Below are 72,089 nucleotides of genomic sequence, written 5' to 3'. Positions count from 1 at the left end.
TATAAATTCTCAGAAAGGTCAGAAGAACCCATAAATTTCAAAGTACAAATTTCAATACATTCAAGCTCATGATTATAACTTTCCCCAATAATATTCGCAACATCAATGGATTCTACATAATTGCTCAAACTGTCACAGAAAGAGTCATAGATAGGTTCATGAAAGAGTATTTGATCACTAACGTCACAATAATCATGCATATCCTCTTTAATAGTAGCAAACACTTTTACAGGCTCACAATCAACATGCCTAGAGGAATGACTTCCCATCAAACAACAAAACTCACATTCTAGCAATTTATCATATGAAAACTCATTAGACACTTGAATAAGAGAAGAAAGAACATTTAACTCATTAGCAAGCCTCTTCTCATAAATTTCATGCCTCTTTCCACCAAGTTGGAATGCATAATCATCTATGTCATACTCAATTTCAAAAGAAAGCAAATTACTCTTGTACTTTAACTTAGATATTATAATTAATGACTTGATATGCATCAAAATATCATCATCCACAAAAATTATAAAGTCACCAACATAAGAAATAAGAGTATAGTTTATTACTTCCAAAAATACCTTAGGTGTTCTAGGAAGGCCAAGAATGTGAATGAACCAATTATACATATCATACTTGGACTTATTTACTAATGGAACAACATCACCTTGTATTCTTTTATGCAATGATTCCAGCTTAGCAATGGCTTTAGGAAACTTCATGTCATAAACCTGTAAATAAGAATTAAAATAGTCAAAAGGTTCAATAACAAAGAATTTAACCAAGCTTTTATCATCCACCATCCAACAAGAATTAATTTCGCATAATTCATGTTGGAATCCAATTGGATCCTTTGCCATCATTTCTCGCGCCTCGCCTCTCCTTTCAAAAGATCTTTCAACACGTGGCTGCATAAAATCACAAGAACTAAAACAAGAATGAGTTAATGGGTTAGGAAGTAAAGAAATTTTATTCTTGCTTACACTCTCTTTAGCTTTTATCACAAAACTAACTTTTCCCTCACCCTTAGCCTCTTTTCTCTCACTAAAGTTTTTTTTCTTCTTCTTTACTCAAACCCTCTTGTTTTCTCTCTCTACCTCAAAGATTTTTCTTATCTCATTGCCTTCTCTCTTTTCTTTTCCCTCAAGCTCACTCTTTTTCTCAATTGACATCTCATTCCCTTCACTCAATACAACCTCTCATTTTTTCTCTGTTGGGATATCAACCTGCACTCCCTTACTCCTCTCATTCTTTTCTCTCTCATATTTTTTCATATTCTCTTTAACAGTCTTTTCATCTTCATAAATTTGTGTGGGAGTCAAAGGTCCAAGAATAAGTTTCTTCTCGTTAACCTCAAAAGAGTATCTATTTTTTTTTCCATGTTATATGAATCTCTTCTATAGGCATACCATGGCTTTCCCAATAAGATATGATAATTATTCATGGGAATCACATCACACCAAATCGTATCCTCATACCTTCCAATAGAGAATAGTAATAACACTCTTTTATCTACCTTTACTCCTCTCAACATGTAGGGTTCAATATGTTCAACACAAGGCATGTTCAATTTTTCAACCATATAAGAGCTAATTGAGTTATAGCCAAACTCTTTGTCAATTCTAAGGGCACAAATCGCAGACATCACTTTAGCTCTTGTTTGAAATATAATTTTACCATTGACTTCCTTCCATTCGGTATACTATAAATTCGACTTTTCAAGTTGTTGAGTCATAGCTCACCTCCTTTCACTATAACTACCTGTTTGAAACCTCTTGAACAAAGATTAGAAGAATTATGTATCTCTCAAATTTTGGCTTTTTCCTCTAATGTTCTCGCCTCTCTTGCCTTTTTCCACTCAAAGCAACTCTTGGTCGTTAAACTTTAGATTTATTAATAAACCTTACTAGTCACAACCCTTAGTGATAAGAATGTGGAGTTAGAAAAAGAAAAGGAAAGTGAATGACCAAACCTTGGAAGAATAGGAATTGGTTATGTAGAAAAAATAAGGAAAGAATTTAGGAAACCCAAAACCCACAAGAATAAGGAAAGAAGTTACCTTAATCTTCAAGAACTAGGATCGCCTCTTCTTATTTTCTTTCTTGATTTGGAAACCAAATAACACTTGAATTCTACAAATAATAATGAGCCATAATGCTTTTTTTTGGGCTAATTTTCGTTTTTTTTTTGGATTTATTTTGGTTTTATTTTGCTCAAGAACCTCCCAATATTATCAAGATTTAAATCTTGATTAGTCTATGCTCTGATACCACTTGATAACAATACGATAGGGTCTAAGAATTACTAAAGAAAAAATCAAGAAACGTGCGGAAGCTAAAAGAAAATAAAGAAACAAAAAAGACGGAAAATTAAAGATAGATTGAATTCAAGAAAGAGTTTCTTGAATTCAAGATGTCTATTCTTGAAGTTGAATCCTAACAATAATAATTAGCTAACAAAGAACTAATCGCCTTTGATAGAGAATTAAAAACAAGAGATAGATTGTGAAACCCGACCCTTGAGAATAACAAGAACAATAATAAGCCTAAACTTATCACCTTTCTTGAATACCTAGAAGTGATCTAAGATTTCGAAAGAGTTTAATCTTACCACCTTAAGTTGAGTCTTGAAGGTTGAAGAATAAATCCAAGAGTAGCCACACACAAGAGTGCAAGAAAAATCTCACAATTTTTATTGATAATAGTCTATCATAATCTAAAATCTAATAACAAAGAAGACACCCCTTTATATAGAGAGGGGGTCACAAAATTCCTACCTAAAAATAAGTAAATAAAGTCCTAAACTACTTTGGACAACAAGTCCAAATACCTTAGGAAAAGAAAAAACACTAGGAAACAAAAACCAAGTCAATATTGAAAAGTAACTCCAACAATCTTAGGAAAAGGAAAACATAACCTTAATTACCTAGGAAAGCAACAAATCTAGTACCAAAATATATGAAAATAAGTTAAAACCAATCTTGGATATCTTGAAAGTCCCAAACCAATTATGGATAAGATCTTGGAAATCTTGAAGGCAACTTGCAAGCAACTTGGCACCAACTTGTACCCAACTTCTATCACGCCTATTGAACCTTTCTTGGGCAGCAAATAAGTCCTTTTTATGTTATAAAAACGTGGCTTCATGTAGGACTTATTGGGCTGCAAGTTTGGACACATTTTTATGTGCCAAATAGGTCTAATAGTGGCCTGATTTGGACCTTCTTTAGAGGATGTCTCTTGGAATCTAATCCACCTTTTCTTGGATATGAATTTGGACCATAAAATAATTATAATACCTAGACAACTCATATCCTTTATCCTTCAGCTCTCCATCCCAATTAACAACTTCTTTATTTGTACTTGAAGTCTAATGACCTTGTTTTATAACTCTTTAGCTTAACATCTCTTTAAAGACCCCTTTTGATATTCCAAAGCTTCATTCTTATCCTTGAATAGATTTGAGTTTCCTAGGATGCTATCATTCCCCTCTTCTTGAAAAAAATCCGTCCTCGAATTTCGACCTTGTAAGAAAAAGAAGTCACGCACTAGTAAATGGCATCCACTAATGTGAAAAAATGGTAAGAATAAAACAAGATAGTGACCATGTGTCCACTTAACCAAATTAAGCCTAATAGGTGTAAATACTCCTTTATAAAGTATATGGACATCATCATCCCAATAAAATTTATGCCTACTTAGAGTTGTCCAATAAAAACCTCTCTTAGATGCACTATGTAATGAAATTTGCAATGCGATCTTGTCAATAAGGTAGTCCAAACATGTGTATGCCAAAGAAATTATAAAATATTGGTCATGCATCCATTTAACACAAGTATCTCTGCCACATGTATCAAATAAGACACTCTTATGATATAGCCATGTATCAATTATAAATCCCATGGATTCTTCTACATGTAAGTTATTCAAAGATGCACATAAATTCTCAGTAAGGTCAGAAGAACCCATAAATTCCAAAGTACAAATTTCAATACATTCAAGCTCATGATTATAACTTTCCCCAATAATATTCGCAACATCAATGGATTCTACATAATTGCTCAAACTATCACAGAGAGAGTCATAGATAGGTTCATGAAAGAGTATTTGAGCACTAACGTCACAATAATTATGCATATCCTCTTTAATAGTAGCAAACACTTTTACAGGCTCACAATCAACATGCCTAGAGGAATGACTTCCCATCAAACAACAAAACTCACATTCTAGTAATTTATTACATGAAAACTCATTAGACACTTGAATAAGAGAAGAAAGAACATGTAACTCATTAGCAAGCCTCTTCTCATAAATTTCATGCCTCTTTCCACCAAGTTGGAATGCATAATCATCTATGTCATACTCAATTTCAAAAGAAAGCAAATTACTCTTGCACTTTAACTTAGATATTACAGTTAATGACTTGATATGCATCAAAATATCATCATCCACAAAAATTATAAAGTCACCAACATAAGAAATAAGAGTATAGTTCATTACCTCCAAAAATACCTTAGGTGTTCTAGGAAGGCCAAGAATGTGAATGAACCAATTATACATATCATACTTGGACTTATTTACTAATGGAATAACATCACCTTGTATTCTTTTATGCAATGATTCCAGCTTAGCAATGGCTTTAGGAAACTCCATATCATAAACATATAAATAAGAATTAAAATAGTCAAAAGGTTCAATAACAAAGAATTTAACCAAGCTTTTATCTTCCACCATCCAACAAGAATTAATTTCGCCTAATTCATGTTGGAATTCAATTGGATCCTTTGCCACCATTTCTCGCGCCTCACCTCTCCTTTCAAAAGGTCTTTCAACACATGGCTGCATAAAATCACAAGAATTAAAACAAGAATGAGTTAATGGGTTAGGAAGTAAAGAAATTTTATTCTTGCTTACACTCTCTTTGGCTTTTATCACAAAACTAACTTTTCCCTCACCCTTAGCCTTTTTTCTCTCACTAAAGTTTTTTTCTTCTTCTTTACTCAAACTCTCTTGTTTTTCTCTCTCTACCTCAAAGATTTTTCTTATCTCATTGCCTTCTCTCTTTCTTTTTTCCTCAAGCTCACTCTTTTTCTCAATTGACATCCCATTCTCTTCACTCAATACAACCTCTCCTTTTTCATCTGTTGGGATGTCAACCTGCACTCCCTTACTCCTCTCATTCTTTTCTCTCTCATATTTTTTCATATTCTCTTTAACAGTCTTTTCATCTTCATAAATTTGTGTGGGAGTCAAAGGTCCAAGAATAAGTTTCTTCCCGTTAACCTCAAAAGAGTATCTATTTTTTTCCATGTTATATGAAGCTCTTCTATAGGCATACCATGGCTTTCCCAATAAGATATGATAATTATTCATGGGAATCACATCACACCAAATCGCATCCCCATACCTTCCAATAGAGAATAATAATAACACTTTTTTATCTACCTTTACTCCTCTCAACATGTAGGGTTCAATATGCTCAACACAGAGCTAATTGAGTTATAGCCAAATTCTTTGTCAATTCTAAGGGCACAAATCGCAGACATCACTTTAGCTCTTGTTTGTAAAATAATTTTACCAGTGTCTTCCTTCCATTCGGTATACTTCAAATTCAACTTTTCAAGTTATTGAGTCATAGCTCACCTCCTTTCACTATGACTACCTCTTTGAAACATCTTGAACAAAGATTAGAAGAATTATGTATCTCTCAAATTTTGGTTTTTTCCTCTAATGTTCTCGCCTCTCTTGCCTTTTTCCACTCAAAGCAACTCTTGGTCGTTAAACTTTAGATTTATTAATAAACCTTACTAGTCACAACCCTTAGTGATAAGAATGTGGAGTTAGAAAAAGAAAAGGAAAGTGAAGGACCAAACCTTGGAAGAATAGGAATTGGTTATGTAGAAAAAATAAGGAAAGAATTTAGGAAACCCAAAACCCACAAGAATAAGGAAAGAAGTTACCTTAATCTTCAAGAACTAGGATCGCCTCTTCTTATTTTCTTTCTTGACTTGGAAACCAAATAACACTTGAATTCTACAAATAATAATGAGCCATAATGCTTTTCTTTTGGCTAATTTTCGTTTTTGTTTTTTAATTTTTTTTGGTTTTGTTTTGCTCAAGAACCTCCCAAGATTATCAAGATTTAAATCTTGATGAGCCTATGCTCTGATACCACTTGATAACAATACGATAGGGTCCACGAATTACTAAAAAAAAAAATCAAGAAACGTGCGGAAGTTAAAAAAAAAATAAAGAAACAAAAAAAGACGAAAAATTAAAGATAGATTGAATTCAAGAAAGAGTTTCTTGAATTCAAGAAGTCTATTCTTGAAGTTGAATCCTAACAACAATAATTAGCTAATAAAGAACTAATTGCCTTTGATAGAGAATTAAAAATAAGAGATTGATTGTGAAACCCGACCCTTGAGAATAACAAGAACAACAATAAGCCTAAACTTATCACCTTTCTTGAATACCTAGAAGTGATCTAAGATTTCAAAAGAGTTTAATCTTACCACCTTAAGTTGAGTCTTGAAGGTTGAAGAATAAATCCAAGAGTAGCCACACACAAGATTACAAGAAAAATCTCACAATTTTTATTGATAATAGTCTATCATAATCTAAAATCTAAAAAGAAAGAAGACACCCCTTTATATAGAGAGGGGGTCACGGAATTCCTACCTAAAAACAAAGAAATAAAGTCCTAAACTACTTTGGACAACAAGTCCAAATACCTTAGGAAAAGAAAAAACACTAGGAAACATTTGATATTCTTTTATCATTGTTATTATTAATTGTTTAATTAACTTGATAAGGTCCTTGATTAAATTTTGAGACTTGAGATTGTGATGGAGATCAGGATAATGAGAGTGAAGTTTTTTATAATTTAATCTAATTTTATTCTTGATCATAGGATTATTAATTTGGACATTAGTAATCCGATTAGATCAATATTTATGTGATCGTCTTTATGGGATAAAGATTAGTTGATCTCATTAACTAAATCACATAAATAGATGATGCATATAGAGATATGATCATTGAACCGACTCATTGGATAATTCTTAATGGTTAGAATTACCATAAACTGTCAATATAGGATAACTTCTTGAAGAATGTTATGTAAGAGTTTCCTTTGACCTGAGATTGTCATAGTAATTAACAAGTTATTTATTGTACTTTGATACTAGACACTTATGATCCTAAGGCGATAGTCGAAACGATATTGGGTATGACTAAATACTTGTAGAATTAGTGATTGATCAAGATGGAATATGTCGAATCTTGGTAATGAGTTTAAGCTCCATGTTGTCATGAAGTATAAACGACTAAATTAAGACCTTAGCCATGACAATTGAATGAAAGAAGAAAAAAGTTTCTTAGGTTATTCAATGGTCGATTATATTTGACATGAACACATAGTTGGTCGCCTATTAGGATTTGACAGTTGAACCATATCCTAGGGTGACCCAAAGCTATTAGCACAGAAGGAAATACTACATTATTTTTCTACCGGTTCTTGAGAGTAAATTATATACTTCATGATATCCGATCGTTTAAGGAGTGTTGCTAGATGTCACCCTTGATTAATATATTATAAGTCAATATTGAAAAGTAACTCCAACAATCTTAGGAAAATGAAAACATAACCTTAATTACCTAGGAAAGCAATAAATCTAGTACCAAAATATATGGAAATAAGTTAAAACTAATCTTGGATATCTTGAAAGTCCCAAACCAATCATGGATAAGATCTTGAAAATCTTGAAGGCAACTTGGCACCAACTTGTACACAACTTCTATCACGCCTATTGATCCTTTCTTGGGCAGTAAATAAGTCCTTTTTATGTTATAAAAACGTGACTTCATATAGGACTTATTGGGCTGCAAGTTTGGACACATTTTTAGGTGCCAAATAGGTCCAATAGTGGCCTGATTTGGACCTTCTTCAGAGGATGTATCTTGGGATCTAATCCACCTTTTCTTGGACATGAATTTGGACAATAAAATAATTATAATACCTAGACAACTCATATCCTTTATCCTTCAGCTCTCCATCCCAATTAACAACTTCTTTATTTGCACTTGAAGTATAATGACCTTGTTTTACAACTCTTTAGTTTGACATCGTGTTAAAGACCCTTTTTGAAATTCCAAAGCTTCATTCTTATCCTTGAATAGATTTTAACTTTCCAGGATGCTATCACATACTGTAATTGGCTCGAAAATAAAATGAATATATACGTGCATGTGATTCTCTTAATTTTCTGCTACGTACAACTTCAGGAAGAATATAAAAATTATCTGCGGCTTTGGTAGTCGCGCTTTGAAGTATCGTTATATTGACGTATAGTCCGAGGGCAGCAGTTGTACACAATACTGCTAGACATGCTAGCAAAGCCAACGGAAAGGTTAATGCCATCATGCAAATTCAAAGGGCTTAAAGAACCTTGTTCTTCTTAAAATGGCCGAGATAAGTAAAGAGAGAGAAAGGAGATTGTAGAGGGAGAAAGTGAACAATGCTTATGAGTAGACTGTAGAAGCAAGGTGAATGAGCTGGTAGGAGTTCAGCCTGCTCTATTTATAAGCAAAATTCTTTCAGTAAACTTCTCGGTTTTTCGAATGAGCCACATATCTTTTTGGTTTCTTCCATTAACGTTTCTGATACATGTCGTCCCATCAAGATGTCATAAAAGGGGTTACCCTATGCAATGCTACTATGTTAGATATTCATGTTTAACGGGAAAACTTTATTTTCAAGAAGGACCACTCTATCATCTGTAATGCTATAACAATCACTTAGAATTTTATAAATATATCTTTGTTTCCATCAAAAAATTCTTTAAATGGAACTCGTATAGTATGGCATGATCAACCCTCTTCATATCGCAAAGAATATTTCACTTACTGAGATCGATAAACTTACCTTTAAAAGATCATTAGAAGTGTTAAATTGGCCTACATGACATGTGATATATGTTTTTAGGCGTTCATTTGTTGTGAACTGAAGAATTACCTCTACATTACATGTGATTAGCTTTATATAAAGATTTCAAATCACTATGGTGATTTATTGGGATAGAAAAAGTTAAGAATAAATTATAATAAGGCTAACTTCTTTGTAAGCTGATTTTTCCTTTTCTAATAAGAACTGTTTATGTAGTGTAGAAAACACACCAGATTTTTTGACTGAAATGCAGGGTAAGAATGCGTACGATAGATCCTTGTGGTCTGACCTTTCCTCGGACTCTGCGCATAGCGGGAGCTTAGTGCACCGGACTGCCCTTTTCTCTAGAGGTTAGGTCAAATTTCCTCTCTTTTGCTAATCTTTATAATTCACCCAAATTGATGTTGGGTTTTGTTAGTAAGCTGTGAATAGAAAATGAAGGGAAATGAAATATTTGAAATGATTCTTTTTTACTAAGGAATTTTGTCCCTCGGTGAAAAGAAAGAGGAAGATTATTGTGCGTATATATATATATATATATATATATATATATATATATATATATATATATATATGCACTTCTAGATTTTAAAGAGGTGAGAACAAAGCAAACCTCGCGTCGGGTTTGGATTTGAATTTGTTATTTAATTTCCTATTTTCGTTTCGTTTTTGCGATTTTTTAATTTTGCGGATATAACGGCCATTTTTTTCCACGTAATGGTAGATAAGTATGAATGTTCACGTTGGTTTCTGAATAAGTACCAACACACCTTTTTGTTCCCTAACTTTTGGCTATAAATACATAAGCTTGGCCTCATTTTGAACACACTGAAACACCAAAAATCTGAATCTCTCATCTCTATTTTGTATTTCTACATCATTTTTAAAAGTAAAACGTAAGTGTCCAATTTGCTCCGCCGTTTAAGTTCGTCGAAGTTCTATAATTTAAATTTTTGCTATTACAAAATATTTTTTTGTTTTATCGTGGAAGAATTAATCCATATACCTTGACAATAACGAGTGAATTAAATTTCCGAAGACACATAAAACATTGTGAGCTCGGAATATTTTTGCATTTTCTATTCTACGTTCTGCATTTTTGATTTTTTTTTTTTTTGGTTTCGAACACTATTCTTCTAACAGTTGAATCGGTGCAGTTACGGAAAAAAACTACAATAACTAATGAAAAAGAGTATTATCGAATCCTACACGAAATATATAGTAATAATACTTACACTATCGATTAATCCTTAAGAAACAATATAGTTTAAGCATAAAAAAAATAAAGATAGCAACGAAACATTAAAATATACTAGCTTTTTTTTAATAATATACATGGGTGTGTGCTCTTAAGTAATTTACTTAGTGTGGAATTCAAAAATAAATATCATAGTAAAAATTACATTGAATTACAAAGCTCTCTCTCGTTTTGGGGGGTGCGGGTGTGCGTTGGAATCTATCACCCAGTCTAGCACTTTCCCAAAGAGCATTGATGAAAATAGCTAGTGCTCAGCCACAACTTAACCAAAATTTTATCAGCCTTTCTCTTCGTAATAGGCATTCCAAAATTTTCTGGTCTCTTGATCTAATACAGTAGGTGATTTTCTTTCACTGTTGCATAATAAATGACTGCCATGACATGTGAACTATTCTTTAAAATATAAATTTCAAACTTTATCTGTTCAATCATTAATTATGAATTAAAAAATTACCGCTACATGACATGTGCTATACTTTAAATTAAAATTTCAAAGAATTTTGTATGCAATTACAATAATTTATCATGAATTACTGTTCCAAAAAATGATAAAGTCAAACTCTCTCTCTCTCTACGTTTTACACTCTCGCAGCGCGATAGGGTTTTGCTAACGTGCACCTCTGGCCAGCATGGCAAGGGGATGGTAAAGGGGAAACTACACTATATGCCCACAAAAAGACATACTATTATTTACCCGCTTTTACCCATCTTTAAAGTTTAACTATTTATAATCTTTACCTATGGCCTAAATTTATTACACGCCTGCCCATCTCCCTTTTTCCTGTTTTCACCTTGATTCAATAGTAAAGGGTCCGATATAAATGCAAAACTCTTCGTATCATCAAATTCTACTCTTTCATTATGCAAGCGTTTACTTGCAAAAAAGAAAGTAAAGTGTATGCACCTATTTTATTTTAGATTTATTTTTTTTAAATTAGAAGGAGTTTATTTCTATAATATGCACAATCACGAAACTTATAAATTAACTATGCAAATAAATTTTTATGATAAATATCAATAGTAACCTAATAAAATTACAATAAACATTAGTTATATAACAAACTAGTATTATAGTACTACTATAATATTTTTTTAATATTATTATAATGTATATAACTTCAATCAAAAAATAAAAAATCTCTTAAACTTCAATAATGAATCAACTATGATTCCAGTATTACTAATACATGAATGGGTGATGCATTGCTAGCTGTATCTTTTGTTAACTCTTTAAAAAAAGAAAATTAATAATTTATTTTTACATTTCAAAATTCACTTGTGACGACCCGATGGGTCGTTTTGTCTACTAATCTTAATTTTCATATTCTGAGACATCTCATAGCTTCATTTGATATTTATTGGTTTGCGTGCGTGATTCGTATCACTTTTTAGAAAGCTTTTATGTGAAATTTAAAAGAAAATGAGATTTTTGACTTAAAATGAGGCTAGAGTTGACCAGTCAATATCTTTGGTGAACGACCTCAGACCGGTGTTTTGATGATTCCCGTAGGTTCATATGATATTTTTAGACTTATACGCACATTTGGTTGGGGTTTCGGGTGACCCGTGCGCGTTTCGGCGCATTGTATGAAAGATTATAAAAATTATATTTTAAGTTGAAATCCTTGAGTTTTAATGATCGATTCTTGTTATTTGATGTTATTTTGATGATTTTAGCGACCGAGTTTATATTATGTTATTACACTTGTGTGCATGTTCGGATTGGAACCGGGGGGCTCTGTGAGTTTCAGATTAATTTCGGACCATATTTAGACTTGTTGAGTTGCTGATTTTTCTGCTGGTGTATCAGTGCTTCGCGATCGCGAAGCCACTATCGTGATCGCGAAGGGGAAATATGCGGCTGGGGCCGGTTGTTATACGCGAATGCGAAGGCTTAGTGGGACTGACCTTTGCGAACGCGGCAGACCCTACGCGAACACGTAGGTTTGGGATGGCTGGGAAAGGCCGGAGGGGTTCTTCATAGCGAACGCGACCTACAGGTCGCGAATGTTGTAGCTTGGCTGGGGAATGCCTTCGCGAACGCGATGAGGACCTCGCGAACGTGAAGGCCAACCGGCCGTGTGCTTCACGAATGCAACAGGTGCTCCGCGAACGCGAAGAGCACCTTACCCCTAGTTAAATAAAAGATGAAAATAGGATTTTATTATCTTTCATCATTTTTAAAACTAGAGCTCAGACTAGTGAGATGTTTGAAGAGATTTTCATCTCAACTTCATTGGTTAGTGCTTTTCAACTAGTTTTGATGTATTTCCATAATCACCCATTAATTTTTATCATCTAATTTATTAATTTAAAGGTAGAAATTAGGGTTTTAGGTAGAATTTAAGAAATTGGGAAAATTGAGATTTAGACATTGAATTGAGGTCAGATTTGAAAACAGATCACATAACCGGACTCGGGGTTAAATGGGTATCAAAAATTGGTCTGCATCTCAAATTTTGACCAAGCGAGCTTGGGGTTGACTTTTTCAATTTAGTTAAAGGTTGAATCTTTTCACTTATGGGTAGTTTCTAAAGCTTGTTTTGAGTTATTTGAACTATATTTGACTATCCGATTATTGTAGAGGCTTATTTAAAGGAAAGGTTGTGGTTGGTTATTGATTTGATTGCGGAAAGTGGTAAGTGCCGTGTTTAATTTTGACTTGAGGGAATTAAGATTTGTTGATCTATTTGCTATGTAAATTATGTGTGTGGACGACGTATATGTGAGGTGACAAGTGTATTTACGATGTCATGGGTTAAAGCATGCGGGTTGGGCTATTTGCCTTTATGTCATCATTTTTTCCATGTTATATCTCATTACATATTTTGATTGTTATATGTCCTTTCTTGCTATTCATGCCTTATTTGTTAGCTGTCATTTATTTGTTACCTATTTTGATTTATTCATTTCTCGATCAATATCTGCTTACCTACTACATATTCCTACCTTTTATAATCTCATATTTTCATTGTTTCATGTCTTTACTTGCCATTATCGTCTTTACCTTACTTGTTAAGCTTTATTATGTTATATCCAATTGTGTGAGCCCTTTAGCTACTATTGAGTTAATGATTTATCAAGTTTTTTGAATATGAGATGTTGGTTGTTCACCGTTCGTACTAGCAATTCCTTAGTGTTTATTATGCAACGATATTATCATGACCCCAATCTCCCACCGTAGGATGTTGTGATAGCAGCTAATCTCTAAAACTAGGTAATTCTAACATACATTAAGAAATAACATAAATAATAATATAACTTCAAATTTAAACCAACCAGCTATCATAAAAGAACTCTACAATCCCCCTAACAATAACTCCCAAAATCTGGTGAGACTGAGTCATAAACTCTACACGAGTATACTGAAACATCCCTAACACATCAATGTCTACATAAGGAGTATGCGATAGAAAAACAAGGACATAGTGTGACTCTGAGGCTTGCGAACGCCGGCAGGTATACCTTGAAATCTCCGATCTGTAAGCTCTAGTCACTGGTGCCTAGCTTGGTATGAGGTATAGGGATCTACACAAAAAGATATGCAAAAGCGTATTATGAGTACACAACAACGGTACCCAGTAAGTATCCCGCCTAACCTCGGTAGAGTAGTGACGAGATCAGGTCAAGACACCTACTAGGATAAGAAACAAAAATTTAACAAGTATAATACAACCTAAGAATGAACACGAGAAAACAGAGGTAAAAAAGAAATACAACAAGATAGACTACAACTGAATTTAAAACAATAAATGCAACAAGGAAGGAACACATAATAAGAGTATCAAGGAAACAATGCGGACAAATATAAGTGAAGTAAACTAGAGATAACAAATAGAATCCCAACCGAGGTACCGCCTTGTAAATCTCATTTCACAATCACATTCACAATCATTCCTTATATCACTACGGGAGCCTTACAATTAGTTTTGAAAATTATTTTTTTCAAAATAGCTACTCGCATTTTAGTCCACCTTATCACACCGCGTGGCTTCAAGTAGTTTCCCTACTAGCAACACGCGTATCAGGTACACCTTATCTCACTACATGCGTATCAACCCCTAGCCTAATACTAACGTATGCGTATCAATATTACAACATATCACAACTTGTATCTCAAGTGCCCAAATGGCACAACTTGCCAAGAGAATCAACAATATCAATATTTCCACAATAAACAACCCATGGCTCAACCACAATGCGTACAAGAGTCTCAATGTTAGAAACTAAAATTGAATAGCTCAACAATTAACAACTTTGCCTCAATGTGATAACGGCTTTTAGAACTTCCACATCAAAACTCAACAAGAAGATATTTCAAGAAATAACAACTTTGAGTCAGGTAACTCAACAATTAAATAATTAACAAGGCAATAAGAAAATAATAACTTCAACTAAGCATGTAAGGGAAAATTACAAGTATGAGATGGGACAAGTATTAACAATGTCAAATAAAGCATATAAGGATAGACTAATGATGAAAGATACAACATATTGTGACAATTTGATTAAAGGCATGAAAATAATCCAAATAGCCTAAACCGGTCAATTACTACATGTAGCCCATGTACCAACTCGTAACCTTGCGTACACGGCTTTCACATATCACACATAGCACAATCAACCCAAATCCTATGGGGTAATTTCCCCACATAAAGTTAGGCAAGATACTTACCTCAAACAAGCTAACACAATCCACTAGTAAGCCTTTTTGGTGAATATCCAACTCCGAACGGCTCAAATCTAGCCAAGATAACTTTATACCATAAATACAAACCATAGAAAACTATTCCGCATAATAAAGTTACAATCTTTAAAGAAAATAAAAAAGTCAATTCAAAAAGTCAACCCCGGGCTCGCATCTTGAAACCCGACCAAACATACAAAATTCGAATATCCATTCAATAAGGAGTTCAACCATAAAAAAATTATTTAATTTCGACATCAAATCGACCTTCAAATCCTCAAAATATAGCTTAGGAAGTTTTCATATTTTCCCAAATTTTTTCCAACTCAAAACACTAATTAAATGATAAAAATAAAGATGGATTCATGTATAATAGCCTAATATGAGTTAAAATTACTTGCCCCAATCAACTCCTTGAAAATCTCTTCCAAAATCGCCCAAAACCGAGGTCTCTAACTCAAAAAATGAAAAATGGGAACAAACCCTCGATCTGCCCCTTTTCTGCCAAGTGGTTCCGCTTATGCGGACCAATAGCTGCATCTGCGGCTCCGCACCTATAGAAATTCCATCACAGGTGCACCTTTCACTTAATCCAGGGCCAAGCGCTTCTGCAGACCATGGAGCGCTTCTGTGGAAAAGGGCGCATCCGTTTCTGAAGAGGAAGGACCGCACCTGCGGTCATAGCCCACCTGGCCCAAAATCACTTCTGCGGCTCACATGCCGCATCTGCGTTGCCGCACATGCAGCCTAAAACGCGCAGGTGTGATTGAACCAGATTCTCAGCTGGGAAGAATTCCTTCCAAGTCTCAAATAGTTCCAGATTCAATTCGATTCACATCCGAGACCCCCGAGACCCCGTCCAAACATACCATAAAGTTCCAAAACACATAAGGAACCTACTCAAGGCTTGAAATCACATCAAACAACATCGAGTCAACGAATCGCAACCCAATTCAAACCAATTGAGTCCATGAACATTCAACTTTCGAAACTAACGTCGATTCATACCAAACCAACTCCGATTGACCTCAAATTTTGCACACAAGTCATAAATGACACCACGTACCTATTCCAACCTTCGGAATTGCAATACAACCTTGATATCAGTAAATCCAACTCTCGATCAAACTTCTCAACCTTCCAAACCTTCAACTTTCTAACTTTCACCAATTCAAGACAAAACGACCTACGGACCTCTAAATCGATATCCGGACATACGCCTAAGTCTAAAAATCACCATATGAAGCTATCGGAACCATCAAAACTCCATTCCGGAGTCACGTACACAAAAGTCAAACTTCGGTCAACTTTTTTAACTTAAGCTTCCAACTTTGGGACTAACGTCCCAATTCAATCTGAAACTCATCCGAAACCCACACCACTATCCCGAAAAGTCATATAACCATAATATAACATAGAGGAGGCAATAAATAGGGGAACGAGGCTAAAATACTCAAAATGACCGGTCGGCCATTACAAGTACCTGTTGTGTTTAAATATGGAATTGGTTGTGTTGATTTGTTTATAATGGTGACTTGATATTAGGAATGTATTATTCACCACAACAATATGGAAATATATTGATAAGGGGAATGGTTTACGTATCGCAACAGATACTGATATGATATTGGGGTCGAGTTGCACACTGCAACAGATATTCAATTGATATTGGGATCGGGTTGCGTGACACAATAGAGTATGATCTGTTATAGCTATTTGTAGCTCTAGTACTTTATTTCTATACTGTGATATGAGGTTATGAGATGATGCTCTTCTGGGGCCCTTATTTAGTTTACCTTCGGGTTCCATTCTTGTGAGTTTACTTCTTTCTCTATATTTTTGTTGTCTTTTATCATTATTCGTACATGTTTATAGTGAGTGTCTTTTCATAGCCTCGCCACTACTTGATCGAGGTTAGGCTCGACACTTATAGAGTACATGGGGTCGGTTGTACTCATACTATACTTTTGCACTTCTTATGCAGATCCTGGTGTTGGTCCTGGCGGCATATAAAGGAGATTTCTCAGATTCGACTTTTTTAGGAGACTTGAGTAAGAGCTGCACAGCGTTCTCATTCCCTTGAGTCCCCTTCTATCTTGTTTTAATGTTTATCTAGTTTCAAACAATTGCATTTTATTTCAGACCATGTTTATAGTATTCTAGCTGCTCATGTACTTGTAACTCCAAATTCTTGGGATTAGTATAGACTCTATTACTTATGTATTTATTTCATGTATTTCAGAGTTTATCAGTCGCTAATTATTACTTTTATATTCTTAAATTTTTAAAATTTGGTTAATTCTTTAGCTAGCATTGGCTTGCCTAGTAAGTAGATGTTAGGCGCCATCACGGTCCCGTAATTGGGATTTCTGGTCGTGACATGTTAGTAGAGTCTGGAAGATCGGTACGGAGATGTGTGTACTTATCTTCTAGAGGTTATAGGGCTTTAGAAAATTTCACTTCTTTCTTTCTCTATCATGCGATTTTATTCTATCATTGAGTTTGAATCATTCTATTCTTGCTCTCTCACAGATGTTGAGGACACGTACAACATCCACCATTGATTAGGAGCCAAAGACCCATGTTGCAGATGGCAAGAGAGATCGAAGATAATATTTATTTTACTCGGGTTGTGGAGATAGCTAGGTGGATCGAGAGGATTCATGGTCAGGGCAAAGAGACAGCATTTGAGAAGAGGCCTTATCATTTTGGTGGTTTTTATGGTGCCTCATCTGGAAGTAGGGTTTCATTCGGTAGAGGCCATCCTATTAGGCTCATTTAGTTAGCACTTCAGGTGTCTTATGGTTCTTGAGATGGTCACAACACATATGGGTAACGTTTCGAGCAGCCAGTGTACAGTACACCTTCAGCTCCTATTAGTGTACCACCGCTATAGAGTTACACGGTGGTTATTCGGGTCATTATAGTTCATCTCAAACTCAAAAGTTATGCCAGATGTGGGGTTGCTTTGAGTGCGGCAACGTAGGTCATATCAAGAGGTATTGTCCTAGATTGAGGAGCAATGGACCATAATAGGGTACTCATGCTATAATTCCAGCACCAGTTGATCCACTGCATGCTCAGAGAGCTAGAGGCGAGGGTCAGGCAGCCCGAGTGGTGGTTAGGACATTAGAGATTGAGGCCAGCAAGGGAGAGGCCGCCCAAGAGGTTGAGGTCAGATTGGCGGGGCTCAGCCCCTTTTATATACATTCCAGTTAGACATGAGGCAGAGTCATGTGATGCGATCATCATATATTTTGTTCGGGTTTTCCATTGAGATGCCTCAGCTTTATTTGATCTGGGTTCCACTTATTCGTATGTTTCATCCTATTTTGCTTCATATCCGGATATGTGTCGTGATTCTTTGAGTGCCCTTGTTTATGTATCTACGCTTGTTGGGGATTATATTATGGTAGATCGTGTCTATCGCTAGTATGTGGTCTCTATTGGGGGTTATGAGACTAGGGTAGACCTTCTGTTACTCAGTATGTAGACTTTGACGTGATCTTGGGCATGGATTGATTGTCACCATATCATGCTATTCTGGATTGTCACGCTAAGAATGTGACGTTGGCGATGCCAAGATTGCCAAGGTTGGAGTGGAGAGGTTCATTGAGTCATGTTCCTAGTTGGGGGGGAGGGGCTTTCTGAAGGCACAACAGATGGTAGAGAAGGGGTGCTTGGCATACTTAGCCTTTCTGAGGGATGTTAGTGCTGATACTTCAAGCGTTGAGTCAGTTTCGATAGTGAGAGACTTTCCATATGTGTTTCCAGCAGACCTACTGGGCATGTTGCCTGATAGGGATATTGATTTTAGTATTGACTTGCTGCTGGGAACTCAACCCATATCTATTCCACCATATTTCATGACACTAGTACTGTTGAAGGAATTAAAGGAACAACTTTAGGAGTTGATAAAGGTTTCATCATACCAAGTGTTTCACCTTGGGGTGCTCCAGTTATATTTTCAAAGAAGAAAGACGGCTCTATGAGGATGTGTATTGACTACAGGCAGCTGAACAAGGTCACTATCAAGAACAAGCATCCACTATCGTGTATTGATGATTTGTTTGATCATCTTCAGGGTGCTAAGGCATTCTCGGAGATTGACTTGAGATCGGGGTACTATCAGTGAAAGATTCGGGCTTTAGATATTCCAAAGATAGTTTTCAGGACCCGTTATAGTCACTATGAGTTTCTAGTGATGTTTTTTGGGATGACCAATGCCCCAACAACCTTTATGCACTTGATGAATAATGTGTTCCAGCTGTATCTTGATTCATCCGCCATCGTGTTCATTGATGATATATTGGTGTATTCTCGCAGTCGGGAGGATCATGAGCAACACTTGAGGATCGTGCTCCAGACTTTGAGTAAAAAGAAGCTATATGCTAAATTCTCCAAGTGCGCGTTTTGTCTTGATTTGGTGGTATTCTTGAGCCATGTGGTGTCCATTGAGGGGATTAAGTTTGATCCGAAAATGATTAAGGCAGTTCAGAGTTGGCCCAAGCCTTCTACTGCTATTGCAATCTAGAGTTTCCTTGTATTGGCTAGGTATTATCGTCGTTCTGTGGAGGGATTTTCATTCATCGCAGCTCGTTTGACTAGATTGACCCAGAAGGGTGCTCCTTTCATATGGTTCGATGAGTGTGAGGTGGGCTTTCGGAAGATAAAGACTGCATTGACTACAACCCTAGTGTTGATTTTGCCTATAGGTTTGGTATCTACAATCGTGTATTGTGACACATCACATATTGGTTGGCGCGGTGTTGATGCAGGACGGTGGGGTAATTTCCTACACGTCTTATCGGTTGAAGGTTCATGAGAATAATTACCCTGTGCATGACTTAGAGTTAGCATCCATATTTCATGCACTGATGATTTGGAGACACTATATATATAGTGTTCCATGTGAGGTCTATACCGACCATGGGAGTCTCTAGCACCTGTTCAAGCCGGAGGACCTTAATTTGTAGCAGCAGAGATAGTTAAACTAGCTGAAAGACTATGATATCACCATATTATATCATCCGGGAAAAGCTAATGTAGTGGCGGATGCATTGAGTAGGAAGACTGAGAACATGGTCAGTTTGGCATATTTATTGGCAGTGGAGAGGCCACTAGCCATGGATGTTCAGGCTTTGACCAATCAATTTGTGAGGCTGGATGACTCAGAGCCTAGCTGAGTTCTTTGTGTTGTGGCACAATCATCATTATTGGAGCGTATCAAGGCTCGTCAGTTTGATGATCCTCACTGGTTGGTGTAGAGGGACACAATGCAGTTGGGTGGTGCTAAGGAGGTTGTGATTGGAGATGATAGGGTTATGCTACTTCAAGGCCGGATTTGTGTTTCAGATGTTGATAGGTTGAGAGAGTTGATCCTTGAGGAGGCTCACAGTTTGCGCTATTCCACTCACCCAGGTGTTATGAAGATGTACCATGACTTGAAACAACACTATTGGTGGCGGATAATTAAGAAAGATATTGTCAATCATGTGTCTCGCTGTTTGAACTGTCAATAGGTGATGTACGAGCATTAGAAACCGGGTGGGTTGACTCAGAGATTGGAGATACCAGAGTGGCAATGTGAGTGAATTACTATGGATTTTTTGGTAGGCTTACTACGAACCTTGAGGAAATATGATGTAGTCTGGGTTATTGTGGACGAATTGACTAAGTCCGGATAGATAATTCTGTTGATGGCTTCCTATTCTTCAGAACGGTTGGCTCAGATTTACATTAGGGAGATTATCTGCCTGCACGACGTACCCATTTCCATCAGTTTTGACCGAGGCATGCATTTCACATCGCAGTTTTGGTGAGATACGCAGCATGATTTGGGCACTCAAATTGAGCTGAGTACTGCATTTCATCCTCAGACGAACGAGTAGTCCGAGTGCACTATTCAAATATTGGAGGACATGTTTCGGTCATGCTCCATGTATTTAGGGTGTCAGTGGGACCGATTCTTACCGATTGCGGAGTTTGCCTGCAACAACAATTATCAATCGAGTATTCAGATGGCTCCATACGAGGCCTTGTATGTGAGGCGATGTTGTTGGCTGATTTATTGGTTTGAGCCCGATGAGGCTAGATTGTTGGGCACTGATTGAGTCCGCGATGCTTTGGAAAAGGTTAAGGTTATTCAGGAGCGACTTCGTACAGCTCAGTCCAGGCAAAAGAGTTATGCGGACCGGAAGGTTCAAAATATGGCTCATATGGTGGATGAGAATTTTATTATACGAGTATTGCCTATAAAGGGCTTGATGCGGTTTGAGAAGAAAGGAAAGTTGAGCCCGAGGTTTATTGGCCCGTTCGAGATCTTGGAGAGAGTTGGGGAGGCTGCTTATAGGCTTGCATTTCCTCCTAGCCTAGTATGGGTATATCCGGTACTTCACGTTTCCATGCTTCAAAAGTATCATGAGGATAGATCACACGTTTTGTACTTCACCACGGTGCAACTTGATGAGAACGTGACATATGATAAATAGCCAGTGTCTATTCTAGACCGGCTTGTTCGTAAGTTGAGATCCAAGAGTTTTCCTTTTGTGAAAGTGCAATGGAGAGGTCGCCGATCGAGGAGCCTACGTAGGAGTCCGAGTCCAATAGGCAGAGTATATACCCGCACATTTTTAGCAGTCCAGGTAATTTTCTCTGTCATTCGAGGATGAACATTTCTTTTAGAGGTAGAGAATGTGACAACCCGATAGGTCGTTTTGAGTACTAGCCTTAATTTCCATATTTCAAGACCTCTCATAGATTCATTTGATGTTTATTGATTTGCAGGTGTGGTCTGTGCCACTTTTTCAGAAAGCTTATATATGAAATTTAAAAGACAATGGGATTTTTTACTTAAAATGAGGTTAGAGTTGACCACGATCAATATTTTTGGTAAACAACCATGGATGTTTTGGCGCATTATGTGAAAGATTGTGAAAATTGAGTATTAAGTTGAAATCCTTCAGTTTTGATGATCGATTCTTCTTATTTGATGTTATTTAAATAATTTAAGGTAGCAAGCGAGTTTATATGTTGTTATTACACGTGTGTTCATATTTGGATTGGAGCCTGTGGGGCACAGGCGAGTTTCGTATCAATTTCGGACCATATTCGTACTTCTTGAGTTGCTAGTGTTTTTGCTAGTGTATCAGTTCTATGCGGTCGCGAAGCCACTATCCCGATCATGAAGAGGAAATATGGAGCTGAGATGGTTGTTCTACACGAACGTGAGGGTAGGCTCGCGAACGTGAAGGCTTGGGGGGGGGACCTTTGCGAGTGAGGCAGATCCTATGCGAACACGTAGGTTTGGGATGGCTGGGAAAGGTAGAAGGGGTTCATCATCGCGAACGCGACCTGCTAGCCGTGAACGCAGAGGCTTGGCTGGGAAATGCCTTTTTGTAATGACCCGACTAGTCATTTTGTGTAATTGCGCCCCCCTTTCTCCTTTTGATGCTTCGCACATGCGTGTTTATGGTTTTATGACTTATAGGGTTGATTGCTTTCGTTCCGGGAAGATTTTGGATTAAATTGGACCATTTGGTTCTTGGCTTAGAAGCCTAAGTTGTTTATGTTGACCAATGGTTGACTTTTGTGAAAACGACCTCAGAATAGTATTTTGATGGCTCCGATAGCTTCGTATCATGATTTTGGACTTGGGAGTATGCTCGGAATCGAATTCGGAAGTCCATAGGTTATTTGTGTTGTTTTGCCGAAAATTTGGCAATTTGAAGTTTAGAAGTTAAACATAGGTTAAATTTTAACTATCGAGTTCAGAATTTGATTTTGGGACTTGGAATAGGTCTGTTATGCTATTTAGAACTTGTCTACAAAATTTGGTATCGTTCAGAGTTGATTTGATGGGATTCGAATACTTAGTTGCAATTCTAGAAGTTCTTGAAATTTACTTTGAAATTCATGCGTTTTGGTGTCCGATTCGTAGTTTCAGATGTTATTTTTGTGTTTTGATCGCGCGAGTGAGTTTGTATGATGTATTTTGACTTGTGTGGATATTTGGTTTGGAGCCCCGGCGGCTCGGGTGAGTTTCATACACGTTCAGAATATTTTGGACTGAAAATAGGAATCTGATATGCTGATGCCTCTGGTGTCGCATTTGCGAACACCAGGTTCACAATTGCGACCTTAGCAGGGGATATCAGGTGTCGCAATTGTGATACCTGGGTCCAATTGCAATGTAGTTAAGGAAATTGGGTAGTTCGCATTTACGACAAAAGTGTTGCATTTGCGATGAGGACAGGCTTCGCAAATCCGAATCCAATGTCGCATTTGCGACTTCCTAAGAGGCTGTCAGTGGACGCTTTTGTGAGGATTCCATCGCAATTGCTAGGGTTCAGAATGTGAACCCATGTCGCAATTGCAACAACTGCAACTGATTAAAAGGGCTGGGAGTCGGGATTTTTCAATATGTTCTCTCATTTTAGAACCATAGACTCGGTTGGATGCGATTTGGAGAGAGGGAATTTTCATCTACAAACTTTGGGTAAATGATTATAATCAATTTCTAGCTATACTTTATGATTATATTTTGGATTTAATATCAAATTTTTGTGAATCAAAGAGGAAAAAATGGGAATTTTATCAAGTTTTTAAGAAATGAGAAATTGAGTATTGACAGTCGATTTGGACTCGGATTGTAAAACTAATCATATATATGGACTCGTGGGGTTATGGGTAGTCGAAATCTATCCTTGGACCCAGGTTTTGACAAGCCTCGGGTTGATTTTTGTTGAATATTTGGAAAAAGTGTAAAGAACATAGCTTTATCTATTGTAATTATTTTCTCTCGCATTGTTTGATGATATTAAGTCAATCTTGGTTAGATTTTAGCCATATGGAGGCGAATTTTAGGGGAAAAGCTATTTCTGAGGGTTGAATTGGCCTAGTTGAGGTAAGTGTCTTGCCTAACTTTGTGTGGGAGAACTACCCCTTAGGAATTGGGATTGATTGTGCTATTTGTGTTATGTGAAATCCATGTATGCAAGGTGACGAGTGGGTACACGGGTTATATATAGTATTTAACCTGTTTACGTTATTTAGACTCTTTCCATGCCTTTAATTGAATTGTCATATAATGTTTTAATTCTCATTGTTAATCTATTCTTACATGTGTTAGTCTATCCTTACATGCCTTATTTGACTTTGTTAACATTTGTTCTAGCTCTTACTTGTTGTTTTGCTCTTATATGTCTAGTTGAAGTTATTGCCTTCCATATTCCCTTATTACAACTTTAATTATTGAATTTCTTGAAATTGAATTTGTTATTTCGTGAAATATCTTCTTGTTGTGTTGTTGGTGTTGAGATTGTGAAAAGTCGTTATCACATTGAGGCGAAGTTGTTAATTATTGAGATATTTTCCTTATTGAGCAATTCACATTCATTGTTACTATTGATATTCTTGTACACATTGTGGTTGAACCATGGGCTATTGTTGTGGAAATATTGATATTGTTGAGTTTTGGCAAGTTGTGGCATATGGGGACTTGTGGTGCGAGTTGTTATTGTGTTGTGATATTGATGTGCATGCGCCGGTATAATCATAGGGGTTAATGTGCATGCGGCATAAGGTGGGATTTATGTACATATTGCTTGTAACAGAATTAATAGAAGCCATGAGACTTCATAAGGTGGGCTAAAGTATGTATAGCTATTTCGGGAAAAATATTTTCAAAACTATCTAAATGTAAGGCTCACGCGGCGGTATAAGGAAAGATTGTGATTGAAATTGAGAAATGTGAATACGAGGCGGTACCTAAGTTGTGATTCTTGTTGTGCATCTCATGTTGGAAAGAGCTATTGGTTAAACTGTTCTTGTTGCTTTTATTATTCCCTCTTTTATCAGTTTATTCTGTATTTAAGTAACTGTGGTTCTCATTCATTGCTTCCTTATCGTTGTCTTTATGCTTACAATTCTGTCATTACTTTAAATTATTAGATTGCTTCGTTATTATTAATCTCTCCGTTTTCCATAACATCTAGTTATTATATTTTTATTCTGTTTATCTTGTCCTAAAAGGTGTCTTGACCTGGCCTCGTCACTACTCTACCGAGGTTAGGCTTGATACTTACTGGGTACCGTTATGGTATACTCATGCTACGCTTCTACACATCTTTTTATACAGATCCAAGTATGTTTGCTCGTGCTGGACGTTAGTGATTGATTGTTAGCTGCCTTCCGGAGACTTCAAGGTATACCTACTCGGCGAATGTAGGCCTCAGAGTCACCTTCCATATCATTTCATTTGTTGTTTTCTTATTCAGACAGTGTTGTGGTAAACATTCTAGATTTTTCTGTAGAGCTTATGACTCAGTTCCACCGGTTTTGGGAAGGATGTTGTTGAGATCCTATTTTAGAAGTTTATATGAGTTTAGTAGTCTTGCTTTAATATTTATGTTGATTATTTCTATTAATTTATTATTAAATATTATGCTTCCCTAGTCATAGAGACTATGTGCCATCACGACATCCTAAGGTGGGAGATTGGGGTCGTGACACTTTGCGAATGCGATGAGGACCTTGATAACGCGAAGGACAACTAGCCGTGTGCTTCGCGAATGCGATAGGTGCTCCGTGAAAGTGAAGAGCACCTGATGCCCAGTTAAATAAAAATAAAAAATGGGATTTCATTATCTTTCACCATTTTTGAAACCTAGAGCTCAGATAGAGAGATATTTGAAGAGATTTTCATCCCAAATTCATTGGTTAGTGCTTTTTAACTAGTTTTGATGTATTTCCATAATCACCCATTGATTTTATCTTTAAATTTAGTAGTTTAAAGGTAGAAATTAGGGGGTTTGGATAGAATTTAGGAAAATGGTAAAATTGAAACTTAGACATCGAATTAAGGTCGAATTTCGAAACAAATCACATAATCGGGCTCGGGGGTGAATGAGTAGTCGGAATTTGGTCTGAATCTCAAATTTTTACCAAGCGGGCCCGGGGTTTAGGTAGTTTCTAAAGCTTATGTTGAATTATTCGAACTATATTTGGCTAGATTCGATTGCTTTGGGGGGCTTATTTTAAAGGAAAAGTTATGGTAGGTTATTGATTTGATTGCATAAAGAGGTAAGTGTTGTCTTTAATTTTGACTTGAGAGAATTGGGACTTGTTTATCTTTTTGCTACATGAGTTATGTGTGGGAACGACGTATATGCGTGGTGACGAATGTATATGCGATGTCATGGGTTAAAGCATGCGAGTTTGGCTATCTGCCTTTATGTCATCATATACTCCATGTTATATCTCGTTACATATTTTGATTTCTACATGTCTTTGCTTGCTATTCATGCCTTATTTGTTAACTGTCATTTAGTTGTTACCTGTTTCGGTTTATTCATTTCTAGATCAATATTTGCTTATCTGCTACATGTTACCTATAATAATTGTATATTTTCATTATTTCTTGCCTTTACTTGCCTTTATCAGCTTTACCTTATTTGTTACACTTTATTATGTTATATCTTATTGTGTGAGTCCTTTAGCTACTTTTGTGTTAATGATTTGTCGAGATTTTTGAATATGAGATGTTGGTTTTTCATTGTTCCTACTATCAGTTCCTTGGTGTTTATTACAGAATGGTGCCTTTTGTGTTGGACTTACAGAATTAGTTGTATTGAGTTGTTTATAATGATGAATTGATATTGGGAACGGTTTGCACGTCGCAACAGTATAAAAATGAATTGATAATGGGAAAGGGTTGCGTGCCGCAGTAAATATTGATACGAAATTGGTGTCGGGTTTCACACTGCAACAAATATTGATATTGGGATCGGATTATGCGTGTCACGACCCAACTCTCACTAGAGTCGCGACTCCACCTAACACTACTTGCTAGGCAAGCCTATAGTCAAATAATAACTATGAATTTGAATAAACATGGTTTAATAAACTCAACAACGCAATTATCATAAATATCCAATGAAAATAATAACAATACTGCTTCAACCATCTTAATGATCTGGTGTCAACGAGTATACGAGCACTACTCAATATCAAATATAAAGCCAAATCCTTAATACAACTGTCTGGACAATAGAACAGTAACAAAGGAAATAAATGAAAGTGAACTTAAAGGTCTACATACGACATAGTAGCTACCTCGTAGTATCCCAAGTACTGGTGCCGACACAGCTCTAGCAACCATCACGACTAGAAGTACTTGGATCTGCACACGAAGTGCAGAATATAGTACGAGTACAATCGACCCCGTGCACTCAATAAGTAACAAACCTAAACTTAGGCTGAAAGTAGTGACGAGCTCAGAAGAAACAGTCAGAGACCAATATCAACAATAATACAGGATATAATGATGACAATGTCAATAAGTAACTCAAAGGAATTGTCATAATCAGCTCGTTCACATTACAGGAATTTAGACATGCTTCTAAGTATAACGATTAAAGCCCAACAAGAATAAGAACATTTTATTTACCAGCTAGTAGGATGAATAATACATCTCTATGCCTACATATCAAATATGCATGTCAAGTTAATGATTTCATAGTGATATCCTCAAATACCCTCACTCTTCACACACTCAAGGTGCCTGCCTCAAATGCCCACTTCATCACATACACAATCACTCAGCATTGTACGGGTGCCTGCTATCAATGCCCCTCACCGAAGCACTTGTATATATCATTGTGCACGCGCTCACTGCTGGCATGTCAGACGCCGGAGGGGAGGATCCTGTCCAAGCGCCTATTAGAAGCCAATATGGCCAGCTGTGACATGCAGTCGAATCCAAATAACAATAAAGCCAATATGGCCTTCCACGACGTACATCCCGATCCAAATAACACTCTCAACACGGCTCAAAGGCCCACCTTAGTCATCAACCTCTCAAGTCTCAAGGGCTCACAATATCATATCACTCAGCCCAAATAGTACCACATATGGAAAACAACAACAACAACGTGTGATGTAAAAATGAATGATGAACAGAGACTCAAATATGATATGAAACTGAAGAATCATGACTGAGTGTATAATTACAGCGAAGTCAGATAGCCCAAAACAACAAACATAGTCTCATTTGGTCTCAACCAAATAATGACATAGCCTAAAATAATTTCTAACATGAATCACAGCTAAGTTAATCAGACAAGTAGATAAAACATGGATATAACAAGGTATAATAGCAAAACAACTCCGGTAATAGTCTAAAAGTCAACTCGGATCATGACTACTCTGGTGCATGCCCCATCACCTAGCATGTGAGTCACCCCAATACATCTCATATAGCATGGTTCACATGGATAATTACCCTCAAATCCAAGTTTAGATATGTTACTTACCTCGAACGCGCAATTCAATACTCCAAAAAGGACTAGCCACGCGAATCAGCTTTCGAGTGACTCGAATCTAGTCAAAGCAACTTAATATCATCAATGAAAAGCCATCAGTAACAATTCCAATTGATAAAGCTAAGGTCTTGAATCAATTATGCAACGTCAACCCTGGGCCCGCACACCGCAACCCAATAATTTTACAAGTTCTGAACACTCATTCCAATACGAGTCCAACCATACCAATTTCATCCGATTCTAACTACAAATCGACCCTCAAATCACTAAATCCAACTCTCCAATAACATAGCCTAAAATTCCCAAATTTCACCTTAAATTCACATAAGTTAGGAGTAATAATCAATAGGTAATGAATATATATCTGCAAAAGTGATTAAACTTCACTTACCTCCTCAATTTTGGTGAATTGCACTCCAAATTCACCGTTAACCGAGCTCCACAACTCCCAAAAAGGAGAAAATTAATGAAACATTTCGAATATAAACTTTGTCAGTGATTCCGCATTTGCGGTCACTTAACCGCATATGCGGTCCCACAGGTGTGGTCAAAATGTCGCATCTATGATCGCCCTTAAACCTCCGACCTTCCGCATTTGTGGACCATCCTTCGCATCTGTGAGTCCGCATCTGCGAACTCTCAAGCTCCCATCCAATTCCACATCTGCGGACCACAAAGCACATCTGCGCATCTGCATTTGCGGCTCCCCGTCCACATCTTTGACCCTAGCCTTGCCCAGCCTTCCTCCGCTTCTCCGATCAAGCTGTCGTTTCTCCAGCCTCGCACCTGCGGCCAGTCTATCGCAGTTGTGAATGTATCAGGCATCAGAAATTCTAGCAAATCACTCTAAGTCCAAACATGATTCGTCAACCATCTGAAACATACCCGAAGCCCCTGAGACCCCATCCAAACATTACAACAAGTCCTAATTTACAATACGAACTTACTTGAAGTCTCAAATCATATCAAACAATAGTAAAACCATGAATCACACCTTCAATTGAAGCCTAATGAGACTAATGAACTTCCAACTTCTAAAACTCATGCCGAACTATATCAAATCAACTCCGAATGACCTTAAAGTTTCCATGCAATCCCAAATGACACATCGGACCTATCCAAATCCAAGAACCAAAATCCGAACCCGATATCAACAAAGTCAACTACCGGTCAAACTTCTTAACCTTCCAAACCTTCAACTTTCCAACTTTCGCTAAAAAAACCCAAATCAATCTATAGAACTCCAAATAGAAATTTGGTCATATTCCTAAGTCCAGAATTACCATACAAAGCAATTGAAATCATCAAAATACCATTCTGGGGTCGTTTATACAAAAGTCAAACTCAGATTAACTCATCCAACTTAAACTTCCAACCTTGGGACTAAGTGTCTCGATGCACTCCAACAACTCCCCGAAACTATACCAACCACCCAGAAAGTCACATAACAATAATTGAACAAAGAAGAGGAAATAAATAGGATAATGGGACTACAATACACAAAACGACCGGTCGGATCATTGCGGCGCACCGCAACGGAGTATGATGTATTATAATTATTTATAGTTGTACTCTATTTCTGTACTGTGATATGAGGTTATGAGATGATGTTAATCTACGACCCTTTGTTATTTGACCTTCGAGTCCCGTTCTTGTGAGTTTACTTGCTTTCTCTATATTTCTGTTGTCTTTTATCATTATTCGTACAGGTTTATAGTGAGTGTCTTGTGATAGCCTCTTCGCTACTTCGCCAAGGTTTGGACCGACATTTACAGAGTGCATGGGGTCAGTTGTACTCAAACTAGACTTCTGCACTTCTTCTGCAGATCTCGATTTTGGTCGTGGAGGCGTATAAAAGATATTGCTTAGATCCGACTTTTTTAAGAGACTTGAGGTAGAGTTGCACGACATTCATAATCCCTGAAGTCCCCTTCTATCTTGTTTTACTGGTTATCTAGCTTTAGATAGTTGTATTTCATTTTAGACCATGTTTGTAGTATTCTAGTTGCTTATGTACTTATGACTCCGTATATCTGGGTCTAGTACAGATTGCGCTACTTATGTATTTATTTCATGTATTTTAGAGTTCATCCTTTGTTAATTATTACTTTTCTATTCTTAAATTATTAAAATTTGTTTAATTCTTTAGTTAACGTTGGCTTGCCTATCAAGTGGATGTTAGGCTCTATCACGGCCCAGTGGTTGAGATTTCGGGTCGTAACACCATTTAATCTATTTATTTTTCAAACAACTCCATAACTGTTTTGCTAAATCTCATATTTGTTCCAATTTTGCATTTTTTTTTAGGTTTGATAAAATATAAATTTTAACGATTTTCTTTTTAAAGTCTTTTTTTTATAAACTCCTAATATGAATATTTGTGTGTTTGAAAACCATCATTGTTGAGCTTGAAGCGCTTGAAGCTAAAGTTTTTTGAAAAATTGTTGTATGATTTGAAGTGGGTGTTATAAAATATTTCTTATAGTACCTTTGGGAAGTTTATAATAAAATCTGATCCCATTTAGAATTAATTTAAGGTGATTGGGATCGAAATTTTCAGCTAAATATTATAGAACAAACACAGTTACTCAACAGTATACCGCTACACTATATAATATATTATAAAAGTATACTATTAATTATATTATACAGTTTATTGCAGTATAATGCAATAATATACTATAATAGTATATAATATAGTATAACAGTATACTGTAATAGTATATAATATACTACAACAACATACTGTAATAGTATACAATATCCTACAATAGTATACTATAACAATATACAATATCGCAACAATATTTTATAATAATGTACAATATACTGCAATAATATACAATCATAATTGGATCTTTTTTTATTTTTCAAAATGTAGATGAAGTTCTCATGCATCTTTTAATTATTTTCTTAAATAAAGTGTTTGACGGAGTTCCATGGAGGTATTATTCACTGTACAAGAAGCAGGTACAGGAATAAACATAAAATAGTAATAAACATATTTGATATATTTATATACCATTCTGGTATAATATTGTCTAAAATATTTATAATAATATTATACTAATATGTTATTTTGTTATACTGATATATCTTTTTTGTCACTAAGTGTAAGGACTCGACCAGTCATTTTGAGTGTTATAGCCTCGTTCCTCTATTTACTGCTTATTTTATGCTTAATTTTTGTGACTTGCCGAGGTAGTTAGTTTGGTTCCGGAAATATTTCGGAATAAATTGGAACACTAAGTCCCAAGGTTGGAAGCCTAAGTCGAAAAGTTGACCGGATATTGACTTATGTGTAAATGGCTCCGAAATGGAGTTTTGACGGTTCCGATAGTTCAGTAGGGTGATTTTGGACTTAAGAGTGTGTCCGGATAGTGATTTGGAGGTCCGTAGTTGATTTTAGCTTGAATTGGCGAAAGTTGGAAAAATGGATGTTTGGAGAGTTGAGAACTTTGACCGAGAGTAGACTTTATAGTTTTCGGGCTCGAATGTTGGTTCCGGAAGTTGGAGTAGGTCCGTGGTGTCATTTATGACTTGTGTGCATCGGGTTCTTATATAGTGTATTGTGATGCTTCTCGGATTGGTAATGGGTGTGTCTTGATGCAAAAGGGTGGAGTGATTGCTTTTGCTTCGCGCCAGTTGAAGCCCCATGAAAAGAACTACCTTGTTCCTGATTTGAAGTTGGCAACTATCGTTCATGCATTGAAGATTTGGAGGCATTATCTCTAAAGTGTGTCTTGTGAGGTATTACGGATCATCGGAGTCTCCAACACTTGTTTAAACAAAAGAATCTAAATTTGAGGCAGCATAGATTGTTGGAGTTGCTAAAGGACTATCATATTACCATTCTGTATCATCCCCGGAAGGCCAATGTGGTGGCTGATGCCTTGAGTAGAAAGGTAGTGAGTATGGGAAGCCTTACATTTATTCCGGTAGGTGAGAGATCGCTTGCATAAGATGTTCAGGCCTTAGCCAATCAGTTCGTTAGATTAGATATTTTTGAGCCTAGTCGAGTTCTAGCTTGTGTGGTTTCTCAGTCTTCCTTAAATTATCGCATCAGAGAGCGCCAGTATGATGATTCCCATTTGCTTGTCTTTAAAGACATAGTTCATCACGATGATGCCAAGGAGGTTAATATTGGGAACGTTGGGGTGTTGCAAATGCAGGGTCGGATTTGTGTGTACGAAAATTCTTCCATAAAATCGCCCCCATCGAGGCTAGGATTCAAATATGTCAAAATGAAGCTAAGTCTCGAAACTACTCAGCTATATGTAGGCTGCAGATGTCGCATTTGCGACATGGGGTTCGAAAATATGAACCCCACAAAAGCGAACAAGGCATCGCAAAAGAGAACAAGGAGGAGTTATGCTAAAGTCGCATTTGCGACCAAAATATCGCAAATGCGAAGACAGCTGCCATCGCAAAAGCGGCAGATATCTTCGCAAAAGCGAATAGCCCACACTCGCAAATGCGAGAAATATCTTCGCAAATGTGAACTATTCCCTAGCAGTCCAGTTTCGCAAATGCGAGGGCTACTTCGCAAATGCGATAGTCGCATTTTCGACAAAACATCGCAAATGCGATGGAACAAGTATCAGCACTAAACAATTATATAAAAATCATTCTAAAACTCACCACGAGCCCCCGAGATTCCAAAACAAACACCCACACCAGCCCAAAAACATAACATGAACTCGCTTGCGCGATCACAACATCAAAATAACCTCTAGAATCACGAATCGAACGCCAAAACACATGGAAGTCCCTATGAACTTAGAAAACCTCTAGAATCACAACCACGCGTCCGAACCATATCAAATCAACTCCAAATGACGCCAAAATTTGAAGGCAAGTTCCATATGATGAAACATACCTATTCCAAGTTTCGAAACCAAAATCCGAACTCGATAGACTTAAAGTCAAGCCATGGTCAAACCTAGGAAAATTCTAAACCTTTAAATTGCCAACTTCCGCCAAATGATGTTGAAACCCTCTAGAAACATTCAAATGAATCTTCGGGCATACGTCCAAGTTTAAAAACATCATCCGGACCTACCGGAACCATCAAAACTCCGATCTAAGGTCAAATACTCAAAGGTCAAATCTTGGTCAATTCTTTCAACTTCGAGCTTCTCAAATAAGAGTCACTCCTTAAAATCATTTCCGAACCAATCAAAAACCTGAGCCAATTATACACACAAATCATAATATACAATACTAAGTGACTTATGACCTCAAACTGCCAAACCGAAAGCAGTAGCTCAAAACGACCAATTGGGTCGTTACCTCCTCCCACTTAAACATATGTTCGTCCTCGAACATGCCAGGAGTCGTTCCAAGGCTATCAAGTCACTGCATGAGCTCTCCATACATAAACCCGAGGGGTGATTTCCCCATCACCTAAACCTTTGTAAGTCTGACAAAACCACATATCTGAAGATCCTTAATTCAACCTTAGATCATAAGCCTTAGAGCCCAAATTTCCAACATCTGGAATTCCTTACAAGGCCCGAATCTCGCATCTACACACTGTATAAGTCTGAACAAGCTGTATTAAGTTATAACCGTAACCCAAGATGTAATCACATGATATACCCCATCACTCAGATACTCACAGTAGTAATTGCTTACTACCACGGCTGCCCAAAACAAATTCGGTACCAGATAGTAGACCTCATATCAATTAAAACCTCACTCAAAACCTTCATACACTGCCGATGATGAAAGAAACACGCAAAATCCCCTAACCAATAATCTGATCAATAAGCCAAGAAGCTCACTCGTCCGATAAGGGCCATTGCCCAAATCCTTAGCAGAAATATAGTATCATTCTTCCAAATATTCCTTATCCTAATACGATAGTGCAAATCTCAGGTCTATAAACCTCATCCCAGCCAATACAAGCAGCCCAACCCACAAGTCTCACCAAAACCATATGGAGCCCCACACAATGCGGTTTCGTACACCAAACAAGAAATAATTTAAACATAATAGATAATGGTAAAAAGGTTAAATAAGAAGGCTACAAAGCAAGTTAAGCAGGCAGGGTAAGTTTAACATTTTTCTATGTACTATTTTCAACAAGGTGAAAGCAAAATATATGAAATAAGCATAAGGAGTTACATTTCATCACAGTACCGTTCAGCACGCAACCCAATCCCATCATATCAATCCACATAGGGTACGTAGCGAGCCATAATACCCGGCTCACTAATCACATGTGCGTCAACATCAAACACGATAAATTGCACAAAACATAAATGTGGGAAGATGATTAGTCACAAATAATACTGAGAAAGACAAGCACACCTATGGTGCAATAAGCAAGTCAATATCACGAGGGCTATCTCGCCCACAAAGCCACCAGGCCTAAACGGAATTACAATATGCGTGCAAAAAATCATGTACCCTCACAACCTGTCATAGCATAGGAGAGGAACACATAACATAGAACAAGGCGCGAATAACATCCACTCCGCCCGATGATATACATGTGGTAACATTTGCACTGGAGCAAGCAAATCCGATTTGATATAGAATAAAAATTCTCATTAGGCTCACAAATAATCCCCAAACTAAATTCTGATTATTCCCAAAATAGGTAATTAACCTTCCAAAAATCCATAGCAACCTTTCCATAACATATACCATCAATTATCCAATCCTCAACATTTCTTCATAATTCGCAATCAAGGAATAATCTACCAACGAGAACATCCAGTCTCTGAACCTCATGAATACCAGAATCTCCATATCCGATCTCAACACCGCTACTCAAATGGCCAATACGTCACTCATACTCCATCACCTTATAGAAAAATACCTACAAGTCATAACGCAATGCATCTGCCAACATGTGCACTCTTCTCCGGTGATATCAAATAGCACCCACATCCTCTTAAACATCTGGAATCATCTGTGCCATCAAGAACTTATATCCTTTCCTTCAAAATTAAGCTGCAACCTTGAACTCACAACTTTCACCCCACACGGCACACCGCCACTAATATGCTAACTTGTGAAAATACGAAAATCTCATAATCAACTCTGAATCACAAGCAAATTGAATATCTCATCAACTGAGAATCTTTCATTTAACTCAATCTAGGAGAACATTACCAAACGCAATGTAGCTTCTATACCTGTAGAAAACATCAACTCCAATTGTGGCTATAACCATGGTGAATCCTTCGAAACTCGTTAACACATAATCGAGTCATCAGAACTGATCTCCTCTAACTCAACCGAGTCACACAGACTGCCAGCTAAAAAGTAACTCAATCCGATATGTTCGCTCTGAAGGAACCTTCTGCGAATCCGAAGTTGTTTCATGCACCTCTCCAATATTGCCTTGTAGAACCATTCTTGACATAAAAATAGCACAGATTCGGTTACCATCGCTACCGATCTCAAGCCTTATTCATTCACTAATTTAGAAGTCTTTATTTGCTACATATAATCTAGAACTCATTAGAACCTTCTCAATAGCCACCCACATTACTCTGATCTTCAATATACAACTAATACACACCAAGAAACTTGCGCTTCACCAGCACATGACTATCCAAAGCAACAACCGAGCAACCCCTCAACCCGGAAGCTGACACAACGCATGATCCTGCAATCTGATCGTCAATAGCTAACTCCCCCACTTAGCCCGAAGCCATAGAACACATTATCAGTAATCCAAGATACCATATCATCATAGCTTCCCCGATCCCACATGACTATTTAGCTGAATACTTCAAAACTCATGCAATACTGGTCATAGAACACTCTGAAGACTCTACCAAGCGCTTACCCATCCTTGCAATAGTCAAACAACTTCCCCAAATGCTCTGGAATGATAATATATGCATTCCACCGAATGGAAGCCTCATACGAAACACACCATCCGAACTCATCACGCATGAGATCATCCACCGGCTGTACTCAAATCAATAACTTACCGTGAACCCACCATAATCAGAACCACTGGGCCACTAGCCCGCCCTTCCAAGTTCGTGCTTACCAACCAGATATAAGAGCCCATCTCGTACCACAAATGAACAACTGAAAGATTTAATACTGCATCTGCTCCCAATACTAGACAACACATCGCGATGGTAATCAAGCATCCATAGCGCTTCGTAACCCATCTGTAGCATCACAAGCTGCCGGCGCATAACGAATACTGAGTGCGCAACATCGCCTATGAATGAATAGGAAGAATCAAAATCGCAGGTTTCAACCTGAAACAAGGCTGCACGATATGGAAAGAAGAAAGGGAAATTTTCCTATATGCCATATAGCCTCTCGAAGATATGTATGGACGTCATCATACCGATCCGCAGACTCTACCAAACACTTGCTCATGACTAGTAGAACCTATGAATCTAGTGCTCTGATACCAACTTGTCACAACCCAAAATTCACTGGTCGTGATGACACCTAACCCGACCCGCTAGGTTAGGCAATTAACAGTTAACACAATTTTAATAAAATAAATGTGGTAAATGATTGATATATCTGGATTTCAAACAATAACCCAAGGACTGGTAGTACAAGACATGAGATACTAAGATTGGATTATTGCAAAAACGGATAATGAAATAAATACAACTTTTATTTGAAATGTACATAAATAGAATTCAACTCTAGAACTACCATGGGACAAGTGGTAGTCACATCTGGAAGGCACGAACATCTTCAGAGTCAGCCCCTGTCATCCACCGCAGCTCCGCTTTAAAATCTGCACGCAAGGTACAGAAGTGTAGTATGAGTACAACCGACCCCATGTACTCAGTAAGTATCTTGACTAACCTCGGTGAATTAGTGACGAGGATTTTTAGTTAAAAGATACTCACCGATATAGCCTGTACAGTAAACTAGTAATAGAATAATACTACAACATAACAGATTAGAGTACACGAAACGAATATGCGATGAAATAAATGAGTACTAGAAGAGATCACAATTTAACATTTCCCAATATCTCGGCCAATCCTTTTCTTAGAGCGATAACCAGCAGACCACGGTATTAAATCCATACTTTCATAACGTGAAAATTATATTCAAGTTAAATCAAATGGCACGGCAACACCCTTCGTGTATTTATCTCATCCTCAACAAATATATGCATAACAGTACCAACCATGTGAAAGAAATACCGATAATCGTAATGATAAAGTAGAAAATACACAAGTAGCAATAATAAACAAGACAGTACTTATGGACAACGGTAATAGACTAGGTAGAAGGCATAGGAGTAATGACAACAATTAGGAAAGAAGAACATAAATTTCATCGAACTAACTTGGTAGAAGACCTAGATGTAGATATGACAAATAAGAGGAAAAGTATGATCTTCATGAGCTAACAAATAGAAGGCATGAATAGCTAACATGGTAGAAGGATTATATGAAAGTGTAACAAATAAGGAACCGCATGGATGTAGATATAACAACAAGAAGGAAAATATGATATTTACAAGTTAAACAGATAACAGGTATGGACAACACAACAACAATTGAGATAGAGGAGCAAGACAGAACAACAACAACAACAACAACAAGTCACATAGAAAACATATGTGCAACAATAACAGCTCAAGGTAAAGGCATGAAAGTATACACAAGGAAAAGATATCACAATATAATGCATGTCCCTCGTCCTCGTCTGCACGGAAATATCCTTCTTGCCATGAGCCCATGAGAATATAAATGAAATGGCACGACATCACCATTCGTGTTTTTACTCTTATCCTCATATGATAATGCAAATAAAATATCACGGCATCACCCCACGTGCTTTTACTCTCATCCTCACTTGATAATGTAAATAAAATGACACAACATCACCCTTCGTGCTTTACACTCTTTCTCACATGATAATGTGTATGCAACGACACAACATCACCCGTCGTGTTTTACACTCTTCCTCACCAAGCATATGTATATCAATGACAAGAAAGGTAGGAAGCATGAATAACATCAAGGAGAGTGTTTAAGCAAATATTCCAATTGAACATCAATCACAACTTTCATGCCAATAACAATTCAATAAACCTCAAGTACTTTATTGTCCAAATATTTCGACAAAGCCTCTAAGATGATATTTAACTCAAGTATAGAATTCAATTTCTCAAGAATAACGTTCGTAGCAATGTATTCATGATTAAACAAAGTGATAACTAAATTTAACACATCAATGGTTTCACAAAATCCGTCAAATTTTTATCAAGTTATAATAAGTTAAATCTCGGTTTCTAACATTTAATTTCCTATTCATAGTAATCTAGAAATCAAGTAAGACATGAAACAAGGACGTCACATAGATTTACAAGGCACAATTAATCATGTAATTTACCCCCCCCCCCCCTCCGAGTATGATTTAACCTGGCACATGCATATACACTAATCGCCTCATATATGCATCACCCCCATATGTAGCAAATAATGACAATTAGTAGAGAAAATTCCCCCAACAAAGTTAGTAGAAACTTATCTCAATTCGATCAACTCAATACTCAAATTAGGTTTTCCTTTACGAATTCACCTCCGCTCGACTCAGTCTAGCCAAAGACGACTTAAATAGATCACACAATGCAAGAGAAAACAATTTCAATTAATAAAGCTGTGATATTTATACAATTTCTAAAAAGTCAACCCTGGGTCCGTCCGGTCAAAACCCAGGTTTAAGGGTAGGTCTTGACTACCCATAGCCCCACGAGTCCATATACGTGTTTTATTTCCAAATCCGTATCCAATTCGACTCCTAAATCCCAAATTTTCATTTTTTCAAAACTTTGACAAAATCTCCAAATTTTTCCTTTAGATTCTCATAAATTTGATGTTAAATCTAATGTATAATCACGAAATATTATCGAAAGTTGATTCAAAATTACTTACCCGATAGTTTGGTATGAAAATCTTCCACAAAATTGTCCGCCATCGAGGCTAGGGTTCAAAATATATCAAAATGACACTAAGTCTCGGAATTACTCAGCTATATGCAGGCTGCAAATGTCGCATTTGCGACATGCGAACCCCGAAAACGCAAACAAGGCATCGTAAAAGCGAACTAGGAGGAATTATGCTAAAGTCACATTTGCGACCAAAATATCGCAAATGCGAAGACAGTTGATATCACAAAAGCGGCAGAAATTTTTGCAAAAGCGAATAACTCACACTCGCAAATGCGAGGAATATCTTCGCAAATGCGAACTCTTCCCCGGCAACCCAGTTTCGCAAATGCGATAGTCACATTTGCGACAAAAACATCGCAAATGCGATAGTCACATTTGCGACAAAAACATCGCAAATGCAATGGAACCTGTACCAACACTCAAAAATTATATAAAAATCATTCTGAAATCAATCCGAAACTCACCCGAGCCCCGAGGCTCCAAACCAAACACCCACACCAGTCCAAAAATATAACACGAACTCGCTCTCGTGATTACAACATCAAAATAACCTCTAGAATCACGAATCGGACGCCAAACGCATGTAAATCCCTATGAACTTCGAAAACCTCTGGAATCGCAACCACGCGTCCGAACCATATCAAATCAACTCCAAATGACGCTAAATTTTGCAGGCAAGTTCCATATGACGAAACGGACCTATTCCAAGTTTCGAAACCAAAATCCAAACCCGATAGCTTTAAAATCAAACCATGGTCAAACCTAGAAAAATTCTAAACCTTTAAATTGCCAACATCCGCCAAAGGATGCTAAAAACCTCTAGAAACATCCAAATGCAAATCTGGGCATACGCCCAACACTACAAGAAATCAGCCTTATTGTAGCGACCAAAGTTGCTACAAAATCCCTAATTGTCGCCGCTAAAGGATATAAGTGGCGACTTTGGTGATGCCACAAGCACAACCGTAACTGAATGTTATTTGTGGCGACATTTAAAGTCGCCGCTAACAGAACATATTTTGCGGCGACATAGTTGCCACAAAAGGTTAAAAAAAGGCTACAAAAAATGATTCCACAAGAATAAATATAAGTGGGGTCGCCACTGCATATTCACCTTTAGCGGCGACTTATATCGCCACAAAAAATATTATGTTCCGTGGCAAGGTTATGTCACCACTGTAAATGGCTTTTAGTAGCGACTTGTGTCGCCACAAAAAATTAAACCATGAAAGACATAATGTTTTTCTGTTGCAACTAAAGTCACTGCAAAAATAAACCAATAGTGGTAACTTTCATATCGCAACAATTACTAATTTTTGTGACAAAGTTATATCGCCACTTAAACTTATTTTCTGAGCGACCAAAACTAAATACATTTCCAGTAGTAATCTAATTCTCCAAAGATTAATACAGGGCCATTCATATCAATTGACTACCAATATTAAAAGCAACTAATAATATTTAACAAACACCAAAAGAATTTCTCAAGCCAAATATTATAAATATTTTCATTATACAAACTCAATTACATATGTACTACACGACACTTCATTGTACATTATAATTGTACGCATATACATATCCCAAAAAGATAAAATACTAAGTGCCTTGTAACTACTCCTTGGTTGACACTTTTCTTGAACGTTACCACTGTTTAAGTGCCTTGTCACTGCTAGACTAAAGCAATATATATAAGGAACATAATGAGATTTGTTATATCCAAAAACATGCATAGATGAGTACAGTACAAGCTTTCATGTGCTTATAATATCCAAAAACATACATAAATGAATCACAGGTTTACATTACAGTTCTGTGAGTTTTGATATATTTGCTTAATTTATTTATACATATTTTGACATTTATTTATAAAGTTTAACTTGAAATCATAGATTATGTCCAACACACAAAAGGCGTATCTAAATCAAATTTCTAATCACTCTCGTAACTATAGGAAGACCCTTCCTCATTAAAATAAACTTGACTCTCCCTATAGATAGATTGTGTACACTTGGGTAGAGGACAAAAATAAGCTTAAGTTCGACCCCCTAATATCATGAGTGGAATTATGTTGTAAGCAGCATTGCCAACATACTCAAACTCAAGCCATGGAACAGTTCCATTTCAGCATATGTGATGGGCGGTAGACCAGATTTCACACCTTGAATTGAAACACTCAAACAAATGCACAAAAGACATTATATACAAGCCATGGGATACATTAATAAGTAATTAAAAAAAGTAAATAACCAAATAATAAACATGAAGAGGTAATAAAACATGGGATTTTTCTACTTAAGTTATATATAAGAGGGAATATTTGATCATCCAAAATGAAGTATTCAAACTTTTTTGATAGTTACTATCATAATCTCATTCATTTCCTCTAGAAAAGAAATCTAAACTCATTATTGCCTTTGGCGAGACATGAATGACATTATTTGTTCTACTCTGCTCCTTTGATTATTCAAAGTCATTCAGAGTTTTGTTACATTTGAGAGACAAAGAAGCTTTCTTTTTCAGTAAGAAGAAAAGAAGTGGGGATGAACACAAGATTGAGATTTTGATGTGCAATTCCTTTAGGCACTTATAAAAGAGAGCAGAAGACACACTTAAAAATTTATCCATTTTTTTGGTGCAATCATTTTAGAATCAGTTATAAATCAGTAAAGTAAAGTAAAGCAAATCTTTTTGTTCTATCATTTTCAAAATGCAATATGCATTACAACTGATGGACAATGCTCTCCTTTTTTATGAAATTACTTTCTAGATTATGGCATATTCATTTTTATGGTTTAGCTTTTGAGAAAACTCATCTTTTGGCAGATTCAGGGAGGTTCTAAACTTGGAACAAACATGTAGAGAAAATAGAGAAGCATCTACTCTGCTCAAGACGCATCCATCTCTAGCTACAATAAACTAGCTGCCACTCCCTTTCAACAACTTCTAAATTTTCTGTTAATTAAATCATTTTATTACCAAATGATATGCTGGATCTTTCCAAGAACACTTTAATGATATTGAGAAGATAAAAGTTAATGATAATATAAACACCACAATGATAAACAGGTTTAACATATCTTACCCAACTAGACCCAAAGTGTCATGAATCTTATTTTTTGTTCAGTTCAAGCGTTTTAACCTGTGAGCATGAGACTATAGCTTCAGTGAGCATGAGACTATATATTTATGAAACTTAACACATAATCTCTTTCAAAAGAAATTGCCAACAAGGCTTTTACAAAACAAATTCTATGCATGAACACTAGACGACAACCCAAAACTCAATTTATAAAATTTTCTTTAGTCCAAGTTTTGCCCACATAGTTATGCTTCAATCATATCAATATTTTTACTCATCTAGAAAAATATCAAAGAAAAGACAACTAATCAATTATCATATCAAATAATATGCATTTGAGAGCAAATGAAGAAACTACCATTATAGTCTCTAACTTAATTCAAATACCACCTTCATCTACCAGGTGCAAGTATATATAGTTGCAAAATGCATCTGCTGTTGAAAGTTTCGTATTAAATAATATGTATATATATATATATATATATATATATATGCATCTAACCCTAAATTGATAGGCTCTAGACTCTATTTTTAGATGATCAAGAAAGCATTTTACATTCAGATTATTGATTAAGTGCTCGAATACATGCATCTAATTCTAATGTAAAAAATGTGTAGAATGTTTCAAAAGAACATCATTCGCAAAGAAGTATTATGTTTTCTTATAACCATACAATAACATATATGTGCCTTATAAAATAAAAAACTACATGTTTACTGATTTAGGCACATAACCATATAAGAACAAAATAAGAATGGAATGTCGACATTTAAAAGGTCTCTCAAGAAGAAACTTTTAACTTACCCAGAAAAAGAAATAGTTGAGATTCTGTCAAGACCGAGAATCGACAATAATACCAAATAGGCTTCAAATGATTCTTTATGTGTGATTGTTTTTGTATTCCTATAGATTATCAAATGGCTGAGAGAAATTCGAGATGAAATCTGAGAATACAAATGTGAAATTGCTGAATAATTATCCCTAACTACATGTTGAAAATTTTGTCTTACAAAATCATTATAAAAAAATCCAAATGTAAATATATCTTATATAAATCAATATGGGTTTTCAGTTAGACATATAATAGTAACAAAATAAGAAGGTTTTCAGTTAGATTATGGAAGAGAAATCGTTCGTTCCATTGTACCTCCACGAAATCGATTACAGCAAAGCAACTTCTTTCCCCAAAGAAAAACGAAAAGATTAGGGATTTGAATATACCTGACAAATGAGATTCACATTTTTATTTGAGGGATTTCGATTTGGGTGAAATTTTAGCAGAAGAGTACTGATTTCTAGAGAGAGGACCGATTTCTAGTGGGAGTTTTGTGAGCTTCTGTTTCTTCACTTTAATTTGTGCTCTTTGATCTGTTCGAGAGTGTTTAATTAGGAGAGAAAGATCTATTTTAATTTTCTTTTATTATTTTAAAAGTGAATAGGAGCGACCCAGTCGCTGCAAGACAGATTTAGCGACGACTTCTCAAAGGTCGCCACAAAAAATATGGAGTCAAAATTTTAATATTAGTGAGACTGAAAATTTCAGCCGAGGCGACCTAAAAAAGAGTCGCTGCTAAATATTTATCATCAGTGTCGCCACTAATAATCCAATTTCTTGCGGTGCAAGTTCAAAAACATCATTCGAGCCTATCAGAACCATCAATACTCCGATCCGAGGTCAAATACTCAAAGGTAAAATTTTGGTCAATTCTTTCAACTTTGAGCTTCTCAAATGAAAGTCGCTGCTTAAAATCATTTTCGAGCCACTCAAAAATCCGAACCGATAATACACACAAGTCATAATACACAATACGAAATTACTCATGATCTCAAACTGTCGAACGGGACATAATTGCTCAAAAGGCCCAGCCGGTCGTTACAAGGTGTTTGTACAATTGCACATTACTGAAAATATGGAATTGAAGAACTACAATTTTTAATTTATTAGTGAGATCCATACATAGTAACGAAGTAAATAATGACAAGGAAATTATAGCAGGGAAGATATTAAATGAGCATATATATTTTTGTCTCTTCATCAATTAACGTTTTAGGTACATGTTCCATCAAAATGTTATAATAGGGTCACCCTATCCAATACTACTATATTTAATATTGATACTTAACGGGAACTATAAGGACCATCCTATCATATGTATAGCTATAACAACTACTTATAATTTTATAAATATATCTTTGTTTCTATCAAAAAAATCTTTAAAAGGAACTCGTATAGTATGGCATTGGTCAGCCCTCTTCATATCGTCATTCAAGAATATTTCACTTCTTGAATAATAATTGATGACCTTTCCATTAAAAGAGTATTAGAAGTCATAAATTGACCTGCATGACATGTGATATATGCTTTTTAGGCATTCATTTATTGTGAATTGAACAATTACCTCTACAGAACATGTGATATGCTTTAAATGAAAATTTCAAAAAACAAAATCTGTATATATGATGATTTTTTGTGAACATAAAAAATTACTTATGTATGTAAAAGTGTCAATGCGTAATTAATATAAGATAAACAATTAAGAAGGCATTATCCAATTCCATGAAATATATAGTAAGAGTACCCACACCAGCTATTAGATCTTACGAAGCAATATAATTTAAGCATAAGAAAAAAACGAACATACCAAAGAAACGTTAAAGCATAGCTTTATATATAAATGGAATCTCTACTTAGTGTGGAATTCAAAATAAACATGTCAAAAACAAAATATAAATTATTTAATTTGAAAGCTCTGTCTCATTTGTGGGTGAGGGAAGGGGTAGACGTGAATCTATCACCTTGTCTGGCATTCTTCCAAAGAGCATTGATGAAAATACAACACCACAAATTTCCTCAGAAGGAATACATAGTGCTCAGTCACAACCCATATCTAATCGTATATATGCTGTAAGAAAAAATGGAATTTTGCAGCGTCTCTCTTCGTAATAGGTATTCTAAAATTGGCTGGTCTTGATTAATAAATGGATCCTTTCATTATCACATATTTTAATTATACTGCATGACATGAGACGTCTTCAAGCATAAATTAAACAACTCCTTCCTTAAACTTTTTGTTGAAATAGACTTTCTTCCTTGAGGCGTGAAGCACAGTGCACTTGAGTATAAAGAGAGGTGAAGTGAAGTCATTTTGATTCACCTCTACTTGTACAATATCTAGTTGCTTTCTCCCTCTAGCTAGCTACAACCTCCTTCCTTAATTTCTCTTTAAGAAGAACAAGTTTTTAGAATGGTAACCTTTCTACTAGTATTAACTTTGCTAGCAATATCGGTCGGCGCTGAAGATGGACTAAACATCAACATCACCATACTTGAAAACGCCACAGCACAAGGCGCTGGTATAAATACCTTTCGCTAATGGACTGTACAATGCTTCCTTCCTGAAGTAAATTAAAAGAAAAGAGATCAATCATATTGTTTATTTACTATTAATTTACTTCTTCGTTACGTTTTTGAGTTTAATAGTATGCCTAGATGGGAGCCCACCCGCTTATTATCTTGACAAGGGATTTGATAGCGGACTTTCCAACTGGATTATCATGCTTGATGTTAGTTATCTTTTCTTCTTCTTTTTGCTTAATTATTTAATTACTTTCATCATTACTAATTATATATATAGTCCCCAAAACATTTATTCTGCTTTAAACTATGGAGATATATATTTCATATTCTCTAGGGCGGTGGGTGGTGTTCGACCATCATTGAGTGCCAAAATCGTTCAAGTTCAATAGTAGGTTCTTCTACGAAAATGAAGAACCAATCTATGTTTGGTGGGATACTTCATAACACTCCCCAACAAAATCCAGGTGAAGCTCAGGTTTCAGCTCATATATATCTTGCTTTCATCTCTTCTTTGTTTGCATGTATTTTTACCCACTTCTTCTAACTGCAAACATTGGAATTGCTAGACTTTTACAACTGGAACAGGGTGAGGGTGGGTTACTGTGATGGATCATCTTTTACGGGCGATGTCCAAGAAGTTGATCCAGTAAGTACAATTACATACTGTCTCATATCCATAAATATATCAATGAATTTTCCGGTAACTTATCTTTCTGATTGCAAATGTCAAATCTATATTAGGAGAACAAGCTTTTCTATAGAGGGGCGAGAATATTTAAAGCAGTTATGGAAGATTTATGGATCAAAGGAATGCAAAATGCTAAAAATGTGAGATCGCTCATATATTACATGACACCTACTATACATTATTATACTTTTCAGTAACGCAAAATAAAAAATAAAAACGCAATGTTAGGCAATCCTGACTGGATCATCGGCCGGAGGGTTGGCTACAATCTTGAACTGCGACAAGTTCAAGTCCTTCTTTCCCGATGATGTCAAAGTAAAGTGCGTTGCAAACGCAGGCTTCTTCATCAATGCGTGAGCTCTTCTTCCTCGTCTTATTAATTTATGTGTGTATGCTATTTGGAACTCAAGCGTGTTAGGATTATTTTATACAGGAAGACAATCTTTGGTACTTCATACATTCAAGAGATGTATCACAAAGTTGTAACTTTACATGTGAGTCTCATCTCATCTTTTTCTTTTTGGGTTATAAAAAGGTATATATGCGTAACAAGTATATTGAAGTTAGAATCTTTTTATATTAGTAATAAATTTTTCCTCTCGTTTAAGGGATCGGCTAAGAATTTGCCTCCATCTTGCGCCTCTGCAATGGAACCAAGTCTGGTAAGAGTTTTTATAAGCTTTTTTGAAATAAAAACCTTTTCTGCATGCTATATAAATATTGCCCTCTAACAATCTCGTTTTTTTTTTTAATAATGGTGCAGTGCTTTTTTTCCGCAGCATGTTATTCCATATGTTCAGACTCCACTTTTTATTATTAATTCACACTATGACGCTTGGCAGGTCAGGGAAACAAATGCTAATTCTCTTCGTTTTAAAATTTTTGTTAATTCGTTTCTTTTTTTATTTTCTATAAAATCTAAAAAGATAATTTCTTCCAGATTAATAATACTTTGGTTCCTGCATACCTCGATCTGCAACATACCTGGGATCATTGCAAGGTTCTAATAAGTAATTGCACGTTTAGCCAGCGTATAATTATTCAAGGTTAGCCCATTTCTGGTGATCAACTAATACCTTTCAGATCACACAAGCATAAATAGCTCTTTTTCTCCTCTAATTCTATTTAATGATCTGTTTCACTTGTTTTCTTCTTTTAATATATAGATTTTGGAGTGGAGTTCTTGAAGGCATTTGAGGGACTCACCCCTTCTTATACGAGGGGTTACTTCATCACATCTTGTCACGCTCATTCTCAAATTATATGGACGAGTTACTGGTACAGTGCTACCTCTCCAAGAGTACTTAATAAGGTAATCCTTCTTTTGTTTTATCCATATAGTGTTTGAATACATGTGCTTTTTTTTTGTTTTTGGATTTATCATGTGTCTATCATTCGTAATTTTAATTTACGAGTTAATAACAGATTTTGTTGTAACGTTTTATCTGTGTAGACAATTGCGGAAGCTGTTGCAGATTGGTACTTTGATAGAGCAGGGTTCCATCAATACATAGACCCATATCCATGTGCTAGAGATTGCTTGTGAACTTCATGAAACTTTTTAAAGTAATTTTGTGCTAAATGCTCTGCTGAGCTGTATAGAAGTACTGTTCAGTATTCAGTGAATGAAAAATTAACTTTTATTTAGATTCCAATTACCGTTTGTGTCGCTGAGTATGAAGTTCTTACCATATTCTAACTTCTGCTAGATAGTATATATATCTGACCATATTGGCAAAGTTGGATCTGTTATTTCACAGATTTCTTTAAAATCTGTAAAAGGATAATTAAAAAGTCGGACAAAGTTAATGAAATAAAAGAATAAAAGTTGCATTTATGTAAAATTTGCCTACCCCGTCCTTCTAAGATTCCAGATATGGTTGGTTATTTTTTTAAAACATATGTCAAAAGCCATCCATATATAAAAAATAATATTAATGATAATAACTATCCATATATAATAATCTACTGTGGAGTTACCTTTTTGGGCCGGATTCTGAAAGTTGAGAACCCATTTTGATCCTCTTCATCAAATTAATATGGCCACTTCATTCAATAAGATTTCCTTTTTCTTTTTTTGTTAAGCGCAGTTTTTCTTTACGTAGATTCACGCAAACTTATTTCCTTTTTTCTTTTTCATAATATTATTATTTGCAGTGCTGCTTAAATTGACAAACTGGAATTCTTTTACCCAAAAAATTGCAATACAAAAACATCTTTCTTTAGGCGTGATTTAGTTGAGAAAACTGTTTACCCTTAAAATCGGATAACAATTAAACTTATAATGTGGTTTTAAGGACACGTGATTTCACCTAATACCAATAGATAAATATGAAGATTAGTAATAGAAAATTGACAATAACGTAAAGCAAACTAGTGTTGAAATGCAATTCAGCCCTCGAGCTAGAGTGCCCTCGAACTGACTGATGCTAAAGTAATGAAGCAGAAAGTAAACTGATGAACAAGAATGTATAAGCGAGAGAGAGTGTTATATTGCTTTGATATGTGTGAATAATGTGTCCTACAAATGATTAGAACTCCCCTGTAGAGGAATTCTACTTATGATACAATTCTAATTACAAAAGGAAATCTTATGATTAACTAAACAACCACTCTTGATTCGATCCGTTCTGAGATTTCCGCCATGAATGTCGACCAGCCATGGATATCTCGCCTTCTGTTATTATGTTATCTTCGGTCATGCTCGATGTCTACCTTGTTTGGTCTCGATTCGTACTGATCCCGATTTTGACAGGTACCTCGAATTCCGAACTCGGTACCTTGTCCTCGTGCCTCGGTCTGATCTCCTACGGGGCCGACCTTCGATACATTTTCCTAGTCTCGGTCAAATAGCAAAATCGGGTGGGCCCGGTTTCAACCGTATACAGATAGTCCCCTCGTTTTTTGGAGTGTAATGACAAGAAATGAATTGAGCCTTCGATTTTTACCTCGACCTGTCATGACGTCACCCCCATGATGTAAGCGACGGAAGTGACCAAAACGTCCCGTCGGTACAGTTCTCCAAGTTATTAATGTGTGTCAGCTGGTGGTCGGCCACTAGTGCCCTTGAACCGTCGCCGTGAATCCCATAAATAGGCCTCTTTTTACACTCTTTCAAAATTTACCTTCAACCTTTTCTACTTTAACCTTCAAAGTTTTTCAAGTTCTTCATCTGCAAATCTACAATTTTCACTGCTAACCTCTTCTTAGAATACCAATTCTTGTCATCTTCATCTATCTTTAACTTCAAAACTAAATGGTGAAAACATCAAGAACAGTACCACAAAAAGAAACTGCTTCATCTTCTCAACCGGCCGGCGGGAAAGCGCCAGTGGAAAACTTGCCTCCATGATTGCCTGGGGGGTGTGCAGTCATCTCCGATTTCAAGACTGAGAAAACTTCATCGGTCCCCGGTCATTGCGAGCTGGTATCGAGATATATATGCTCGATATCCAAGAGTTACATCGACAAAGTAAAGGAGGACTGCAACTGGCAGAACAAAGAGGTTGTGATACCGGCCCCAGATGAGGCTATTACCACCCGCGTGAAAGGGTACTTGAGTGTTTACACTTATCCTTTCACGTTGGTTCCTCTTGACCCAATCATCGTGGACTTCTGCAAGAAGTACCAGGTCACCATCGGTCAGATTCACCCCTTTTTTTGGAGGATTGTCATATTGCTACGATTTTTCTTGAGCAAAGTAGATGGGCTCCCCTTCACCCTCGACCACCTCGTCAGGTTATACAGCCCTCGGCTTTACCGAGGTGGGTTAATAAAGCTCCAACACCGAGCCACCAAAGTCTTTATCTCCGGTATAGACGAGGACAAAGACCGAGGTTGGATGGGTCGCTTTGTTAGGGTGAAGACCTCGGACATAATACCGGCTGAAAAGATGCCATTTTCCGAGAAATGAAATATGAAACATAAGTACGATCCCCTTCTATTTGTTACTTGGTTTCTCTGCTTTCTCTCACTGATGGTCTTTTTCAATGTAGCCGCTGCCTGGATGCCCGATGCCATCCCTGACCTTAAGAGCTGAGTTAGGGACCTAGTCTCGACATCAACGTATGTTGAACGCGCATGGCGCGACTTATCAAAAGGCCGACAGGAAGCCAAAATCATGGTGAGCCCCCTTTTATGTGTTTGTTAATCTCGTAAAAATGTTTTTCTCACACTTACTCAATTTCATTTTATACAGGCCTTAGCAAAGATGCAGTCATGAGGCCCCCGTCTAGTGAGGAGGAGACTTCGATCCCGGTCCCGAAACTGGCGAAGGATGAAAAGAGAAAAATGACCTCATCTTCCGAGGATCCAGAATCCAAGAAAAAGGCGGCTCGTAAGCCGAAGAAGGACACCGTCCCCTTGCCTGCAGAGTCAATCCGAATCCTAAGGGAGGAGGAAGAGGAGGAGGATGACGACTCTGGGCTGGTGGCCCGAGTAAGGATGAACACCGAGGCCCCAAAGGCCGCTGAGTCGGTGAAGGTTGCAAAGACTCCGCCTCGAGATGAGGGGGTCTTGGAAAAAGACTTGGGCGGAGTCCCCGAGTCGTCGGGACTGAAGATGCCTCCTACCGTAGTGGGAAAACGGAGGGTACGGCTGTAGGGGCTGGCCTCGAGGCCCCTCGAGATGTAGATATCGGAGGCTCCCCGTTGCTCCCTTCGTTATTTGAGGGGATAATTCGGGAGGCTCGAGCCATGAAAACCCCCTCCATAGAAGGAGCCCAAGGAAGGGAGGACCCCTTCCGTGACTACTTTACTGGGGTCGAAGATGCTACCGGCCTGAGTGACTTGGAGGTCTCGGGGAAGGACTCAGGCAAAGCATCCACTCTCTTCAATGAAGCACAACAAGCTCTGAATCGGGTAAGCCTTAGCTCTCTCGTCGATATTAGCTGTGAGGACCTAAATTTTGACCATACTTGAAATTTTTCAACACTTTTTAGTATGTAAATAATTTTATGTTTAATCTACATATTTTAACCTTTATTTCATTTTTAGTAGGTTTTATTTAAGAAAATTAAAATCACAAAAAAAAAAAATTATATGTTTTTGATTTTAAAATATTTAGCTAGTATTTTTATTTAACACTCTTAAAAGAAAAGAAAAAACATTAACTAAAGCAAGAGCCAATAAGTTATTTCCATGTGTCAAGATTCTTCCTTATCTTGTGTAACAAACTCACATGTTCTCCCTTAAAACTCAGATGCACATACACACTCTCTTTTCTTGGCCACCAATTAATCCCTATACCTAGACCTATATATCTTCCGTACACACAACACAGAGAGACCTAATCTCCAAAAAGAAGCAACAGCCGAAGCTAATTCCTCCAACCTTAGAACACCCAGCGGCCCACCCCCTAAAACAACCCCTGCCGCCTCCAACCTCAAAAGATCAAATACTCCCCAAAGTATAGTTTTTCAACTAAAATGACATGCACACACAAAGAGGGGGATGAAAATTTGGACAGAAACTTTAGGTTTTTGTTCTAGGCTTCTAGCTTTTCTAAGTTTTGGTTAAAAATCTAGAATTTCAAAAAAAATACAAAAACGAAAAAAAATACAAATATTCTTTCATGTTTCTTCTGCTGGACTACCATTCCAAAACCATGGAATTTGATTAATCTTAAGGTCAATTCGATTTTATCTGATTGGGTCGTCGGTCGAGGTCCAAGTTCGTGGGTTTCCCGATTCGCCTCACCACTATCTTCTTCGTTCAGATTTTCACCTTTTGTGAAGCTGTTTCAGAAGCTCTATTTCTCATATATTAAAGAAATCTTGCTTAACAGGTTCTTTTTTTTATTTTTCTCTTGTCTATTTAAGTTTATTTAATTTGAATCTTTTTTCGCTACATGTCCTGTTTTGTTTCTGTGATTAAACGTTTATAATCTTGAATTTGTTTGGTTTAGATACGTTGGGTTATAATTTTTTTAATTAACCTTAAGAGTTTACTGTTTTGAACTCTTCATTAGACATGTAATCTCTTTATGTTAAATTTAAGTATTAGTCGAGTAACTTGTGTTTGTTCTCCTGCTGGTTTTGCTAGCACTTTGTAACTGGATTTCATCATCTCCTTTACAGACCCTTATTTTGGTTTTTGTTTGCTGTTTAGATTATGTATCATAACAACAATTTGATATTGATCTGTAAATTTGAACAATTATGTACTAGTATTGAGAATGGTTCCCAGATGTTTATTCACGTTATCTTCATCAATTTCTTATCATATTTTGTCACCAAAGTTTCTGTCCTTTAGCCTATCCTTTTAAGGTTTACATTTCTATCATTCATGAGATTAGGCACATGTATACTGATTTTCCCAAAATAATTCCATCATTAATAGACTTACTCATTGATCTCAAAACGAGGAAATTAAACAATTTATAAACATTCGTAGCTTGATTTAGGTGCGTTTAAATAAATTATCGTAATTATGGGTACGGCTCCTGTGGCATGGTCATGATACGTAAATCTCAATCCGAGTGTGTGTTTCATGTGACTCGACCTTACAACTTCAAACAATTAAAATTAACATATTGTAAATTGCGGGTGCGTTTCACATGGCGCGATTTACAATATGTACAAACACAACAAGTGCGCGACGTCGCGACTTGCTCAAAATAATTCCATAAATAACTAAAACGGTTAAATAAATAACTAAAAGTGGTTAAAAAGTAAAAAATACACAATTGATTTCAAATATGTATTAAATCAAATAATTAGGCCAATTATTAATAGTTGAGCGACCGTGCTAAAACCACGGAACTCGGAAGTGCCTTACACCTTCTCCCGGGTTAACAGAATTTCTTACCCGGTCTTCTGTGTTTGTAGACCATAAATAAAAGTCAATTTCCTCGATTTGGGATCTAAAATAAACCGGTGACTTGGGACACCATAAATTATTCCAAGTGGCGATTCTGAATAAATAAATAATCCCATTTCGATTAATGTCACTTTAATTGAAAAAACTCCCTATCCCCTCGGGAAAAAAAGGTGTAACATTACACTTTGTGTTTATTTTTACCTTCCTGTCTAACTTCTTTTCTTCTTTCCGTGTAGGCCTCAGTGCTTCATCAGGAAGCATTTTCCAAGTCTCGAGTTGAGCTGAGTCGGTATGAGGCTGACATCCAAAGGCTTACCGAGGAGAGGAATGTCCTCAATATTCTCAGTGGGCAAAAAGAAGAAGAGATCAAGGACCTCCGAGCCGAGTTGGCCGTGGCTCATAAAGAACAGACCTACCTGATTGAGCAGGTAATGAAAATCTTAGAAGCTCATGGCATCGGTTCGAGAACGATGGCTAACACTTCAATCTCACAGGTTCAGCAGAAGATCGAGAGGATCGAGTAGTTTTGTAAAGAGGTCAATATGATGAAGGCGGAGACCTTGGGATAGAATCAAAATATGGATCGCCCGCCTCAGAGATGGAGGCTGCTCGAGCCCAGCTGTCATCAGCTAAAAGTCAGCTTCAGGCCATGAAGGAAAAGTACTTGGCACATGCCAAGAAAATTGAGGAGCTCGAGGCTCGGTTGGCCGCCGAACTTACAAAGGCCAGATCTGAGGCTGAAAAAGCTAAGGCCGATGCGGAGGCGATCGTGGCTGTCTACCGGTCTGATGTTGAAGCTGATCAAACCCAAGAAAGAGAGTCTGCTGAGACTGCTCAAACTCGAGCACACTGGGTTGCCGAACTCGCCAAGTGTCAATCTCGGAGGGAAACCCTCGAGGAGATCCATGGCCGAGGTTTCGATCTCACTGATAAGATAGAAAAGGCCAAAGGGCTCAAAGCCGATGCTAGGGCATTGGCCTCCTCCTCTGATGATGATGACACCGGGAGTGATAGTGGGTCTGAGAGCGGGGGGAGGGGGGGGGACCCCGATGGATAAGAAGCTGCCCCCAAGGAAAATTAGGAACCGTAGGATTTTTCACTTTTGTTCTTTTGTGTAGGATCCTGATCGGACCTTGTAAATATTCTCATATATATATATATATATATATATATATATATATATATATATATATATATATATATATATATATAGATTTCTTTCCTTTCCGACTTGTCTTTATTTCATTTTTTGCCTTGTGAAAATGTTTGTTTCATTCATGCCTTATGGAAATTTTGTTTATAAGTTCGAAGCTTAGGCAATTTGATCGAAGTCGGACTAGTGTAGTCTTTATAATCGAGTGAGTACTTTCTCGAACTCGAAGTAGGGTGTCATGCCCCAAAACCGAGGAGCACGACCGGCGCTCAACCGAGTGAACCCGACCGAGAAAGCCTGTTAGATTCCTTCTATCCAAACTCATTCATGAATAAAGAGAATATATGTTTTCCTTAATTAAACAATAAAGTGGTCATGTCTGCAATTACCAATTTCTTACCATAAGTCTCACCATTTTTAAAGTCTCAAATGGACAAGTAATACAACCACAACATAGCATGGTTTGTCTTTTCCAGCACCAATACACAACCCATACTATGTCTATGGAGCCTCTATAGATAAAGATGAGTACAATGATAAAGCCGGCAACAAGGCCCCGGCTATACCTCAAACAGAATACACAAAGAACAAAAGATACATGACCCCGGGATGAAGTGAGGCTCATCAAGTCAGCTGGAAAGAAGGTATACTGCTATCACTGATCAATATCTCCTACTGTGGAACCGACTGCATCCATTTAAAGATGCAGCGCCCCCGACAAAAGGGACATTAGTACCGTCGAATAGTACTAGTATTAAAACTAAACACCAATTTAAGAATTCAGAAATACAAGCTGAATATGATGAACCAGTGCGACATTAGTACAATATAGGTAACTGTTTAAACTAGAGCAAGCTTATTAAGAGCTATCAATAACATTTATAGAATTTAAGATGAGGTCCTCTGTAACCATCTTCACACAAAGCGGCCCCGCCGCCTCACCGGATGTTTGCAGGTGGAGATGTAAGTACAATACCACAACTCTACTCAAGCGGCCCTGCCGCCTCACCCCAATATATGCGGGTGGATGTTTAACCATAATACCAAGAACCTACACAAGTGGCTATGCTGCCTCACCCCAATATTTGCAGGTGAAAATGCATCAACGACACCAATACCAACACAAAGCGGCTATGCCACCTCACCCCAATGTATGCGGGTGAAAATGCATCAACGATACCAATACCAACACAAAGCGGCTATGCCGCCTCACCCCAAAGTATGTGGGTAGAAATGCATCAACGATACCAATACCAACACAAAGAGGCTATGTCGCCTCACTCCAATGTATGCGGGTGGAAATGTATCAACGATATCAATACCAACACAAAGCGGCTATGCCGCCTTACCCCAATGTATGCGGGTGGAAATGCATCAACGATACCAATACCAACACAAAGCGGCTATGCCTCCTCACCCCAATGTTTGCAGGTGGAAATGCATCAATGATACCAATACCAACACAAAACGGCTATGCCGCCTCACCCCAATGTATGCAGGTGGAGGTGTATCAAAATCCCAATCTCTACACAACTTGGCATAATAACTTTCACATAAATCACGACTTGAAATTATAACATGTGGATACACAATCCATAGTTTGAAACACATCCTCAATTTATAATGCAATATGATAAGAGCATTTGAAACACAAATTGAACATATATCTTTACCACAAAACTTATCGGAATACTCGGTTTGTAATCAACATCTTGGAACTTACAAGGATAATGGGAATTCTAATTCTTGAAGAAGAGTTTAGCCAACATACCTCAATTGAGCTTCCTTAAACTCTAAAATATTTCGGAATTCTTAGCAACTTCAATCTATTTTAGAAATATAACAAATTGAACTAAAATTAGGAAGATGATTATGGTTCTAGCTCATTTGAGCATTTTATCAAACACTAAGTGTGCATTAAGTTTCAAGACTCTTTTATGGAGGATTCTATCATCCCACAACCCAATCTTTACCATTCTTAGCTCAACAATCTTCCTACACCCTTTGATAACACATGCATGTAAGATAAACAACTCTCATGCCTAAAAATTATCTTGCTAATTATCCATTTTCAGATGATTTCGAAACTAGGGTTTAGGGTGTAGAATCTTACCTCTAGGATGAAGACCTAGTGAGCTTACCTTCTTAATCATCCAAATCTTGAGCAAGAATTGAAAAACAATTATTGAAGAACACCTTCTCACTCTAGGGCACTCTCTCTCACTCTAAAATATCAGATTATAGCTCAAAATTGACCCAAAACGTGTATTTAACGAAGTAGGGTCGGATTTTAAAAACCCAAAAATGGAACTCCAGAACAAGGTATGCGATCGCATAACCGATATGTGGACCGCATATCGGTCGCATAATTGGTTACAAAATAGCCAAAAGAATTGTCTGTGTATGCGGTCACTATGCGGTCGCATAATGCACCGCATAACAGTTATGCGGTCGCATTGTCGACCGCATAGCTGCTTCCAGAATGGCCTTCTCCTGCTCATTTCTGCGGCCATTATGCGGCCCGGAGAGGTATTATGCGGTCGCATAATGGACCATATAAATGCGCTTTTCCGTCAAAAAAATTTCTTTACTTTCCGGTGCATTGTTCAACTCAAAATGTCCGAGCCAAAATATTATTTTCTTTTGCAAACTTTTATGGGGCCTTACATAGAGTGACCCTTAGGTTTTAATTGAATGAGGATGATCTCTCGAACTCAAAAAATAAATGGCCCTTAGGCTCTTGAATTAGGTCTATATGGCCTTAAAAAGAATGGCTTTTTTCCCTTTTCGGCTTAAAAAGTTAATTATATAAAAATTTGTTATACCTTAGCACGAGATAAATCTGTACCCATTTGGGTTTTCTAGGGTTGGTGTTATCGAACCCTTTGTTTCGTTATTCCTTACCATGAAATAAAATTGTTCTAGGGTTCAAACAATTTGGTACCCCTTAGGGTTTTCGAGGGTTGATGTTATCGAAACCCTTTGTAATTTTGCCGAGGGTAGCCTTTTAAACCAGTTTGTGAAAATATTCGAAGGCCTGTTTTATTACAGAATTCGAACGTCACCGAACCGTGTTAATTTGGCCGTAACCTTTAGCTTGGGATTTGCCTCTTGGGCTTATTTTCTGGTTACACTTCGAACTTGTTCGAAGTGTAAGTCCCCGAGTTGGGTGGCCGTGGCCCATAAAATCGAGGGTTGCCTTTTTAAGGTCTTACGATCTCGAGGCTTTAGTAATTTGATTACGTCGGTTTTTCAGACTGCAGTCCCCGAGTATGGAGTTAGTTTTTTGAACTTCAGTTGTGATCGGCCCTAAAGCATGTTTCCACAATAGATCAAAAGTATGAAATTTTAAAGTAAACATTTCTCTAAGGCATGAAATATTTGGCAAGGAAAAATACTTCTCTTAATAGATTATACATGCTACATGTTTGCCATTAGGGCCCGAGTAATCTACATGGGCACGGTTCGTTTGACCATTTGGCTCTTACATACAAAATTTACCTATCGAGACCCTGTTGACACGAAGTACTTTCCTTGTAACAAAGTTGACATTCGAGGGTGATTCCCCCCAGTATTCGAGGTTAATTGTAAAGAAGCCTCGGATACTGTTGAATTGCTCTAAGTTAGCACGAACAGTGGTTGCCTAGTTAAAAACCTCACCGGAAAAACCCATTTAAGACAAAAACCGGTCTAGGGAAAAAAGAGTGCAACGTGTGCTTTCAGACCTAAGGACTTTGTGTTGAAGAATCCCTTGATGTCTTCGATTGAACACCTGCAATTGGTTAGTATAAAATATAAATGAAAATGGATAAGGTCGTACCTTAACAGTAATATCGTTTGAGGAGTGATATGTTCCAATTGTTTGGCAATTGCTCGCCGTTCATCGTGGCAAGTTTGTAGGATCCTTTTTCGACGATATCGAGGACCTGATATGGTCCCTCCCAGTTTGGGCCAAGATTTCGAGTATTGAGGGTGACTTTTCTCAAAACTAAGTCTCCGATTTTAAAGTGTCGAAGATTGGCTCTTCGGTTGTAATACCTTTCGATCTGTTGTTTCTGTGCAGCCATTCGAACGAGGGTGGCTTCCCGCCTTTCATCTAGCAATTCGAGGCTTGTATTCATAACCTCGTGATTTGACTCTTCCGTTGCATACGGATACCTGAAACTAGGTTCCCCGACTGCGACCGGGATCAGAGCTTCGGCACCATAGACTAAAGAGAATGGTGTTGCCCCCGTACTGGATTTCGACGTTGTACGGTACGCCCAAAGGACCTCGGGCAATATTTCTCTCCATTTTCCTTTAGCATCGGTCAATCCTTTCTTTAGATTTTGAATGATGGTCTTGTTTGTCGATTCTGCCTATCCGTTCCCACTAGGATGATATGGCATCGATATAATTCTTTTTATCTTGTGGTCTTCGAGAAACTTTGTCACTTTACTGCCGACGAATTGCTTTCCATTGTTGTATACGATCTCGGCAGGCATCCCAAATCAACATATAATGTGGTCCCAGATGAAGTCTATGACTTCTTTTTCTCTGACTTTCTCGAAGGACCGTGCTTCAACCCACTTAGAGAAATAATCAGTCATAAACAAAATGAATTGAGCTTTACCTGAGGCCGATGGGAGAGGGCCGGCGATATCCATTTCCCATTTCATGAACGGCCATGGGGATAAGACTGAGTGGAGTTGCTCTCGGGGTTGGTGAATCATCGGCGCATACCTTTGACATTTGTTGCACTTTCGAACAAACTCTTTCGTATCCTTTTCCATATCGGCCCAATAGTATCCTGCTATGACGACTTTGTGAACCAATGACTCGGCACCAGAATGATTTCCGCAAGTGCCTTCGTGAATTTCTTGTAGGACGTAGTTGATATCTCCTGGACCCAAACATATTGCCAACGGTCCATCGAACATCCTTCTATACAATGTTCCATCCCCGGCCAATGTGAGCCGTGTGGCCGTTGTGCGTAGAGCCCTCGATTCCTTAGGATCTGATGGAAGCTTCCCATTCTTTAGGTATTCGATATACTTATTCCTCCAATCCCAGGTCAGACTTGTGGAGTTTATTTCAACGTGGCCTTCTTCGATTACTGACTTCGAAAGTTGTACGACAGTCCCCGAGCTAAGCTCGTCATCTTCGACCGCTGACCCCAAATTTTTAAGGGCATCGACCTCGCTGTTTTGCTTTCGAGGTACGTGCTGTAGGGTCCATTCTTTAATTCGATGTAGAGCCACCTGCAGTTTGACCAAGTGCCTCTGCATTCGGTCTTCTCGAACCTCGAAAGTTTGTTGACTTGGTTTACCATAAGTAGGGAGTCACATTTGGCCTCGATGACCTCTGCTCCCAAACTCTTAGCTAGCTCGAGACCTACAATCATGGCCTCATACTCGACCTTATTGTTAGTTAATTTTGAAGTTTTGATAGACTGTCTAATTGTATTACCTGTGGACGGCTTCAAAATGATGCTTATCCCGGACCCCTTCATGTTCGAAGCGCCGTCTGTGAAGAGGGTCCACACCCCCGATGATGTACCCAATTTTAGTAATAGCTCCTTTTCGACCTCGCGTACGAGGGATGACGTGAAGTCGGCCATGAATTCTAACAAAATTTGAGACTTGATGGCCGTTCGTGGTTGATACTCGATATCATACCCGCTGATCTCGACGGCCCATTTGGCCAATCGGCCCGAGAGTTCGGGCTTATGTAAAATATTGTGAAGGGGATACGTAGTCACCACACAAATTGGGTGACATTGAAAATATGGTTTTAATTTCCTAGAGGCACTTATTAGAGCAAGCGCTAATTTTTCTAAGTGTGGGTACCGGGTCTCAGCCTCACCTAAGGTTCGACTAACATAGTAAACAGGAAATTGCGTACCTTACTTTTCTCGAACTTGGACCCTACTTACCGCAATTTCCGAGACCGCTAAGTATAAGTAGAGTTGCTCGTCCGCATTCGGAGTATGAAGCAAGGGGGTGCTCGAGAGGTACCGTTTTAGTTCTTCCAATGCTTATTGGCGTTCCGGGGTCCATGCAAAATTGTTCTTCTTTTTAAGCAGTGAGAAGAACCGGTGACTTATATCTGAAGACCTTGAAATAAATCGGCCTAAGGCGACTATGCGCCCTGTTAACCTTTGTACGACCTTAACATTATCCATGACCGTGATGTCTTCGATTGCTTTGATTTTATCGGGGTTAATCTCGATCCCCCGATTTGATACCATAAAGCCGAGGAACTTGCCCGAACCGACCCCGAATGCACATTTCTCCCGGTTGAGCTTCATGTTGTACTTCCTTAGCATGTCGAAGGTCTTCTGCAAATGTTTTAATTGGTCCTCTGTTCACAGGGACTTAACTAACATATTGTTAATATAAACATCCATTGATTTACTTATTTGTTCTTCGAACATTCAATTTACTAGGCGTTGATAAGTAGCGCCAACATTTTTTAGTCTAAACGACATTACGTTATAACAATAGGTGCCGTACTTAGTGATGAACGAAGTCTTTTCCTGATCCCCTAGGTTCATTTGTATTTGATTGTACCCGGAGTAGGCATCGAGAAAACTAAGGATCTCGTGGCCGGCTATGGCATCGATCATGCGATCGATATTCGGAAAAGGGAAGGAATCTTTAGGTCATGCTTTGTTTAAATATTTATAGTCTACGTACATTCTAAGTTTGTTTCCCTTTTTAGGGACTACAACTACGTTTGCTAACCATTCGCGATATTTTACCGCCCGAATGGATCCTATTTTGAGAAGTTTGGTTACCTCGTCCTTGATGAATGCATGTTTTACCTCGGACTGGGGCCTTCTCTTTTGTTTTATTGGGCAGAACTTCGGGTTCAAGCTCAGTCGATGTGTAGTGATCTCCAGTGGGATCCGTGTCATATCTAGGTGGGTCCAAGAAAAACAATCCATGTTATGTAAAAGAAATTGAATAAGTGTTTTCCTTAGCTCGGGAGTTAATCCCGTGCCCAGGTATACCTTTCGTTCAGGCTGGTATTCGACCAGAATGACTTGTTCCAACTCCTCGACTGTCGATTTGGTGGCGTCGGAATCCTCAAGAATTATGAAGGATCAAGGGATCCAGTAATCATCATCCTCGTCCATTCCCTGCTTCTTCGACTGAGTCGAGGCTGGTTCCTTTGGTTGTTATTTAGATTCCTATTTTTCTTTGGACTCCGATCCCTTTGTTGATGAAAGCGCCGATATCGATATCACTTCATCGATCCCAAATATTTCTTTGGCGGTATGCTGCTCCCCATATACTATTTTTACTCCCTCCGGTGTTGGGAACTTGAGAACTTGGTGAAGAGTTGAAGGGACCGCCCTCATGTTATGAATCCAGGGTCTCCCGAGTAGGGCGTTGTATCTCATGCCGCCCTCGATCACATGGGATTTTGTTTCTTGAATGGTTCCGGCTATGTTTACTGGCAATATGATTTCACCCTTAGTAGTTTCACTTGCCATGTTGAAGCCATTGAGAACCCGAGCTACGGAAACGATTTGATCCTGTAGACTGAGCTGCTCCACGACCCTCGATCGAATTATATTGGCCGAGCTTCCTGGATCAATTAAAGCACGTTTAACCTGAATTTTATTCATAAGGATAGAGATTACCAATGCATCATTGTGGGGTTGTGAGATCCCCTCTGTTTCATCGTCATTGAACGATAAGGTGCCTTCTGGTACATAGTCTCGAGTTCGTTTTTCCCAGGTGATCGATACCTTGGTGCGTTAGAACACGGGCTCTTGTGGAATATCGATCTCACCAACGATCATGTGAATCATGTGTTGTGGTTCTTCCTGCTCGTTTTTCCTATTTGCATCCCTGTCTCTGAAGTGATTTTTAGCTCGGTCGCTTAAGAATTCTCGAAGGTGACCCTCGTTGAATAGACGGGCCACCTCCTCCCTTAGCTGTATGCGGTCTTCGATTCTATGACCATGGGTACCTTGGTATTTGCATATTTGATTAGGGTTCCTTTGATCTGGATCGGTCTATAGGGTTTGGGCCATCTAGTATCTTTGATCCGTCCATTGGCTGATACAATACCCTATGCGTCGATACTGAAGTTGTATTCTAATAGTCGTGGTCCTTCTGTGGGCTTGACATGTTTATTGAAGCCACTTTTACTTATGAGCCCTCGGGAGCTCTGCCCTCAATCATTTCGAATGGGATTACATCCTGGGCTGCTGTTTCTACGATCTGCGTTGTATGGTTGATACCGATCTCTATTTGATCGGGGTTCTCTGTCGATGTCCCTTTGAATTCTGCCGACTGGCCTATTTTGGTAAACGAAACTTGAAGGGGTCCCCAATTAATCATCCTCGACCCTGATCTTTGACTGGTACCGATTATGTACATTGGCCCAAGTCACCACTGGATATTCAATTAAATTATGCTTTAGCTGTCATGATGCCACCGAATTTCGTTTGTTCAAACCTTGAGTAAAAGATTGAACAGCCCAATCATCTGTGACCGGGGGTAGGTCTATGCGTTCCATCTGGAACCGAGATACGAATTCTCTTAACATTTCGTTGTCCTTTTGTTTCACTTTGAAGAGGTCCGACTTCCTAGTCGCAACCTTTATTGCTCCGGCGTGTGCCTTCACGAAGGAATCTACAAGCATGGCGAAGGAATCGATGGAATTGGGCGGCAAATGGTGGTACCATATCACCATCCCTTTCGATAAAGTTTCTCCGAACTTTTTCAGTAGAACAGATTCAATCTCATCATCTTCTAAGTCATTCCCCTTTATTGCACATGTACAATAAGTGACATGCTCATTAGGGTCGGTGGTCCTATTGTATTTGGGAATTTCTGGCATGCAGAATTTTTTCGGGATGGGCTTCGGAGCCGCACTTGGAGGGAAAGGCTTCTGCACGAACTTATTCGAATCCAAACCCTTTAGAATCGGTGGTGCCCCCTGGTATTTGGTCAACCTGGGAGTTGTATGTTTCTACCTTTTTGTCATTTGCCTCGATTTTCTTTTCTCCTAATTCAATCCGTTTAGCGAGCTCCTCGAGCATTTTTATAATGGCGGGGTCAGTCCCCGATTCATTGGCGTTCGATCTCTTCGGCACAGGTTCGGCCCTATGAACAACTTGTAGTGGGGGCTCAGGTTCGACCCCACTTGGTGCACTGTTCTAGTTTTGCAGTTGTGCTATGGCAACTTGCTGAACCTGTAACATCTCAAATATAGCTGAAGGCTGACTCTACCATCTTCTCTGCCTGCGTACCTTGACCACCTGATCGAACTTCCCTACGTATGCTACCTTCGGGATCAACGGCCAGATTTGCATTTAGGGCGACATGTGAACTGAAATCGACGGGATTTGCAATTGGTACTCCTTCGAGGACAGCCTGAGGCACTTCGATCCCTGGGGCAGCTATATTGTCGTTTTCCCCATGAAATCTGAGGCTGTTATCACCATGTGTGAGTGCTACTTGTGAGTTTGACATGTTTATCATGAAATCAAAAACACTTACGAGAACAAGCGTAAAGTAGTGTGTGTTATTGGAATTAGTATTAAGCAATCACTATTATCCTTAGCCCCACGGTGGGCGCCAAACTGTTTACCCTTAAAATCGGATAACAATTAAACTTATAATGTGGTCTTAAGGACACGTGATTTCACCTAATAACAACAACAACAACAACAACAACAACAACAACAACCCAGTATAATCCCACTAGTGGGGTCTGGGGAGGGTAGTTTGTACGCAAACCTATCCCTACCCTAGGGTAGAGAGGTTGTTTCCGATAGACCCTCGGCTCCCTCCCTCCAAGAACTCCCCACCTTGCTCTTGGGGTGACTCGAACTCATAACCTCTTGGTTGGAAGTGGAGGGTGCTCACCACTAGAGCAACCCACTCTTGATTTCACCTAATACCAGTTGATAAATATGAAGATTAGTAATAAAAAATAGACAATAAAGTAAAGCAAACCAGTGTTGAAATGCTATTCAGCCCTCGAGCTAGAGTGCCCTCGAACTGACTGATGCTAAAGTAATGAAGCAGAAAGTAAACTGATGAACAAGAATATATAAGGGAGAGAGAGTGTTATATTGCTTTGATATGTGTGAATAATGTGTCCTACAAATGATTAGAACTCCCCTTTATATAGTAGAGAAATTCTACTTATGGTACAATTCTAATTACAGAAAGAAATCCCATGATTAACTAAACAACCGCTCTTGATTCGATCCGTTCCGAGATTTCCGCCATAAATGTTGACCAGTCACGGATATGGGCATGTATATTAAGAGCTATAAAATAAAATAATTCATTATGTGTTTTATGATGGTTATATCATACACTTGAAATGAAACTTATATGGTACATATGTTTTAATTTTATAGAACAAGATATATTATCCTTATCTAAAAGAGTGATTTTTACTTGTTAAATTTTTGCTTCTAATACCACATGCAAAAATGTAAGCATTCAATTTTTCTTTTCTACTATATATAAATGAACAAGGGTGTACAAACTCTGTTGTTGCTTATTGTACTAATAGCTATGTGAATGGTATTGTATACTTGGACCCATTTGATTGGACCAATAACACGTACAATTGCTCCTTTTTTACAAGCAAACCACGCGTACCACTAATTATTTCTTCTTCTTCTTCTTCTTCTTCTTCTTCTTCTTCTTCTTCTTCTTCTTCTTCTTCTTCTTCTTCTTCTTCTTTTATATACGACTTCTCCGATGCCGCCGCCCCTCAGCCCCAGAAGCAAATATGGTAATCTTACCTTTCTTTTGCTTCCGTGTTACTTCAGCTCCTTCAATAACAACTACGATGTTGCGCTCTGTCATGTACACTCAAATTAAGCTTGCGTTGCCTCGAACGACGGCGTTATTTTAGAGTTCTTTGAAATTTCGAAGGCAATATGCCCTAAAATTTCCCTATTCTTCTTCATAATCTACAAAAGATCATCTATGTCTAACTACACTAGAAGGTACGGGAACTTTCTGATGGCTATTCTAAAATTGGCATGTTTCTCTGACTCTTTTCGTGATTGGTTCAGTTCATTCATGTGTTTAAGTGGTGGCAATTTCGATAACAATTGTATCAAGTTTGTAACAATCAGTATCACAATATTGGTGTACTTTGGTTATGGTCCTATTATTGTATGCATTCCTTTTTCCCCCTTTCGTACATTGAAGTGGTTTATAATTAATGGCTATTAAGGTGTGATGACCCAAAATGTCATCTTTAAATTTAATAATTAATTTTAGGTTCTAAGACCTCAAAAATCACTATTTATCATTTCTCGACTTGCGTGCGCATTTCATAAAATTTTCCAAAAAGTTTTCAGGTAAAAAATGGATTAAATGTGAATTAGAGCTTTAAAACTCAACTGAGTTGACTTTGGTCAATATTTTGAGCAAACAGACTCAGATCAGTGTGTTGATAGTTCCGGTAGGTCCGTGTCGTAATTTGGGACTTAGGATTATGCCCGGAATCAAATTCCGAGGTACCTAACCCGAGATATGGAATTTTGATGAAAAATTAAAAGTTTAAGTTCAAATAGTGACCGGATGTCAAATTATGTGCAAACGACCCCAGAATAGAATTTTTATGATTTTAACAGCTCTGTATGGTGATTTTGGACTTAGGAGCGTGATCAAAATTTTATTTGGAAATCCGTAGTGGAATTAGGCTTGAAATGCCAAAAGTTGATTTTTTGGAAAGTTTGACCGGGGGGTTGACTTTTTGATATCGAGGTCGGAATCCGATTTTGGAAATTGGAATAGGTCTGTTATGTCATTTATGACTTGTGTGCAAAATTTGAAGTCATTCCGAATTGATTTGATGTGTTTCGGCACAAGATATAGAGTTTGAAAGTTCAAAGTTCATAGATTTTGATTTGAGGTGCGATTCGTCGTTTTGATGTTGTTTGATGTGGTTTGAAGCCTCGACTAAGTTCGTTTTATATTTTGAGACATGTTGGAATAATTGGTTAAGGTCCCGAGAGTCTCGGGTAGATTTCAGAAGGTAAAAGGAATGGATTTCGGACAAAGAGGGCTGCTGGAAATTTATAGAAATTTTGCCAGAAATTTGCAGAACTTTCGCCAGAAATTTCTGGTGCATGGAGGCAACTTTGGAAGCTTATATCTCGCAAAACATTCATTATTTGGACATGAAAGCTGTAGTTGTTTGATTCTAGTTTCCAGAAAGTTAAACCATTCATTATTTGGACATTTGTACAGAAAGTTATGATGAATTGAATGAAGGCTGGTAGAGCAGTTTTGCCAGAAATTCTGATGTGTGGAGCCGATTTTGGAAGCTTATATCTCGCAATTCATAAGGAATCGGAATATTTTCAAAACAAAAAAGTTGTATTCGTTTGATTCTAGCTTCTATAAAGTTAAATCATTCATTATTTGGACATTTGTACAGAAAGTTATGATGGATTGAATGAAGGCTGGTAGAGCAGTTTCGCCAGAAATTCTTATTCGTGAAGCCGACTTTGGAAGCTTATATCTCGCAATTAATAAGGAATCGGAAAATTTGCAAAACATGAAAGTTGTAGTCGTTTGATTCTAGTTTTCAGAAAGTTAAACCATTTATCATTTGGACATTTGGTACATAAAGTTATGATTGATTGAAGGAAAGTTGATAGAGCAATTTCTGGTGAACTTTTAGTGACGGAAAATGGACTTTTAAAGACGAAAAATGGACTTTTAGTGACGGATGGGCAGAAACTTAAGGACAAAAAATGGTCATTTCCTTCATTTCGTTTTGGATTTTTGGAGCACGGTTCTTGGGCGATTTTTGGGCGATTTTCACGGGAAAATATTACGGTAAGTGTTCCTTATCTTATATTATTTATATTTCATGATTCCATACTCATTTACATCATGAATTCGTGAATTTATGGAAGAAAAATCAAGATTTTTGCAAAATCTTCCAAAAACGAAAATTTAAGATTTGGAGGTCGAGTTGTTATCGGAATTTGATAAAATTATTATGGGTGGACTCGTAATTGAATGGGTTATCGGATTTTGTAAGTTTCGCCGGATTCCGAGATGTGGGCCCCATGGACAAAGTTTGAGCTAATTTTGGATTTTATTGAAAAATATAATATTTTCTTATGAAATTGATTACTATAATTTTTGTTGACTGTATCGAAAAATTATGACTAGATACGAATCGATCGGAGTCGGAAAATTGAGGAAAAAGCATAATACTTGGTTAAATTGGAGCAAATCGAGGTAAGTGACTTGTCTAACCTTGTGTAAGAAAAATTCCCCTAGGATTGATAATTGTAATGTGTGAAAAGTCATGTACACGATGTGACGAGTGTGTACACAGGCAAAATATGAAAGATTATGTTTTAAATTGTGTAGATCACTGTTGCGCATTAATTAAATTATTTTATTTTATTATATTTTTCATTATTGATTTAATATTTATATTATTTTAATTTGCTTGACCTTTCCTGCTAATTATTTTATCTGTTTAGTTGGAACTTGGTTTCTTTTATTTTGTGCATTATTTGAAGGTTGATTTTCTTTGAATTAAATATTATTAATATGAAGTATTTGACATTTTTAAACTTGATATTGAAGCAATGTATTAAAGATTTTGAAATATTATTTTCCTGAATTATTTACTGCTGAATATTTTGGTAAGATTTTCGTACTCATTGTGATGGAGCAGTGAGCTCTTTATTGTGAAAAAATATTATTGTTGAATTATTTTGACATGAGCCGTGAGCTCTTTATTGTGGAAAAATATTATTGTTGAATTATTTTGACATGAGCCGTGAGCTCTTTATTGTGGAAAAATATTATTGATGATTTATTTTGGCATGAGTCGTGAGCTCTTTATTGTGAAAAAATATTGTTGAATTATTTTGGCAAGTTAAATTATTTGAGCACCTGAGGTGCAAATTGTGATATATTGTGATATTGATACGCATGCGGTGGTATAAGGTCTGGGTATTGAAACGCATGCGGTGAGATAAGGGTGGCTTGATACGCGTGGCTAGTAGGGGGAACTACTAGAAGTCATGCGGTGTGATAAGGATGGCTAAAATGCGGGATGCTATTTCAGGAAACATATTTTCTTTCTAATAAATTGTGAAGGCTCCTACGGTGAGATAAGGAAATGAGATATTGTGAATTTGTTTATGATTTGGGACTACGAGGCGGTACCTCGGGAGTGCCCTTGTTGATATTGATTTATGGCCGCAGTTGCCTTTGATTATTGTTGTGATTTTCTTAAAGTTGAAAAGAATTCTGTTTCGTTTCCACGAGGTATTTATTTGCCATTATTTGATGTAATTAAATGTGACATACTACTTGATTCATTTCTATTGTCATTTTATCTTATAATATTGTTTAAACGTTTTACCATGCCATTATTTATTCTCCAGTAGGGCCTGACCTGACCTCGTCACTACTCTACCAAAGTTAGGCTTGACACTTACTGGGTACCGTTGTGGTGTACTCATACTACGCTTCTGCACATCTTTTTGTGCAGATCTAGGTATATCTTATCAGACCACTCATCAGTAAACTAGCTGTACGAGGAGACTTCGAGGTATATCTACCAGTGTTCGCAGACTCCGGAGTCCCCTTCTATCTTACTATGTTGTCTTCCTTCTTTGCTTTAGACTCTTATGTATAGAGACATAGAGAATAAATTCTTAGAAGCTTGTGACTTATTTCTACCGGGTTTTGGGAGTTGAAATTGTTTGAATTGTAGTTTATTTATTTCAGATATTTATTATTATTCCGCATTGATAGGCTTACCTAGTCTTAGAGACTAGGTGCCATCACGACATCCTACGGAGGGAATTTTGGATCGTGACAAGTTGGTATCAGAGCTCTAGGTTCATAGGTGTCATGACTCACAAGCAGGTTTAGTAGAGTCTTGCAGATCGGTACAGAGACGTCTGTACTTATCTTCGAGAGGCTATGGAACTGTTAGGAAATATTCACTTCTTTGACTCCTTATCGTGCAACATTGATTTAGCTTGAAACATATATCTTATATTCCTTTGTATCCACTCGTGTATGACATTGCGCAGTCGGTATCAGTTGTGCGTCGACGGTTCGTGATGCCACAGATGGACTGTGAGGGAGCCAGAGATGCTCAAACATTGCCTCAATGTGTGGTTTCGTCTGAAGATGCGGGCGTATTGAGAGATCACCTAGTGAATCATGTGGGGGTGCAACGGACGTTGTGACCTACTACTTCGCACCGAGTGGGGGGAGTCCACTACCAATGGGTAGATTGCGGGGTCATGTATTATATCAGTTTTGGCCTGAAATGTATATATGTGGTACTGAAAGGTTCCTTAAAATTTACACATGTTTAAGACCTGAGATTTTGTAGAGGATAAGGTTGGGACTTGCGGTAAGTCCGCCTACTTAATAATCCTATACTTCAATACCAAAGGAGTTATAGAAACAACTCTAAATTTGTAGAAGATTTACTCAGTGTGGACGTCACTGTTGCGGATTTTGGGGTGCTTCAGAGAAAGTACACTTTTTGACGAGAGTCTGGACTATGTGGTTCGTGACAAGATTTGTCTTATGGAGCTCTACTTTTGTGATCGTTGTGTATAAATAGGGGTAAGGGTTACCCCAAAGAAGAATCGAAGAGTATGCTAAGAAATTGGTCAGCTCAACAGTGTTGAGTCAGCATAACAAAAGAAGAAATTTGCCTTGGGAGAGATAATTCTCTACCAGTGTTCGTGGCAAGCCTATGAAGAGGGCAGACCAGCCAATGCAACACTGCCCACTTGGCTCAGTTCTCAGAAACACTTTTGAAAGAGTTTATTTCCCGGACTCTCTATAATACATGGCGCATAGGGTTTGAACGGTTGCGTCATGTGACCATTGACGGTGTCAGAATATGCCATCAAGTTCAATAAGTTACCCCGTCATACTCCTACTTTGCTTCCTACAGCCAGAGGGCGAGTCCACCAATTCATTAAAGGACTCAATTATGATCGTAAAATTTTGTACGACTCGGGAGCTACAAACTGATACTTCATTTCTGCTAGTTGTACAAATTGCCAAAATATTAGAATGTGTTTGGGGTGAGGAAAAAGGAAACTAAGGAGACCAAGATGTCTCGAGGTTCTGGGGGATTCAGTGGATTCTACTCTGCAAGTATAAATTATTATGGAAGGGGCTCGGGCAGTCAGCCAGCCCAGTTCGCACATCGGATTACTCGGGGTGCTCCAGTAAGTTCTTTTAATGCACCACCGACATGATTTCCTACAATGGTTATTCCAGTTATCTGGCACAGACTCAATATGAGCAGCCTAACCCGCAAAGGGGTTGTTATGAATACGGTGATACTAGGCACATCATGAGAAAAATTGTCAAAAACTTGGGAGAGACTTATTTCATCAAAGCACTCAGACTAGGTGCCCCATTGCAGTTACTACACCACCCACACGACCAGTTAGGGGTGAAGGACAGACGGGTAGAAGGCGTCATAGAGGTGGAGACCCAACCATTGATATATATGTTTTACGGTATGGCGGAGGTCGCTACATCAGATGGTGTCGTTACAGATACGACCTCGATTTAATATAAAGGAATAATTTTCTTAACTTGATTCGGTTCTCAATATCGAAATGAGTCCTCCTATTGTGCTCCACTTATGAGTGAGCTTCATAATTCTATAATCTACTTATGTGTTTACCCCTGTTGGGAGATTTTATGAAGATAACTACGCCTATCATTTCATGTTGGTCACTAATAAGAGCTGCGAGGCTAAATGTGGCTTTCTGTTACTCATTTCGGTAAATTTGGATGTAAATTCCAAATAATTAATTGCAAATTGTGAATTCTATGCCCTACCGGTGTGGGGTTCATTATGTGTTGTGATTTGGTGTAACCGAAATTATTTAAAAGGAGAAAATGGAAATTTTCAATTGGCACGATGTGCATATTACTTGTGATTCAGAACTGATGACGAGATTCTCACATTTTTATATAAATTGATATGTTTAAACCGGGCTACGAGCTGCGGTGGAAGTTATATAAGGACGAGATCCTTGTGAGGAAAATTCTTGTGTTTAAGTTCTCCCTTGTGAAATTAAATTTGTACTATAGTACTAATAGGGAATCATGCCTGCTAGGCTTATTTGAAAATTCTTATATGAAATTCTTTGTGCATAGTTGTCAAATTCGTGTTGTAATTATTAATTTTTAACCTACGAGGTAGGTGCCCACCTAGGTGGCGTTAAATATGACTCGTTAATTCGGGTAAATAATTATAAGATCTTCTTGCCTCGCATCTAGTTATCAGTATTGTGAAGGTTTGCAACGAGATTTTTGTTAACATGAGGTTAAATGACGATTCTATAATTGATTATGAACAACTATTAAGACCAAATTGATCCAAGAGGGAGCCCATTTATAGGGTCAGACGAGTGTGAGTTGAGCTTTCAGAAGCTCAAAATCACTTTGACTCCGACACAAGCATTGGTATTACTTACATATTCAAGGTCTTATACTGTGTATTGTGACGCATCGCGTATTGGTCTCGGCGCGATGTTGATGCAAGACAGTAGGGTGATTGACTACGCGTCCAGATAGTTAAAGGTATATGAGAAAACATTTTCGGTCCACGGCCTTGAGTTAGCAGCTATTGTTCGTTCCTTGAAGAATTTGGCGGCATTATTTGTACGGTGTCCATTGTGAGGTCTATACCGATCACCAAAATCTACAACATCTGTTTAAACAGAAGGATCTTAATTTGCGGCAGCGGAGATGGTTGGAGTTGCTTAAGGATTATGATATCACCATTCTCTATCATCCTGGGAAGGCCAATGTAGTGGCCGATGCCTTAAGTCGTAAGGCAGAGAGTTTGGGAAGCTTAGC

At 37.6% G+C, this 72,089-nt stretch overlaps 2 protein-coding genes and 2 long non-coding RNA genes across 8 annotated transcripts in view; 2 read left to right on the top strand and 2 right to left on the bottom strand.

Moving 5' to 3' along the window:
• Positions 1 to 5,198, bottom strand: part of LOC104090984 (pectin acetylesterase 11-like) — a 9,248-nt gene extending 4,050 nt beyond the window's left edge. The window contains exons 1-2 of the mRNA XM_070183644.1: positions 5,121 to 5,198; positions 4,592 to 4,832 (exon numbers count right to left, since the gene is read on the bottom strand). Of these exons, the coding sequence (XP_070039745.1) occupies positions 4,592 to 4,832; positions 5,121 to 5,198 (319 nt within the window). The remainder of the gene's footprint in view (positions 1 to 4,591; positions 4,833 to 5,120) is intronic.
• Positions 5,199 to 40,597: 35,399 nt separating this feature from the next.
• Positions 40,598 to 43,412, bottom strand: LOC104105455 (uncharacterized). Of its 2 annotated transcripts, none has more exons than XR_004509451.2 (2): positions 43,007 to 43,412; positions 40,598 to 42,275 (listed from the first exon to the last, which is right to left on the bottom strand). It is a non-coding gene; the product is annotated as an uncharacterized lncRNA (long non-coding RNA). The 2 variants fall into 2 exon arrangements; XR_004509452.2 differs by having other exon boundaries at positions 40,598 to 42,261.
• A 1,511-nt stretch (positions 43,413 to 44,923) lies between these two features.
• On the top strand, positions 44,924 to 47,892 carry LOC104105465 (pectin acetylesterase 7-like). 3 transcript variants are annotated; one of them, XM_009613780.3, is made up of 11 exons: positions 44,924 to 45,556; positions 45,684 to 45,766; positions 45,895 to 46,024; positions 46,127 to 46,206; positions 46,302 to 46,388; positions 46,477 to 46,601; positions 46,682 to 46,742; positions 46,857 to 46,910; positions 47,012 to 47,090; positions 47,189 to 47,294; positions 47,415 to 47,559. In XM_009613780.3, the coding sequence occupies exons 1-9, from the start codon at positions 45,448 to 45,450 to the stop codon at positions 47,066 to 47,068; spliced, it is 786 nt and encodes a 261-aa protein (XP_009612075.2). In that variant the 5' UTR covers positions 44,924 to 45,447; the 3' UTR covers positions 47,069 to 47,090; positions 47,189 to 47,294; positions 47,415 to 47,559. The 3 variants fall into 3 exon arrangements, with proteins under 3 accessions (XP_009612075.2, XP_070038012.1, XP_070038011.1); XM_070181911.1 differs by lacking the exons at positions 47,012 to 47,090; positions 47,189 to 47,294 and adding an exon at positions 47,702 to 47,892 and having other exon boundaries at positions 47,415 to 47,560; XM_070181910.1 differs by having other exon boundaries at positions 46,857 to 47,090.
• Positions 47,893 to 51,501: 3,609 nt separating this feature from the next.
• On the top strand, positions 51,502 to 54,008 carry LOC104105480 (uncharacterized). 2 transcript variants are annotated; one of them, XR_011410398.1, is made up of 3 exons: positions 51,523 to 52,032; positions 53,303 to 53,494; positions 53,561 to 54,008. It is a non-coding gene; the product is annotated as an uncharacterized lncRNA (long non-coding RNA). The 2 variants fall into 2 exon arrangements; XR_011410397.1 differs by having other exon boundaries at positions 51,502 to 52,032; positions 53,303 to 54,008.
• Positions 54,009 to 72,089: the final 18,081 nt, after the last annotated feature.

The sequence above is a fragment of the Nicotiana tomentosiformis genome, chromosome 8 (genome assembly GCF_000390325.3).
Source record: "Nicotiana tomentosiformis chromosome 8, ASM39032v3, whole genome shotgun sequence".
Taxonomy (NCBI): domain Eukaryota; kingdom Viridiplantae; phylum Streptophyta; class Magnoliopsida; order Solanales; family Solanaceae; genus Nicotiana; species Nicotiana tomentosiformis.
Note: the sequence above shows the minus strand (reverse complement) of the source record. Positions and strands in the feature narration are given on the sequence as shown.

Excerpts from the sequence above, each read along its gene's own strand:
- LOC104105465 (XM_070181910.1), top strand. The coding sequence starts at position 45,448 with ATGGTAACCTTTCTACTAGTATTAACTTTGCTAGCAATATCGGTCGGC. Across the intron at positions 46,025-46,126 it reads CACTCCCCAACAAAATCCAG|ACTTTTACAACTGGAACAGG; the intron begins GTGAAGCTCAGG and ends TGGAATTGCTAG. Across the intron at positions 46,389-46,476 it reads GAATGCAAAATGCTAAAAAT|GCAATCCTGACTGGATCATC; the intron begins GTGAGATCGCTC and ends ACGCAATGTTAG.